Below are 71509 nucleotides of genomic sequence, written 5' to 3' on the forward strand. Positions count from 1 at the left end.
TAATTCACTATTTAGTTTCATGTCTATCAGATGCCTCATATTCCAAGAGATTGCTTCTGGTCTTCTGTAGCAGTTATTTGCAAACGTCCAAATGCAATTTTTGGGGGTTAATATGTTCATCAGAATTATGATTTTCAAGTGATTGCGCTTGTTTCGGCTTTTCAGGTGTGAACAATAAGAACTCTTAAGTTAGACGAAAATTTGCTATTGCCAAGGTGAACTGCAGCTCACCAGTAAGATGAGCAAACTTGGCTTTGGGAGTTGTGTCCGAGAAAGGAACCTGTGAGGCTGTAGGCAACTCCCATCCCACAAAAGATAAGGAAGAGTTAGTTCATCAATAAGTTTTACCCCCCATAAGCTAAATATTCTATACCAAACTACAATAAACAAGAGGCAGTTGTTTTTTTTTTTTTTTTTTTTTTTTTTGACATCGAGAAAATTTGCATTAATTAAAATTGAAAGTACAACCTAATACTAATACAACTAAAAGAAGACAAAGCAAATGAAACTAGAAGAGCTTCATTTGCTCTTACATACTCGATGAAAGAAAACAACCTATTACATATGTAGAACAACGTAGACTAATCTCGAACGATGATAAGAGGATGTGGGTCAACGATCTTGATGAAACAGATCTGGAATGAGAGGAAACCTGTTGAAAGAAGAAACCAAAACGATCTTCAAAGGGAATTGTCGCAGCTCACCTAAGTAGCTCCCAATGTCTACTAGCCACAAAATCCCAAGGTCCTTGAACATAAAAACCTTCCTGGGATTCGACTGATGAAAGTAACCAAGAAATCACCTCCTTAGGTGACTTCGGACCCTTGAACAAGGTAACCCGAGTTTAGTCTCGCAAGACAGAAACTCGAAATGCGTGGAGGACATAACTTGCTCCAAATTAAATTGGAGGGCCTCCCACAAGATGCATTTTTGAGGTGTGATGACGTTAAGGTCATCACTGGAAATTTAGGTGACTTATGTTGAAGAAAATCACCCAATTGATGAATCCGAAGATTCGTCCTTACAATCTCAAACTTAGAAGATCTAACCACAACAGGAATAAAACGATCATCACCTCTCATCTTACCCAAGACTACAACCCCTATAGATACATAACTAGATCTAAAGAACCCTAAATTAAAACGAAAAAAAGGAACATAAACAAGATACCCAAAACAGAGCAACAACCAATACATAATGCCACACCAAAACCAGCACCCTAAAACCTGCAAAAACTGCATGATATCTTCACGGCCAACGATGGAGTCCTGAACGAACTGACAATTAACACTAGAGGGGAACGGGGAAGGGGACACTGACACTAAAGCTCAAAAACAGAGCAGGGGAACGGGGAAGGGAACCTAGCGCTAACCACTTTTGAAAAACGAACGGGGGTCGGGGAAGGGAACCTAGATCTAACCACTTTTGAAAACGAACAGGGGGTCGGGGAAGGGAACCGAGATCTAACCACTCTTGAAAACGAACGGGGAGGGGGAACCTAACTACAGTCACTGAAAACTTAGGGTAGGGGGAGGGGGAACTGACCCTAAGACTATGACAAAGAAGAGAGGACTCACGGCCTATAGGCCACCGGGGTGGGCAATCGACACAGAAAAAGGGAAGACGACAAAGCGGGAGAGGGAGGGGAACGGCGACAGGCGAAAGGGAACAGGGGGTAGGGTTGTCACTTGGGCGACGACCAAAGTTTACTCGAAATTAAGGGGGACGAGGCGGTGGGGAACACGGCGAAGGGGAGACGGGACGCTAACTGACGGCGGGGCGGGGGAAGGAGATCAGCGAAAGAAAAAGGAAACTAAACAACCTGTAAACCGGAAAACGAAAACCTAACCGACGAAAGGGGATGGAAGCAGGCTCGCCGGCGGCTAAGAGAGCGGCGCGCGCTCAGCCAGCCACCAGCGAGCCGGCTCGAGGCGGCGCAGATAGCTAGGGTTTGAGGTGGGTATATGTCGGAGGTATTCCAGAGAGAGAAAAAGGGCTGGGTTTTTACTATATGGGTTACAAGAGGCAGTTGTTGTAGTCATTAGAATAGAGGATCTACCATAATATATTGAAAATTTAGGTAACCCAACATATACACTTCTATACAAGACACATTATCTGTAGTGGGCCAGTGGCACTTCATGGAAACAGGTCATCCTTCTTTGTGACATGAATACACCTTCAAAGTCAGCACTATCTGTAATATCCTAAAAATCTTAAACATATTTAAGCGAATAATTAACATAATAATGTAGTTATAGTATATTTTATTTTATTCATTCCACTAATTAAGCAACGTATAATAAAATGATTATAAAATTTTAACATAAAAATTTACTAACTTAAATTTTGACGATAATTTATAATTTACAATTTTATGGGTTAAACAAGAAGGTTAATGTAGTTGATAATTCACTTAAAGTACAAAATGTCAACATTTCACCCAAGATTTCACTAAGTCACGTTGATAGGTGTAAGTGTGGAGAATTTCTGATTTTTGGTTGAGAAAATAAAAAAAAGAAAAAAAAAAGAAAGCTTTGGTCAATCCCCATTAATGGTGTCTTCCTCCTCACTCCACCATGTACATTTGTCATTCATGCAATCACAACTCCCTTCTTTTTCTTCAGTCAAGATATGTCCCCAACCCATCACCATTGCTTCTTCAAGTTAACAAAATCAGATTATTTACTTCACCATCCTCCTCCCAACCACTGATTTTAACTCCCAATTTCCACTATAAATAGCCATGGAAATTCAACATCAAGAACACACCAACAATCTTCATCCCCTCTTCTCTCTCTAATCAGAAATTATGTCAACAAATTACCGGAAAATTGGAATTGTGACTAAAGGAAACCCACAAGAAAAACCCCATTTTCTCTCTCTCTCTCCTCTGTTTCGACCCCCACAACCGACCACCGTCGGCCACCGCGCGCGCCACCTGCGCCGCGCCCAGTCCCGTCCCCACCCCGCTGTCGTTCGCCGACCACCGCGCAGCTCGCCGGAGACCTGCGCCAGCACCCTCACGTTCTCTCCCTCTCCTCCTCGTGGTCTCTCTCTCTCGGCCCTCTTCTTCTTCGTGCGCTGTAGTAGCGGGCTGGACCACCGACGACCCGCGCGCTGAACCACCGGAGACCATCGCCGGAAGCGTCGCTGCTGCTCGCCGTCGACCACCGAAGCCGGCGTCCACCTCAGTCGCGATTCGTCCTCCCTGCTCCTAGTAGCAGAGGTGATGATATTCTCCTTTTTAAATTCTGATTTCCTTAAGTTTATAATGCAAGCCCAAATTTCTACCTATTGTTAAGTTAGTTTAGATTGGGCCAAGAATAGTTCAATTAGAACCTAAACTGAATCCTTGTTGTTGGACTTAGATGTAGTTGAACTTGTTCATGGACTTACTAAGTTATACTTATGGACTGATTTATATTAGTTAGACCAACTCAATTTAAGTGTTGCATGTTCACTAAATAAGCTCAAATCTGACTTTTATTGTTTTAGCTAAACTACTTATATTAGATGGGCCAAATTGAGTTAAACTAAAACTGATTTAGTATTTCATTAAGCTATGTTAGTTTAATTAATCAAGTTAAGTATAATGTTGGGCTTATAATCTGATTTACTTATTTAAATCATTTAAGTTAATCTTGTTGCTTTAATATATTGAGCCTTAGTGGGCTGATTTAGTTAGTTTTACTAAACCACCTAACTTATTTACTAAAATCTATTATTGGGTTATAATTCATGATTTCTAAACTAGTTGAGTTGTTTAAAACTAATTAAAAACTAATTCATTAAGCATGTTGTTTATAATTAAGCTTAAGTAGGAGTACTTCATTAATCCTTAAAGTTCATTTATAAAAAACTAGTTACTTGACTTGTTGTTTTAAATGACTAAATAATATTAAAATAATGTTAATCGATCTATTATAACTTTAAACTTAATTAATTTATTAATGGGTAACTAATTAGTTATTAACTATGAACTAGAATAATGTTATGCTTTCGAAAGGTTATATATAATATGCAGTAAATAACTTCAATGTTCGATAATTTCTAAAATATAGCTAATGAGTTTTCATTATTTAGTTGTTAAAGAGTCACCTTAGTTAAAAAGTTATTAACGATTAAGAAATAATGGCCTTTAAGGAGACCTTTACGACGTTATAATAACCGTTATGACCTTAATAAGCGCTGACTAATATTTAGGCTTAAAAGCTAAATAACGAAACATTCATTAATAAAACTATTCTTGAATAGATTAAGGAAGATAAAGGATATTACAAGCCTCCCCCGGCTATCAAGGTTATTAAGCAGGAATCCAGGTAACGTCTACTGCTAACACCCGCATTCCCCTTCAAAGTATGTTTTATGATCATGATTAATATTATGTTTTATATGGATTGCGGGAAATGAAATGTTTTATGATGGTTATTATGATATGATGCTATGAGATGATGATGATGACGTTATGATGAAATGAAAGAATATAATTATTCACGATGATGATGTTACTTAAAACCAATGAAACATGATAAATTCAAGTGAAAGACGGTTCTTGGCAGTATGATACGGGCACCGCAAGTGTACCTATGTTGTGACCGCCTGATGGTTTTAAATGTACGGGCACCGCAAGTGTCACCTATGTTGTGACCGCCTGATGGTTTATGATACGGGCACCGCAAGTGTCACCTATGTTGTGACCGCCTGATGGTTTAAATGATACGGGCACCGCAAGTGTCACCTATGATGTGACCGCCTGACGGTTATGTAGTGGGAGACGTCCCCTATGTTATGATGACTAGCCAAGTTACCAAAGTAAAAGATATATGATGATGAACATGATAAAGAAGATAATGTAACATGTTATGATATGTTTGTGAAATGGTTTTACTTATTCTCTCCTCCCTGTTTATAAATAAAATGATGTGAAATGAATTTACGATGTTAGAGTAGTATGTTACTGAGCCTCGGCTCACGACGTTTTGTTTTATGTTTTAGGTACCGATGGTGATAACGGGATGGCGTAGCAGTGAGGATTTAATTAATATCTAGATTATCTAGACTCTCATGGTTTTAATTTAAGTTTATGTCAAAACTCTGATTAGTAACTAAGTTTCTATTAATCAAGACTAATGTTGGATCTATATTATGCTTCATGTTATAAATGTTTAAGTTTATGATTTTATGTTGCCTTGTATTTTCCTTATGGAAAGTACGGCGGTAACGCGCCGACTATTTAGGTTCCGCTGCTAATAATCGATTAATTAACTTAACCACGACGATTAGAGGTCTGGGCGTTACAGGTTGGTATCAGAGCAACGGTCTCGATGCCTCAAGTAAAATCTCAAAGGTTTTACTTAAATTAGTAAATAAATGGTAAAGTAATTAGTAAAACGAGAGTCATCACCATGAGTATAGGGTTTATATACATTAATAATATGAAAACTAAATGGTGTAGTTAATAAGTGTTTTAAAATGAAAATGAGTGTGAGTGTTAGGATCGGGGAAGGGAATATTTTTATTATTTTTACGATGATAGTCATGCCTCGCTTAACATGTTATGCACATGGAATATGTGATGTTTTAGAACATGGCAACAAGTGGAAGTGGACCTACTAATGGAGGAAGTGGAACCCATGGGCCTGAAGTCACACTTGAAGAAATGAGGCAAAGGCTAGATACCTTGCGAAGTGACCCTGTTTTCGAAGAAACGACTGAAAATGCTAACGGAAATCAGGTGGATATAATGAAGCTGATGATGGAATTCTTGCAAGGAAACCGACCAAGGGCCAAGACGGAGCAGGAAGAATGCTCCAATATGTTCAAAAGGTTTTTGCTCACAAGCCGCCTACTTATGATGGAAAACCTGACCCCACCGAGTTCGAGGAATGGTTGAATGGCATGGAGAAACTCTTTGATGCCACCCAGTGTCCAGACAAGTGGAAAGTTAACTTTGCTGTATTCTACTTAAAAGGGCAAGCTGATCTGTGGTGGAAGACTGCTAGAGAGATGCAGAATCAACCTGGATTTGGATGGGAAGGTTTAAAGGAGGCTATGAGAAACCAGTTTTACCCTCAGTCTCTGCAACTCCAGATGGAATCTGAGTTTATCCATCTGAGGCAAAGGGTATGTCAGTTCTGGAATATGCTGTGAAATTCAATGAATTAGCTCGATTTGCTCCTGATCTGGTGTCTACGGATCGTCAAAGGATGAATCGATTTGAAGGAGGTTTGAATCTGGACCTTCAAGAAAGGCTTGCTGCAAACATAAGTAAGTCCTATCAAGAGCTATATGATCGGGCTATCAATGTTGAAAGGAAAATGAAGCTCGAAAGGATGTTTATGAGAATGGAAAAAGAAAGGTAAAGGTCAAGAAGTTTCAATAAGCAATGTTTTTAAGAAGCAGAACACTGGATTCTCAGGAAACAACAATGGTCAGAGGCAAATCCCTCGCTGCAACATATGCTCCAAATTGGGCCATGTAGCCAGGGAATGTCGAGCAGGAACCGATCAGTGCTATCGGTGTGGTAAGACGGGCCATATGGTCAAGAATTGCCCGGCTTTTAAAAGGAAGAACGAGAACACTAACAACCGTGTGCCAGTGCAAAGGAACAACTCTCAGAACTATGGTTATGGTAGGAATGCAAGTAATAATGCCAACAGAAACCCTCCACGTGGACCCCCACAAGCCGGACGAGTGTTCATGATGCAAAAAGAAGAAGCTGAGGCTGATGACACCGTTATTACTGCGTACTTTTCCTGTCAACTCTGTACCTGCTTATGTCCTTTTTGATTCTGGAGCTTCCCATTCGTTTATATCTACTGCATTTTCTAGAAGCTTGAATGCAAAACCATGCTCTGAATTCTCTGCCATGTCTGTCACCATCCCTAATGGTGAATCCATCTTATGTGATGTCATGTATAGAAATTGTCCTATTCTTATAGGAGGATGTGAATTTCAAGTAGACCTCATTCAATTTGAATTAACCGACTTTGATGTGATATTGGGAATGAATTGGTTGTCGAAGTACAAAGCAGACATAAATTGCCTTAACCATGAAATAACCCTCAGAAGCCAGATGGGTGTAAGGTTTCTTACCGAGAAGAAAAGTCCACCCAAACCTGAAATCATCTCATCCTTGAAAGCCTTCAAGTTACTTTCAAAGGGTCATCATGGATACCTATGTAGTGTGGTAGACCTAACCAAACCTGAACCCTCTTATCCGATATTCCCATAGTTTGTGAGTACCCTGATGTATTTCCGGAAGAGATACCTGGCATGCCACCAGAAAGAGAAATAGATTTCAGCATTGACCTCGTTCCTGGATCTGCTCCTATCTCCAAGGCACCTTATCGAATGGCACCTGCTGAATTACAAGAACTGAAAAAGCAACTAGATGAATTCTCGAGAAGGGGTATATTCGACCTAGTGTGTCGCCATGGGGTGCACCAGTTCTATTTGTCAAGAAGAAAGATGGAAGCATGAGGTTATGCATTGATTATCGAGAGTTGAACAAGATCACCATCAAGAATAAATATCCATTGCCTCGTATTGATGATCTTTTGACCAACTTCGAGGTGCAACTATCTTCTCCAAGATTGATTTAAGATCTGGATATCATCAACTCCGCATAAAGCCAGAAGATATTTCAAAAACCGCTTTCAGGACCCGATATGGTCATTATGAATTCACAGTAATGCCATTTGGGTTAACCAATGCCCCTGCTGTCTTCATGGATCTGATGAACCGAGTATTTAAATCATACCTCGATAAGTTTGTGGTTGTATTCATCGATGATATCTTGGTGTTTTCAAGAAACTTGATTGAGCATGAAGAACATTTGAGGAAGGTGTTAGAAGTGTTGAGAGAAAGGAAGTTGTATGCAAGTTGAAGAAATGTGAGTTCTGGTTGAAAGAAGTTGCCTTTCTAGGGCACATCATTTCAGATACTGGAGTCTCGGTTGATCCACAAAAGATAAGAGCTATCATGGAATGGCCTAGACCCACTAATGTTCCTGAAGTTCGGAGTTTTATGGGTTTAGCTGGATATTATAGAAGATTTGTCCAAGATTTCTCCAAGATAGCCATGCCTATAACTCGATTGGTGAAGAAGACGGTTAAGTTTGTATGGAGTGATGAATGTGAAGCAGCTTTTCAAGAGTTGAAGAAGCGTCTCACCACTGCTCCTGTTCTTACTCTCCCTTCTGGAACTGATGGATTTGTTGTGTATAGCGATGCCTCTAAGCATGGATTAGGTTGTGTGTTGATGCAGAATGATAAAGTTATAGCATATGCTTCCCGTCAACTCAAGCCTCATGAACAAAACTACCCAACCATGACCTTGAACTAGCCGCAGTTGTGTTTGCTCTCAAAATATGGAGACACTATCTCTATGGTGTTCCGTGTAAGATCTTCACCGACCACAAAAGCCTTAAATACATTTTTACCCAAAAGGAATTGAACTTGAGGCAACGTAGATGGCTTGAACTCCTAAAGGATTATGATGTCGAGATCCTATATCACCCAGGCAAAGCTAATGTCGTAGCTGATGCTCTAAGCCGCAAATCCTACCTAAACACAACCTTAACCTTGCCGAAAGAAATCAATGATGATTTGATGAAGATGAAAGTGGAGATCATGCAACCGAAAATAGAAGCACAGTTGTACGCATTGGAGTTGAGGCCGACTTTGTTGGAAGAAATAAAAGAGGCGCAAGATGGAGACTTGGAGTTGCAAAAGATAAAGAGTGATGTGAAGAAGGGAAAATCACCGGGATTTGTGATCCAAGATGATGGCACGTTGAGATTTCAGGGTAGAACATGTGTTCCAGATAAGGAGGCATTGAAAAAGAGAATTCTGGAAGAAGCTCACAACAGTCCTTTTTTGTTCACCCTGGAGGAAACAATTGTACAAGGATTTAAAGCAGACCTTCTGGTGGAGCAATATGAAGCAAGAAGTTGCAGAATTTGTGTCAAGATGTCTGACTTGTCAAAGGATAAAGATCGAACATCAGAGACCTGCAGGATTGTTGCAACCATTAGATGTTCCTGCATGGAAATGGGATTCAATTTCTATGGATTTTATCATGGGGTTGCCACCATCATTTCGAGGAATGAACTCTATATGGGTCATTGTGGATAGACTGACAAAATCCGCACATTTCTTAGCCATTAGAAATAATTGGAGTTTGGATAAGCTAGCTGAGTTATATATGAGCACAATTGTCAGATTGCATGGAGTACCAAGTTCTATTGTGTCAGATCGTGATTCGAGATTCCAAGCAAAGTTTTGGAAGGAATTACAAAAGGCACTTGGTACGAGACTGGATTTTAGTACCGCTTTCATCCAGCAACAGATGGTCAAACAGAAAGGACCATTCAGACTCTCGAAGATATGTTGAGAGCATGTATTCTGGATTTTCAAGGAAGTTGGGAGAAATACTTGCCATTGGTTGAGTTTTCTTACAACAACAGCTATCAAGCTAGCATCCAAATGGCACCATATGAAGCACTGTATGGAAGAAGATGTAGAACACCCCTGTGTTGGAGTGACATCGATGAAGCTCGAATGATTGGACCTGACTTGATACAAGAGACAACGGAAAAAGTACGATTAATTCAAGCCAGGATGAAGGCTGCACAAAAGACAAAAGAGTTATGCGGACCGTCGAAGGAGGCCATTGGAGTTCGAAGTAGGTGATCATGTTTTCTTGAAAATTTCGCCTACTAAGGGTATTATGAGATTTGGTCAAACTGGTAAGCTAAGTCCGAGGTACATTGGTCCATATGAGATTTTGGATCGAGTCAACGAAGTAGCTTATCGCTTGGCGTTGCCGACAGACTTGGATAAAGTTCATAATGTTTTCCACGTGTCGATGTTGCGGAAATATATACCAGACCCTAGCCATGTGATCAGACACGAGCCTTTGCAGCTAAGGAAGGATTTGACTTATGAAGAGAAACCGATTGAAATTCTTGATCGTAGGGAAAAGCGACTTAGAAGCAAAGTAATTCCTATGGTTAAGATTTTATGGGCTAATCACACGTCATCCGAAGCCACTTGGGAAGTAGAGATCAGATGAGAACAAAATACCCTCACTTGTTTGAATAGATGACTTTGATGTGTTTAATTATGTGCTTCTGAAACTTATGTATGAATGTTCAAGTTTATGAATGCATGATTTTATCCTTTTGACAATGCTATGTAAGTTTCGAGGACGAAACTTTTTCTAAGGGGGTAAGGATGTAATATCCTAAAAATCTTAAACATATTTAAGCGAATAATTAACATAATAATGTAGTTATAGTATATTTTATTTTATTCATTCCACTAATTAAGCAACGTATAATAAAATGATTATAAAATTTTAACATAAAAATTTACTAACTTAAATTTGACGATAATTTATAATTTACAATTTTATGGGTTAAACAAGAAGGTTAATGTAGTTGATAATTCACTTAAAGTACAAAATGTCAACATTTCACCCAAGATTTCACTAAGTCACGTTGATAGGTGTAAGTGTGGAGAATTTCTGATTTTTGGTTGAGAAAAAAAAAAAAAAGAAAAAAAAGAAAGCTTGGTCAATCCCCATTAATGGTGTCTTCCTCCTCACTCCACCATGTACATTTGTCATTCATGCAATCACAACTCCCTTCTTTTTCTTCAGTCAAGATATGTCCCCAACCCATCACCATTGCTTCTTCAAGTTAACAAAATCAGATTATTTACTTCACCATCCTCCTCCCAACCACTGATTTTAACTCCCAATTTTCCACTATAAATAGCCATGGAAATTCAACATCAAGAACACACCAACAATCTTCATCCCCTCTTCTCTCTCTAATCAGAAATTCTGTCAACAAATTACCAGAAAATTGGAATTGTGACTAAAGGAAACCCACAAGAAAAACCCCATTTTCTCTCTCTCTCTCCTCTGTTTCGACCCCCACAACCGACCACCGTCGGCCACCGCGCGCGCCACCTGCGCCGCGCCCAGTCCCGTCCCCACCCCGCTGTCGTTCGCCGACCACCGCACAGCTCGCCGGAGACCTGCGCCAGCACCCTCACGTTCTCTCCCTCTCCTCCTCGTGGTCTCTCTCTCTCGGCCCTCTTCTTCTTCGTGCGCTGTAGTAGCGGGCTGGACCACCGACGACCCGCGCGCTGAACCACCGGAGACCATCGCCGGAAGCGTCGCTGCTGCTCGCCGTCGACCACCGAAGCCGGCGTCCACCTCAGTCGCGATTCGTCCTCCCTGCTCCTAGTAGCAGAGGTGATGATATTCTCCTTTTTAAATTTCTGATTTCCTTAAGTTTATAATGCAAGCCCAAATTTCTACCTATTGTTAAGTTAGTTTAGATTGGGCCAAGAATAGTTCAATTAGAACCTAAACTGAATCCTTGTTGTTGGACTTAGATGTAGTTGAACTTGTTCATGGACTTACTAAGTTATACTTATGGACTGATTTATATTAGTTAGACCAACTCAATTTAAGTGTTGCATGTTCACTAAATGGGGCTCAAATCTGACTTTTATTGTTTTAGCTAAACTACTTATATTAGATGGGCCAAATTGAGTAAAACTAAAACTGATTTAGTATTTCATTAAGCTATGTTAGTTTAATTAATCAAGTTAAGTATAATGTTGGGCTTATAATCTGATTTACTTAGTTAAATCATTTAAGTTAATCTTGTTGCTTTAATATATTGAGCCTTAGTGGGCTGATTTAGTTAGTTTTACTAAACCTAACTTATTTACTAAAATCTATTATTGGGTTATAATTCATGATTTCTAAACTAGTTGAGTTGTTTAAAACTAATTAAAAACTAATTCATTAAGCATGTTGTTTATAATTAAGCTTAAGTAGGAGTACTTCATTAATCCTTAAAGTTCATTTATAAAAAAACTAGTTACTTGACTTGTTGGTTTTAAATGACTAAATAATATTAAAATAATGTTAATCGATCTATTATAACTTTAAACTTAATTAATTTATTAATGGGTAACTAATTAGTTATTAACTATGAACTAGAATAATGTTATGCTTTCGAAAGGTTATATATAATATGCAGTAAAATAACTTCAATGGTTCGATAATTTCTAAAAATATAGCTAATTGAGTTATTCATTATTTAGTTGTTAAAGAGTCACCTTAGTTAAAAAGTTATTAACGATTAAGAAATAATGGCCTTTAAGGAGACCTTTACGACGTTATAATAACCGTTATGACCTTAATAAGCGCTGACTAATATTTAGGCTTAAAAGCTAAATAACGAAACATTCATTAATAAAACTATTCTTGAATAGATTAAGGAAGATAAAGGATATTACAAGCCTCCCCGGCTATCAAGGTTATTAAGCAGGAATCCAGGTAACGTCTACTGCTAACACCCGCATTCCCCTTCAAAGTATGTTTTATGATCATGATTAATATTATGTTTTATATGGATTGCGGGAAATGAAATGTTTTATGATGGTTATTATGATATGATGCTATGAGATGATGATGATGACGTTATGATGAAATGAAAGAATTTAATTATTCACGATGATGATGTTACTTAAAACCAATGAAACATGATAAATTCAAGTGAAAGACGGTTCTTGGCAGTATGATACGGGCACCGCAAGTGTCACCTATGTTGTGACCGCCTGATGGTTTAAATGATACGGGCACCGCAAGTGTCACCTATGTTGTGACCGCCTGATGGGTTAAATGATACGGGCACCGCAAGTGTCACCTATGTTGTGACCGCCTGATGGTTTAAATGATACGGGCACCGCAAGTGTCACCTATGATGTGACCGCCTGACGGTTATGTAGTGGGAGACGTCCCCTATGTTATGATGTGCTAGCCAAGTTACCAAAGTAAAAGATATATGATGATGAACATGATAAAGAAGATAATGTAACATGTTATGATATGTTTGTGAAATGGTTTTACTTATTCTCTCCTCCCTGTTTATAAATAAAATGATGTGAAATGAATTTACGATGTTAGAGTAGTATGTTACTGAGCCTCGGCTCACGACGTTTTGTTTTATGTTTTAGGTACCGATGGTGATAACGGGATGGCGTAGCAGTGAGGATTTAATTAATATCTAGATTATCTAGACTCTCATGGTTTTAATTTAAGTTTATGTCAAAACTCTGATTAGTAACTAAGTTTCTATTAATCAAGACTAATGTTGGATCTATATTATGCTTCATGTTATAAATGTTTAAGTTTATGATTTTATGTTGCCTTGTATTTTCCTTATGGAAAGTACGGCGGTAACGCGCCGACTATCTAGGTTCCGCTGCTAATAATCGATTAATTAACTTAACCACGACGATTAGAGGTCGGGGCGTTACACTATCTATATCTGGAGAATTGTATACATAACTGGAGAATTAGACATAATTTCGTAGAATATCAATTTGTTCATGTATATTTCTTTTGTGTTTTATTACTTGGGCCCTTTCTTCCGACATAAAATAACTAAATTGAATTAATTGCTTGATACTTTTTTTGTTTGTTTGAATGTTGATTATGAGCCATCTCATTATAAAGGTCGATACACAAGCAACAAAATCATTTGCTGCTCCAATCCCACAAACGCCATCATCACAAGCATCAAACAATCGAAAATATGTGATCACTGATAAGGATCTTGCCAAGTTGACAACTACTTCATTGGCGAACTTTCAAGAATCAAGCCATGAGAATGAAATCAAGTGGTGCATGCATATCAATTAGAATACCGACAACTGTGTATGGTCATGATGAGACACTTACCCTTGATTATGAAGCGATGCTTGATTGGTGCTTCCAAAGAGAGATCAAAGTGACTCACTTGTCCATTTTCATAAAGTAAGTTAAGTTCAGTTGTGTTTTTAGTTGTTCTTTCCTAATTTCATTACACTATAGAACTTATATATATATATATATATATATATATATATATATATATATATATATATATATATACATATATATACATATATATATATATACATATACATATATATACATATATATATATATACATATACATATATATACATATATATATATATACATATACATATATATACATATATATATATATACATATATATATATATACATATATATATATATACATATATATATATACATATATATATATATACATATATATATACATATATATATATATATATATATATATATCCTAATTAATGTGCAAGATACTTGAGCGAAAAGTGTCAACAAGGTGGTGTATGTATGTGGGATGTATGGATTCTGTGACTCAAATTATTTATCTCCTATGACACAAACCAATAAAGAAGAGCAAGTCGACTATCTAGCTCGTATCTTTGGCCAAAATGAAGGAAATAATGTTAATCAACTATTCTTTGCACCTTATCATGAGAAGTAAGTATGAATTATTAAATTAATTATTAAAAGGATGGGAAGATGTTAACTGGCTATGCACACACTAACATTTGCGGATGTGCAGTCGACATTGGATGCTAGCGGTCATTAGTCCTTGGAATGGAGTGGTGTTTTGGTTTGATCCTGCTGGAGCGGAAAATGATATTCCTGAATTTGCTCAAAGGACCATAAATGAGTATGTATACAAAGTACATTATATATTCAACTCATAATATTGAAGTAATCATCTAATTTTTACTTGACAATTTTTTAGGGGAATCATAAAATTTAGTCTCGTATATCGAAAGGACATTAAGAAAATGAAAAAGAATCCGACAATTAAGTGGAAAAACCTGAGGTATGTTATTCTAATTTTTTATTATTTTGATGCATTTATATTGATGCATTTATATTGATGCTTATTAAAATTAATATGAAATATGACTAATTGTATAATTATCTTTATGAACAAGTGTCCTCGTCAATCCCAAGAATCTCTAAACTGTGGATATTATATATGTCGATATATGCTCGAGACTATAGAGAAAAGGCGACAAGTGATTCCTGATAAGGTATCAATTCTTTCAAAACACCAGTCACTTGCTTTTTTCTCATATCAATTAACAACATATTTCATATCAAAATTATTTTTAAATAATTTTATTAATGCTTTGTAGTACTTTGGCGGAGTTACAACTGAATTTCCTCAAAATAAGCTTGACGAGTTGAGAGACTTATGGATCAAATACGTGGAGGAATATAAACAAGCGGAAGAAGAGGAATCTGAAGAAAGTGTCGATTTTGATTAGGTGTTAAGCGGGATTAGATAGGTAATTAGTTAGAACAATGAGTTGATTAATTTACTCTACATATGAGTTGAAAGAAATAATGGCTGCTTTAGGTATCTTTTAATAAGTTGATTTTTTGAATCTTCATATATCGATATTATTTTGTAATGAATTATGGTATTGCATCAATGAAATTTTTGTCAAGTTATATTTTTGTCAAGTTATATAATAATTCGAATTTTGTCAAGTGGCCCGCGATTTTGTAGGAAATATATATCAAATAAAAATTATAGGTAAATTAAATAAAGCCGCAAGCTAGAATTTTGTCGTTAAAAAAATGAGGCAAAGACACCATCTGTTCTAATGTATGGCCTCTCATATCAAATTAAATATAGTACTTAGGTAGACGAAAGAGACCACCTTTCTATCTAAGTGATTTTTTTGAGAAAGATAAAGAGACCACCTATAAATGATAAGTGGTTTTTTAGTACGATGAAAGAGACCACCTTTGTTTTTTATGTGGTTCCTTATCCTTATTATTTTTCCCTACTACGATACATAAAAAAACCACTTATTTTAAAAAAGTGGTCTCTTCTTTTAATATAACAAACCACTTATAATAAGTGGTCTTTTATCCTGAGAGCCCACTGAGCTAGAGACCACCTCTAAAGTGGTCTCTAACGTATTTTTTAGGGGGTCTCTTTATGCATTTATGTAGTAGTGTTCAATCCAAATGGTATGGCTTTATATGCATAAATGTCAACATCCGTGATAAATTCGGCTTTACTTCTGTCGGCCTCCATGAGACTAATATGATGATACCCGAAAAAAGCGTTCATGAAACGTAGCAACGCATGGCCCGTAGTTATGTCAACTAACTAGTCAATTCTCGACAACAGGTAATAATCCTCGGGAAGGCCTTGTTCAAATCTGTAAAATCTACACACATTCGCCATGAATTATTGGCCTTTTTTACCAGCACCACATTCGCTAGCCATTCTGGGCAGTCACAGGGTTCGATGAAGTCTGTCGCTAGCAGCTTATTGATCGCCTCTTTCATTGTAAAATTCTTTTTCAGAAGAGAAGTTTCTCTTCTTTTGTGTTACCAGACTCACATCTCCATTGACATTTTGCCGGTGAACAAGTATTGTCGGGTCCATGCCCGGTATCTTGTTCGCTGATAATACGAACACATCAGCATTGTCTCTTAGTAAACTTATCAGGTTTACTTTGATTTTTTCTCCCAGATCAGCTCCGATTTTGACCGTACTTTTCGGCCTCACATTCTCAAGACTTATCTCTTTAGTTTCTCCATCGGGGTTAGGTTGTAGCATATCTGCCGGCCTTGTCTCATAATTCTCCATTAATAAGTCCTTGCTAGTCTTATTAGCTGCTTTTCGCCCCTGTCGTTCTGATGGTGGAGACTTTGTCGGCTTTTTTTGTGTTCTTTTCGCCTCTCTTCAGTTCTCAAAGCTATTAGGTAACATGCCCTAGCCGATTCTTGATTTTCTTTAACTTTTTCGGTTTACCACTGTTTGATGTGTATATCATCGTCATGTGCTTTGTGGAAACTATAGCTTGAGTGTCATGGATCAATGGGGGTCCAATAATGACGTTATAATCTGTCGGTACGTCGACTAACAAGAATTCCACCAAGAGATCCCGTGACTGAGGTCCTTCTGCCATCTTGACCGGATACCCCTGTGAATCCAGTAATTGAATACGAAACCAGCTTCAAATATGATCTTCCCCAACCCAATTTTTCGAACTTTGGGAGAGTAAGGATATTGGTTAAGCTATAGCCATCAACAAGGATGCGATGGACCATCACGTTAGAAATTTGCAGAGATAATACCAAAGCTAAGGGTCATTATAGGGAAAGATAATCTCTTTGGCGTCCTCTGCTGTTGCCTGTTAATGCTACAAGTGACATTTGAGAAGGTGCTGATCACTTTCCGATTTTGTGGTAGTTAACTTGGTGCCTGACTTCCTTCGTACTAGCATTTGCTCCATGTATACTACCACCATGAATTGGGCCTCTCGAGATGACATGAATATCGGTCAGCCTTTCGACCATCACTTGTTGTCTTTCTCTCGAGATGACCTATCTTAATCAGTATAAGCTTGATACTGCTTAAAGTATCCTCTACAGATCAGGTCCGTAATCCCATCTTTTAGGTCTTTGCAGTCAGCTGTGACATGGTTGTAATCTCTATGAAACTAACACCACTTTGACTTATCTCGACCCTTATAGAACATCTTCATGGGACTCTGCCATTTGTCATCTTTCTTATGCATCTCATAGATCTCGGATCTTGAGACCGTTAGGGGTGTGTAGTTGTGATACCGTTCTAGGTTTCGCCACCAACCTTTCTTCACAGAGTTGCTTTCTTCGTTTCTATTAGTACTATCGTACCTTTTATCATTTTGGTTTTTATCTTTGTCCTTATCCTTCTCTTTCTCTTTACAATCTCACTCAGACCATTAAAATGTTGTTGTTTTGTCGAATTCTTCTCCTAGGATAAATTCATTGGCCTTACTGAGGACTTTTGTTAAGCTAGTCAACTGCTTACGGCCCAGGTAGCTTCTGAAGGCTTCCTTCAATCCCGTCGTCAGTGCTAAGACGGAGACTTCTTACTATAAGCTTGGGATACTAACGGCCTCAATCTCTTAGGTTTTCATTCTCACCCTTGTTTAATGGATATCAGCTCTCCAGTTGTCTTATCCTTTCGCTTGTTACTCACGAAATGTGTCACGAACATAGCAGATAATTGCCGAAAATCATAAATTGTTGCCAGCTAAATGCTTTTGAACCAGGTTTGTGCCAAACCAGATTAAGTCGAAGGGAACACCTTACACCAAACATAGTCAGTATCAGTATATAGCAGCATGTATCATTCATAAGCCGATATATGCTCCTCAAAGTCAGTTTTGCAGTCATATTGACATGTCGCCATCATAATCTTCTCCATGGGCTCTTAGAGTATGGTAGTGAAAAGAGAGAGGAACAAAGTTATACCAGTGCTCGACGAAGGACGACTTCGCTTTCTCTTTTAGATTGGGATGAATCTTGGATCTCGGTATCGTTATGATCCTCTTCTCCATCTCACATTTGCTCAGTGGCGGTTCTTGAGTGCTCTTCATGACCCGAGTCATGCTGGCTTTGTTCACCCTGACGGTCACTAAGTAAAGATTGAATCTTTCTAACAGACTGTGTAGCCTATTCAGGGGACGTTTGCTAGCACGACCGGCCTGGGGAGTTTGACTCGCCATGGCTTGAAATATATTAGCAGCACTGTGGAGCTGTTCAGAATTGAACATGTGTTGTAGGACTTCAAATATGTTAGGTTGAGGGACCCGACGGCTTCCTTGCCCTCTTCAATCGCCGGTTTAGAGGACCCAATCACTGGTTGTGGGGTGTTGAAGCTTGGAAGGCCTCCTTCAGGAACTTAATTGTTGTCATCCATTGTTGGCATACTAAATGACTATTTGTTGGCTATTGTTAATTGCTTAGGATTCATGGGATTGGTTTCCGACCATGATGGTGGCTTAAGACTCTTATGTAAGGTATGATTATCCCCTCCTTCTAGCACTAATTGTTCCTATATGGAGTAGATGCTGTTGGGATGAACCGGTACCTCTTTATCACGTGAGCTGGTTTGATGACCTACAACATGGAACACGTAAATTAACCTGAGGGGTGATCCGAGGAACGTCCCCCTGATGCCTAAGTTAGTGAAGATAAAGCTGGTAGCTCTAAACTACTGTGTAATTATGATTGTGAACATACCTTTGTGATTCGGATCGTAGGGTATTTATAGGAGTCGAAACTGTTCTAACCTAGGTGAGACACTGCTCTCATTGGCTAAATATAATTCTATTATATCTGATACTTATCTTTAGGCCCATAGGCCTTGCTAAGATAGTTCTGTATCAAGCCCAGGCTCATCAAGAATGGCGTAGACGGGTAACACCGGTAAGGTGCCCGATAAGGATCGGTAAATTAGGAATATTAGTAAGGTCTTTGACGGTTCAGTTGAACCTCTATGAGACTTGGACAACCGCATACAACATCCTTTTGAATAGCCATCAACGAGCGCCAAACCCAGTCAAGTTAACATCGTTTGTAATTTCATTATGTTTAATAACAAATTCAAATTAGGGTTATGCGCGATAGAGGATGACAATGTGAGGGTTATTTGAGGAAAAAGATTATATATTAAGGTTATTTAAAATAATACCCCTAAAATTTTGGGTGGATACTACACAGAAATGTGTGACTCACATTATTTTGACCAATTTTGACTTTCATAGTCAATTTCCAAAAAGCACCATAATAAAATTCGGTTTTGTGGACTGTGGTATTAATGACAATTACAACACTTAGTCTTGATTTCTTTCCTCTTCAATTGTTTCAACGAATCTGCATATATGTATCAGCACTCGGCAGTCCACTAATTACCGAGGAACAACTCACGAGCCAAGAGTTACTTTAGTTTTTGGCATTTTACTTATTTATCACCTACTACAAATAAAAAAGTACTAGTTTTTTTATTTATTGCTGTTCAACTGTTTTATTATGTAAGTATATTTTTAATTTTTAATTATATGTAATAAAAGATATATAGAAGTATTATTGATCGATTATCTGTCTCATATAATAGTAGTATATATATATATTGATTACATTAGATCGATATGCTCAAATCATCACGAACTCCAGATTTAAGCAGAAAATGGAGAATGGAAAGGGTAACTGCACAAGAGAAACTGCAGGCAAACCCATCATATGCAAAGGTTAGTAGTGAGTATCCTACAATCAATACTTCTTCCATTACGAAATAAAAGAAACACGTTTATCTGTGATAGTTTTTCGAGAGAAACGTTTCATTTATTTCAGAACGGAGGAAGTATCATGCCAATTTATTTTGAAAGAAAATTTAGATGTAAAGTTGAGGTTATGTAAGTGTCAGCTGATTTTAGAAGCTGATCAGAACTTGATGGTTTTGTTGTTAAATTGGATAATATTTATGCAGCTGCAGTATGTAGGAAAGCAGGGGAAGCATTAATAATAGAGGATATTGAAGTAGCACCACCTCAAGCTTGGGAAGTTCGGATCAAAATTCTATGTACTTCTCTTTGTCATACTGATGTTTCCTTCTGGAAAATAGATTCAGTAAGTAATGCATTCATGATTTTTGGTTTTTTAAGAATTGTAAGAGTAACTAATTAACTCTTAATACTAAGATGTATTTGCTATAATTGATCATTAGGGACCAATTGCCAATTTTCCAAAGATCTTTGGGCATGAGGCTGTTGGGTAAGTACTAATTCCGTTACAGATTACAGTTCCTTTGTTGGATCATTGTGTTTGTGATCTTGTTTGTTCGAATTTGATGTGCCTTTGGATAACCTGATCATTATCTACATGCATATTCTATCTAAGTTTGATTTAGTGATAAATGATCATGTAAACTTTTGGTTTGACTTTTTTTTTTTTTTGTCTTCAATACATATTTTTACCAACTATGTAATACTATAATTTCCTTCCATTAAAATATACGGATATTCTCAATAATAAGCTTAAATTTTGGCTTTTTCACTTAGGTAGACAAATTTAATATTAATTCTCAATGATAAACCCTTAATTTATGATTATACCTAATAAAGTGGTATTATTAGCCATTTTAGTTGTATCCTATTGCTAGAAGGAGTGTTTTCAAAAATAGGTAAGGTTTTTGTGTCTAACTGACATAACTTTTCTTTTAAAAACATATTATCATTTATCTGTTACTAAAAATTGGACACAGTAGTTAGTGTTTTCTTTCAAAAGTATGTTCGAGTTCATGTAGTTCTTGTTAGTATTAGTTGTTTACGTTTCGTTGTATTAACAGTAGTTTGTACTTCAGTTTTCAATTAATGCAAATTTTCTCGATGTCAAAAAAAAAAAAAAAAGAATGCAATAAATTTTCAATGATGGACAAAGGAAAATAGTTTTAAGAAAACTTGTACCGTTTTAGTTTAAAAAACTTTAATTAATTTATAAACAATTTTTGTATCATTTATTTATTTATAATGTAAAATGTTTATTAATGTAGATTCTCCACTACAACAAAACGACATGATATTACTGATAATTAAATTTAAGTTTTGGTTACTAAAGTGAAAAATCAAAACTAAAGATTTAACCCAACTTTTTAAGAAAGAAGAAATATAAAAATATACATTTCATATCAAACAAATAAAAAAACCGATACATATAAAATTATAAATGAAACTCAATAATCAATATATTTTTCCTCCTCAGACCTCAACAAAGGTCCATAACATTTAACTGTCTTCGGACATTTGTGTTTTGGACATTTGTGTTATAAATATACGATAATACACTAGCAGACTAAAAACCTCAATGTTTATATATGGGATGGACGGCATGGACCACAAACTCAGTCACCACTGACCAGGAATTCCTGAATTTTCTGGGGGTTAATTAGCTTTTGCTCTCGAGAGATGGTGCTGACTGTAGAGCGTTCCTTATGGGGACAAAATGGTAAAATGTAATACCTCTAGTAATATAGCGGAATTTCAAGAAGATTTTTCTTAACGTGGAGTATCATAGAATCGCAAACATAATCGAACATATGAACTATTTAATAGGGATTAGATATACAACCTTTATGGCGTGATTACCCTGTTGTACACAAGTTTCGAAGATCTAAAATCCCCAACGCCTGCTAGAACAGAAGAGAAGAAATTATCTTGTTTTTGATGGTATAGGCGCCAATCACTAGGGGAAATTTTTAGGGTTTCTCAAGCTCACTCTTTTGTGAAAAGAAACTGTTTAATGAATTAATTGCCTAAACTCTAATATTATATCATATATAATAAAAGAATCGTAACCCAATTACGAGAACTAATTCTCCTACTACTCCTTTATGGCCCGCCAACTCAAGGCCTCTATGGGGCTAGTGTTGTTTTGTTCAACTTGTGCTACAATGTGTGATATCTAGGATTGATATATCTAGTTATAGGTCCAATCAATATTGTCCAGTTGTTCTATCAATCATACTTATTCTCTAACAAGAATAATATGATTACTAAAATAATTAACTATATTATTGTCATAATCTAATTTCTATTTATATTTAGTAAATGTCGGGATGTCTAAGGACATATTCCTTCATTACCTACTAGAGGTTGTTTTACTCAACTCATGGACTAAACTGAACTTGTTAGATCTTATTAATTTTTATTAGACTTTATCTGAACTTAATCTGACCTATTTTGTGAAAGTGTTGGACCTTATTTTTGCTTATTTTTCCTGAACTTAATAGACCTTATCTACACTTATCGGAAGTTACAGTTATCTGAACTTATTTTTTCTGACAATAACTGAAAATAAGATGAACAAAACAGATGCCGAAAAATGGGATAACAAAATCCCTAAAAATTGGAAAAGGTTTTTGAATTAAACCCCAAAAATAGATTATTGTATTTTCAATAAGAACTAGTTGTTGGCTCGGGCAATATCCAAGATCATTTAGTTACTAATGTGTGAGAATAGATTTTACACCATTATAAAATAATCTTGCAACATCACATTTGGTGATAGTTGCAGTAGTGTGATTAGGGGTGTGCACTTTTGGACTGGAATCGGACCAGACGAAATTTTTTTCGGACCGGTCTGCAGTCAATGGAAACTTGATTTAGGTTTCGGTCCGGACCTGAATGGACTGATTTTTTTTTTTTTTGTAAAAATAGCTTTGAAGGTTATAAAAAGGTTTAAAACTTAAAAAAGTTGGAAAGCTAAAACCTCATGAATTCATGATTATTACTTTTAAGATTATTGCTTTTAGAATTATTAGTTTTTAATCTATCGGATTTATAAACATGTTTAAACCTAAGAAAAAAAAAATGTTTTGAATAAAAAATACGAATTCTGGTCCAATCGGTCCAAAACCGGACCGTAAAAATTCCGGTCCGGTCCCGGTCAAAAAAAAAAATTCCAATCCACTGGTCCAACACACCCTTAAGTGTAATAGATTAACTTGAACCAACTAGCCATTTTCATTACTAAGAAAAATTGGATCTAATTTTTGGGACAATCACCAAACTAAAACCTTTATTTGTTTATTCTTTTTGTTAAAGTCACACAACTTTAAGCTTTCAACAACAAAGAAATGATAATAATTCAATTTGATAAACAACTCATAGAATTGTAGTTGGACAAGCACCTGTAGCTTAAACTATATTCATTATTTTTTGTTACTGATCTAGCAAATACAATCAAAATTTTAATTAAACATGATCATAAAAGCTAGAGCCAGTAAAATAGACTCGTTTCTGGTGACCTAACATGAGACCCGCTATCCACACGTTATAAAAACGGAATCTGAAATAACTCCAACAGACCTGAATCCGAATCTACCCGAAAGTGACCAACCTCAAAATTGACCCATTAATATTTCATTCCATTATTCCAGATTTGCAGCGGCCATGACGCCATGTCATGTAATCATATTAATTACTTTTCAAGCAAATCTAAAGAAAAAATTATCATGAAATAGTAGATATGAGTTAGTACTAACTCACGGTCTATTAATTACTTCACTTATTCTTAATTGTATTTAATTTATGTATTTAATTTATTTGCTAGATTAGAAAGTCGATTTCACCCGAACCAATCTAACTTGAAATTTCATGAACCCAAGATTGACCCATACTTGAGTAGACCCGACCCGAACATAAAGCTGACCAGATTATGGTTCGACCCATAATACCCCGACTCGCGTCCAATCCGTATGATCAGTTTGCCTGAAAGCTAAATATAGGATTAGTAGTCATTTGAAAAGAACAATACTCATGCAAAAGATTAAATGAGTCATCATACTTTCAAAAAAGAAAACAATTCATCAGAAATTTATTTTCTTTTAAGATATGAAATTGTTATTTTGTAATAATGGGATGTGATTTTGAGTTTTCTATTTGTTTGCTAGTTACGGACATCAATATTTGTGCATGTATGTTATCTTGTTTGTAAAAACTCTTTTTTTTCCCAACAAAGACCAATGTTGAAGTGTAAATTAGTTGGTTAGTGCTTTTGTATTTTAAATGAAAGGTTATCACACACATTTTTATTATATACTTTATGTCATTTCTTTGGGTGGAGGGAGTCATGTCAACAACTTGTCAATTCTTTACCTTGGGTTTTTCATATATACTTACATATTAAAAAGCGTTACTAAACAAAAACCGATGTCACGTGACATTCTCATTTAGGAAGTTTACTCCATATAATCCAAATGTAATAAAAACAATGATGCATTGTATAAGATTTGATCCCATGATCTCAAACTTATATATTAATGCTTAACCACTAAACCAATTCATATTTGTGTTAATATTTTAAAGTAAAATATTAATTATGAAAAATTTAAATACCCGATGAGTAGCCCAGGCTAAAAACTAGTTTTATATTATACTTCCTCCAGTCTTTATTAGTTTACTCGTTTCTTTTATATAAAGTTTTAGGAGAAACAATGTTGTGGAATAGTGAAAGAAAGAGAAATTATTATTTTATGTTAAAGTTGAATGTATGTGTGATGAAAAGTTAGTGGTCTCATTCCAAAAATAGAAACAAAAGAAATTGGTAAACTAATAAGGGACATCCCAAAAAGAAATACGGGTAAACTAATAAAAATCGGAGGTAGTATATATAAAGATGACCTTCAGTTGGATTGAATTGAAATTTGTCATAGTTTTGACACAAAAGGCATAACAAGACACAATTAGGGCGAGGCAATGATGGCCAATGGTGCGGTCAGGGCGGGTGGGGTTGCCGGGCCTAGTGAGCCGGGCCGAGATTTACAGCCCAAGTCAGGATCGTGAAATACACGAGTTGGACAGGATGTTATGTGAGCTGAGAAATCTTGACCCACATCGATCTGTTATCAATTTTCACGATTCGGAAAGCGATTTTGTTGGTCTAGGGTCTAGCGGGCAGGACCAGGTTGGCGGGCAGACATAAGAATTTTTATTTTCTTATTCAAAATAATTTAATCATTGAAATTAATCATTATTGTTATGTAAAACCTTCCAAAATAATCAAAATATATACAATTCAAATATATACATTTTGGTTGAATAATTACTCATTTAATTGGGTCGAGATGATCCGATTCATGGGTGGACGGTTTTAGTAACGGGCTTTCATGGGCTGGGTTCATAATATTCGGTCCACGACTCATCCACCAATTTCACGGTTCGAGCCGGGATGGACCGAGCTTTTCACGGGCTCAGCCCATACAACCCATGAGATGGGTTGAATTGGCCCGCATTGTTGGCGATCTTTAGGGAGAGAAATCCACAGGCACAACATAAATTTGTGCATCTTGAATCTTTGCGTGGTCCATGTTGCCTTTAAGAATAAGAATGCATGATACGAGACACAATTTATGACACGTAAGAAAGCACAAAAAACAAAATTTAAGCCTATGTAACATCACGACCTAACACGGGGTTCATGAGTTTGGTTAGCCCGGCACGAGCGCTAGCATGTATGATGTGTCTTGGCCGAGCCCCCAACATGATCGTGTAGTACAGACTTAGGGTATTAACGAGTCGAACCGAAATCGAATATCTATAGGCTCAACTTGAGAATGGCTGAGGTACAGTTCGGCTCGTGAGCTCGAAGCTCGTCGAGCTCAAAAGTTTAGGGTCAGCTCGAGCTCGAAAGAAACAAATCCAAGTTCAACTTGAAAATTAAAATTTTCAAATATAAACAAAAAAATTCAACACAACATATTGGTATAAAGTACCGCCTAACATAAGTTGCCAAACTTTAAATTACTATGGAAGGAAATAGTCATGCCCACTAAATTAGTTAGGCCCAACTACCACTTGTTCTATGACCTTCTCCTCCCGTATGCCTTTTAAAACATCATGCTCACTCCTTGCCTTGATACCTCATGCGATGTGGAACTCGCAAATCTCCAACAATAGAGCACAACAATGCTAACGTAAGAGTTGGAGTTTTTTTCTTTTTTAAAAAAAAGGAAATAAAGAAACTAGGGAGGGTCCCAAGATTTGGGCCACCCTAAAGCATCCTTGCGGATGATTACAGCAAAAGATAAATCAGAAATCTCAAACCAGTAAGTCATGGTAGAAGTCAAATGACCACGATGAGCCATCCAGTCCGCTGCCGCATTTGCTTCCCTAAAAACATGACAAACTTGCACATCCTCAAACTGACCCATATCTTGGACCACATCCAAAATAATGGAATGGATCGTCCACGGAATCTTCCAGATGCGCTTTATAGCGTTGATAACAGCCAAGTTATCACCTTCCACAATAAGCTTGCCAATACCAAGAGACCTAGCCCCTCTAATACCTTCCCGGAGGCCCCTTGCCTCTACCTCTAAAATAGATTCCGCTTCGTCTAGAGACCCCGCACCACACATGCGAACAGAACCTGCCGAATCGCGAATAACAAACCCAAAAGTCGCTTGACCACTAGCCAGCTTTGAACCATCAAAATTTAATTTAAAATAATCACCCGGGGGAGGGGACCAAACCACCTGCTCCCTAATAATCACCTTGGCCTTCTTTCGAGCAGAAATAGAGACACTTGAGTCCAAACCCGCCACCACAACACCTGAAACAGAAAGATTGTGCGCAAAGGCTTTTACCATATGACTAACCTTTTGGGGGGACGACGAATCCTGCCGAAAAATTATCCCATTCCGCGCATACCACACAAACCACCACACAATAGCCATGCACTCCACTTGGGGTAAAGAGAAGAAGGATTTTAAGAATACTAAAAAACTATGAAATGGAATACCATCCTCAATCTCGGGCGGGACATGCCAATTTAACAAAACTTGAAGTTCCGCAAACACATCAATCGTAAATGGACACTTAGAAAACAGATGAGCAGAGTCTTCCGAGTGATGATTACAAAAAACACACTCCATCGGCAGGAAGACATGACTAAGCTCTAACCTTTTCTTTGTAGGAAGCCCATTATGACATAATTTCCATAAGAAAAACTTTATCTTTGGGGGGGGGGGGTATTCAACTTCCAGATCAAACCAAATGGCACAGGGACAACTTGCTGACTACTAAAACCTTGCAGAAGCTCTACACCAGATTTAACTGAGTAAATACCATCAGGAGCAAGACCCCACACCCTTGTGTCAGTACAATTATTACTTGGAAGGAAATAATTCGCTATAGAATTAGCAATTTCAATTGGAACAAACTGCCTAAGCAACAAGACATCCCACTGGCCATCCTGGTCAATAAAGCGACGGACTTTTAAATCCTCCGAACCAATAGGAATACTACATCTTTCCACCAGAGCATTATTAAAGATCCAATTATCAAACCAAAATGAAATACTCTCCCCATTCCCCACTATCCACCGTAAACCCTTCCTAAAGGCACTGCGTAAACTCATTAATCTTCTCCATTGCCATGAGACATTAGCTTTGACTTTATAAGTGAATAAATCATCATTCTTTAAGTATTTTCTTTTGACTAATTGAACCCATAGATTATCCGGAGACTCCAGAATCTTCCATAAGAGTTTAAATTGCAGAGCATTGTTAGTAGTCTTGGCTTTCCGAAGACCTAGACCACCAAATTTTTTAGGACTACAAACCTTATCCCACCCTATCAAGTTTGGGGACTTAGCTTCAGAAGCTTTATTCCAAAAAAATATTGCGGTAGCACTTATCAAGAGAGGAAAGAATAGCAGGGGGTAGAGCGAAACTTTGCATTTGATAGTTAGCTTTCGTAGCTAAATTAGATTGAACTAGAATAGTTCGTCCTGCTTGAGACAATGAATTAGCTTTCCATTTAGTCAGCTGTGACGTCACTTTTTCCTGCAAATCAGCAAAGGTAGCATTGGTAACTTTTGAATCTATTATGGGACACCCCAGATACTTACCCAACGAAAAAGATTTGTCCATTTGAAGAATGGCGGCAAAATTAGCGGAAATACTATCAGACACATTGGCCGTACATTGAAATGCCGATTTATGAAAATTCACTAATTGACCTAACATTGTGCAATACTTATCTAGAATTGATTTGATAGTATTGCAACTTTCCTCCGAAACTTTAGCAAAAATCATCGTATCATCAGCAAATGTTAAAAAAGGAATTCTTACTCCCGAATGTCCTAAGGTGACTCCTACAGATTTAGATCCAGACAGGCTAGCATGCTGTAACTGTCTAGCCAAGATTTCTGCACATAGAATGAAAATGTACGGAGATAAAGGAGCTCCTTGACGAATTCCTCTTTGCGGAATTAAAGTTTCACCTGGGATACCATTAACTAGCACCGAGAAGGAGACCGTAGTGATGCACTGTCTCAACCACTCCACCCAACAAACACAAAATCCCAACTTATCTAGAGTAGCAAATATATAGTCCCATTCTAACCTATCGTACGTTTTTTCCATATCCAGTTTAATAGCCAACCACCCTGATGCCCCTTTCTTGTTCTTAAAGGAATGAAAGACTTCATGTGCTAAAAGTACATTATCTTGAATCAATCTCTCAGGGACGAATGCACCTTGAAGGGGGTGAATAATCTTTCCCAAAACCACTTTTAATCTATTGGCTAGAATTTTTGCAAGGATCTTATAAATAGTCGAGCACAAACTAATTGGTCTAAAATGATTAGGATTAGATGGATTATCTACTTTTGGAATCAAAGTGATGAAGGTGTGGTTAATTTCTTTAAGGATCATTTTAGAATGAAAAAAAGCTTTTATCGCTCTGAAAACCGTATTACCAACTAGGGACCAATACTTTTGAAAAAAAAGGTGGATAGTCATCCGGCCCAGGAGCTTTATCAGGTGCTAAATCAAAGGTAGCTTCTTTAACCTCCTCATAGGTAACCTCTCTACACAAATAGGCATTATCTTCGTCGGAGATGATTTCATTTAGAAGGTCAAAATCCTGACTAGTATCAAATGCACATCGAGAATTTGAGGTGAAACGCTGTTTAAAGGCTTCAGTAAAACATTCTTCAATCTTTGCTGGATGCGTAACTACTGACCCTTGGGGGTCTTGAATAGAACTAAGAAGATTCCTATTTCGCCTAATAGTAGCACACGAATGATAATACTTAGTATTGGCATCACTCAATTTAATATGATTTGACTTGGCCTTGACCTTCCAATGAATATCTTGAAAATGGAGTAACTTAGCCTGTTTCATTAGGAATTTATTCTGAAGCGAGATAAGATGGGGACACTCCTCCCTTAGAACTAATTCACTTTGAATGATCTTCAACCTATCTTCCACATTCCTAAGTTGTCTAAATATATTACCAAATCTCGTAGTAGACCAGCGTTTTGCCCGTTCTTTAAGAAGCTTACATTTCTTGGTAAGGCAATACATGAAGGAACCTTGAAAGTGCGTACACCAAGTTTTCTTTACTAAACAATCAAAATCTTTACGAGTAGTCCAGAGTTTATTAAATTTAAAAGGGGGCGCTTTTCTATACTGTTTGACTTTAAGAAAGAGAGAAACTTGGCAATGATCGGACGAAGAGAAATTATGATGAAACAATTTTGTATCTGGGAATAAACTTAACCAATCAATGCTAACTACCCCTTTATCTAACCGTTCTAAAATGTTATTAGGCCCATGAATTTTTTTCCTCCACGTAAACTTACTACCTTCAAATGGTAATTCAGTACATTCTATAGAATCAAATAAGAGATTCATAAATGTTAAACGAGAGAATTGAAAAGTCGACCCCCTTGCTTATCAACCTGCGAACTAAGTTCATTAAAATCTCCCAATATAAGGAAGGGACTATCTAGCGTCTTGATATAATCAATTAACTCATCCCAAAAGACTTGTTTAAGCGCATAGTTTGGGGGGCATAGATAAAAAAAGCCACAAAGGTACACTCCATAGCTAAAAGACTAATATTACAAGCTAAAAACCTTTCACTCTTATGGATTACTTAATGGGTGAAAGGATTGGTCGCATTATCTTTCCATAAAAGCCAAATGCCCCCTGACAACCCCAGAGAAGGAAGATAATCAAAATGTTGAAAGCCACAATGTCTAACACAACCCTCCCTCGGAGGTAATTGAACCTTTGTTTCACACAACATCATTACTTGCACTTTATTAGACAAACTAAAATCCTTTACTTCTTCCATGGCAAGATGCCTTCTACACCCCCTTATATTCCAAAAACTTATATTCATTTATGGATATCATAAAGTCTACCCGAATCATGACCTAAAATCACAATCAGATAACTACTTAGAATTAGGCTAAAGTATCTCATGCTTTTGAACCTATATGACCAAAGCAACTTCAAACAAGACATACAAAGAAAATAGCTATACAAGAGATAAGAGATAACTCTTATTACATTGACATAGATTACCAAACAAAATTCAATAAAATGGAGCTTAAGCGAAAACCAATACGCACGAATTATAAAATTAACACCACCATTAACATCATAGCACTCCAAGTTAAAAATTACTACTTGGATTACAATAATAGAACTAAATAGAATTACAACCACTAATTGCCCACTAAATTTGATCAGAAAAATAACAATAACAACGGGCCAAAACCAGCTACTTGACTGTAGTCTAACATTAACCTGGATGCCATCAAACACTCTGGCAGTGGGGAGAGTTACAAAATATGCGAAACCTAACCTCCATCTCCTCAAACGCCTAGCAAGATTAAGAGAAAAGGTTTCCCATAGCATTATAAGTACAAAATTATTGACAATCCACAAAAGTTTGAACAAGATTAATGCCTTCATAACACCAGCCTCCATACTGGACCAACATGCCAGAATATCAAACTGAAACACACTGACATCCCAAAAAACATACTACCAGCTTTCATAAAACATTTTAGGCTTTAGATCTCTTCAGACCTGAAGAGGCTGAGTCATCCTCACTATTACCTTTCCTTCTCTTAGCAGCGCTAGAAAGAGAGGTGGGTTCCATAGGAGGATCCTGCTCAACACCCAAAGTACTGATATGCCTAACAATAGAGCTAGCTGAATCAATAGATCGAGTGAAAGGAAGATTCATGGTTAACAGGTACATCATCACATGCCCTTTCTTCATCGTGAAGAATCATAGTATCATTCTCCACATCAGTTTCAAACATAGAATATCCACCATACTGATGCTCAGCTAAATGCACCAAGGGACCAAACTGATTACCTTGAAAAAACTCACCTAGATAAACAACTTGCAGTGGAATAGGGGAAAGCTCAATATCAGTACCATTGGATGGAGCAAGCTCACAGCCTACACCCTCACCAGCCTCCTGGGAGGAGAAATCTATCAAGGCTGCTTGAAAATCACCAGAAGAAGGTAATATAGGAGGGAGAGCCACATTTTCAGCATCATCATCAGAGTCACTCAAGCAACCATACTGGGGAGCAGTAGCAAAAACAAGGGCCTTACCTTTCCCTTTACCATGAATAGGAGCATTAACAGGATTAGCCTTTGATGAAACAGAATCTTTAAACACAATACCCACCTCCTTTTTCTTAGCAAACTTAGGAACAGAATTATTAAAACCACCAGCCTTCAAAGGGACAGAATGTTTAGCATACCTATACACTGACTTAGGCTTAGCTTGCACCACATTGGCTTCCACAGCCCTGGTAGCAAGGTGAACTTGCCTGTTAGCCAGAGAAAGGATCTCAACCAAATGCTTTTGTTTAGGACTTTTCAGTAGGGACACAGTGACTTCTTTTTTTGGGGCATGTAACAGAGAACAAACATCTATAGTATGATCTTCAATACCACAAAAGGAACATCCAGCACTAAAGTCTTCGTACCAGATCACATAACCACATTTATGCCCCCCAGCACGAGTTAATTCAGCAAACTCTAGCAGAGGTTCAGTAATATCAACCCTAATACATGCTCTTGCAAATCTAATCTTATTCCTTAACAATGAATTCGAATCCAACTTAATTAACACCCCAACATTGTTAGCAGCAAATAAATTAGCCAAAGATTCATAATTAAGTAACTTAGTTAGAAATCTAGGAATACGAAGCCAAAGGTCCACCCATTTGATCTCTTCAAGGAAAGGATCAAAATTAGGCCTCCAAGCCTGAAGCACAAACAGATCACCTTGGACATACCAAGGTCTCTCAGCCCACACAAGGGCTACATCATTAGGGTTAGCAAACTTTAAAAGAATCCAATGATTACCCATTTCTAAAAAATCGATATCACCCTTAACAAAGTTCCATTCAGATTTAGTGCGAGAAATGATAGTACGAACATCTAAGGGCTCACCCAACATCTTACCTATCAGACAGGACTAAGAAAGCTCCTTGATATCTTCCTGAACCTGGGCTAGTTCATCCACAACAACTGACTCAGGGTAAGCAGCATCAAATGGAGGGTCACCAGCCTCATTGTCAACCATAACAACGTTAGTAGCATTTTTAAAAGATGAGCTATCATCAGGGGCTTGAGAAGACTCCTGAGACTGAGTCTCATTTGTCTTAGAGTTCCGTGGCTCAAGTACAGCAGCCATAAAATTCATAACCATAATAATAAAGAAAGCTTTGAAAGAAATTAGTGAAAGCCAAAGAGAAGATAAACTACAGAACCAGAATGAAAGAAATAGATGAAAGAGAGATGTGGTTAAACAACTCACCTTCTTAGGGTTTATATAGTGATTAATACCGGAACCATCATAAGGAAAATTCTGCTTAAAAACCTGATTAATGTTACTTACCATCGCCATAAATGCTAGGTTGCCACCCTGGAGAGAGTTTCTGAATGCTTGATGAGCAGCACGCCAAAAATCAAAAAGATTTAGGAGGAACCCAACAATTGCAATGAATGACAACACCACAAAAGACACCCTAAACTCACTCATCACTCCACTTCTCTGCCACTTAATAAATGCACTGAAAACACTCACCCAATAAAAAGCCCCAATTCTCAAATGAAACCCTAGAATGAGCCAAATCAGAAGAAGAAAAGAAATTCCAGCCTGGATATCATCATTAGAGGCTATAAACCATAGCTCTAATTGCGAACTAACCCTATGAACATAGGGTAGAGATGAATTAACACTACTGACAATCGTAGCTTTAGTAGGCCTAATCAACGCCACTAGGCTATTTCCACAACACGCTTCACACTTAGTACAATTGAATCGACTAGAAGAGTATTTAATGTGAGAAATTACACTGGAATTGCAGCAATTGTCATTAAAGGACGATTGTTGCAGATACTTTAGAGAAAAAACTAGGGTTTCATGAAGAACAAAAAGGGACTTTTTACTCTCTTTTTTTCGCTTTCTCTTTCTCTCTCTAACTTTCTCTCTCTTCATCTTGTTATGGATATATATTAACGTAAGAGTTGGATAATTTGCTGCAAGGTTTTTTTTACATTTGTAAACTGTAATGTTGCGTTCACTTGCTCTAATGTCTTCAAATATTTATATATGCATAATTTTGAAAATGATTAAATTAATTTTTTTAAAGGAGATTAAATTAATAAATTGAGGGCTACTGAACTTTAAGGATATATATATTTAGTTTTGTATTTGTAAAAATTATAAAAAAGTATATATATTAATAAAATACATGTTATGATGAATCTAACAAGAACCCACCTGACTATATTTACATCCGCGTATTAATCACAAATGATGGTCAAAGTGAAATTTGTGAATAGTGTAAAATGTCAAAGCGTTTAGATTAAAATGAAACGGAGGGAGTACACAATAATAAAAGAATTCATAAATTGTCCAACAATATAAATATAGTGAATGGGTAATAAGATTTTATAGAGAACATAAGGTTGTTGTTTACTTTTTATGTCGATGTGGGACACTAATATCTTATATATATTATCGAAAATGGCTTCAAGCTTGTTCACGAGCTTTCGAGCCGAACTTAATTAAGGAGGCGGAGGCTCAAGCTCGGCTCATTTAGGTCTCGAGCCGATTCTGAACTCAACTCGAGTCAAGTCATCTCGAGCCGAGCTTTGACCGAACTTGACTGAGTCGAACTCGAATAGTTTGTAATCCACCTGACTCATTAACACCTCTCAGTATGGTCACTGGTCTGAGTGCAATTATCTTTATGTATCTCCCCTCTTTAATATCTTAGAAATTGTCCGTCCTGCACTTTCGTGTCAAATTCCGTGTTGCAACATACAGGATAGTTGAAAGCATAGGAGAGCATATTGAAGAAGTGAAAGAAGGGGATACAGTGCTGCCAGTATTCTTAGCAGATTGTGGAGAGTGCAGAGATTGCAAGTCCCCTAAAAGCAATGTTTGCACCAAGTTTGAGAACAAGAAACACTCTGGCATGCCAAGGAATAAAGGTTATAGGTTTAAGGACATGAAAGGAGAACCAATTCACCATTTTTTCTACGTTTCAAGTTTCGCCGAATACACCGTTGTGGATATCACACATATTGTTAAGATCGACCCTCGAATGCCTGTTGACAAAGCTTGTTTGCTTAGCTGCGGTGTTACTACAGGTGATCATCAGCTTATGTTTTATTAAAATGTCTTAATTGACTTCAGAAAAGTGAAGGAATTTATCATCCATTTTATTATAAAAATTAATTGATGCTGTCATGTTGATGTGAGGGAGCAGGAATAGGAGCTGTGTGGAAGGTGGCTCAGGTGGAGGAAGGCTCTACAGTGGCTATCTTTGGACTTGGTGCAGTTGGACTTGGGGTAAATTCTTCTATACCTTCATTTCTTGAACGGACACATTATGCACACATTAGTGTTCATGTGCATGTATAGTTCACAAAGTTTGAACTTTAAGAGAAAAGAAAAACAATACTCAAATGTGTAGGGAAGTATTACCTTTGTTTTTTTAAGTTGACCAGTTTTCCTTAGACACACATATCAAAGTATTATTATAAATTTTTATCTCTAATTATCAATAAGCAAAGATTACAAAAAAGGTTGATATTATGAAAATATACATTATTGAGACTAATTAACAAATTCCACATGACTATATTTTTTCTTAAGTACAATTCACGAAAGATAGTCAAAGTTATACATATGAATAAGGTCAAAAGTCAAAATGAATCATCTAAAAAAACGAAGCAGGTATAACTTTGGCTTTTGAACCAGGCCGTTCAAGCAGCAAAACTGCAAGGAGCTGCGAAGATCATAGGAGTGGACTTAAACCCTGAAAAAGAGGGCATTGGTAGGTCTACTAATTTTCTTACTTAATTATATACATATACTAGTTTAATAATTATAATTTATTTTTTAAGTTATAATATTTAAAGCTTATTTACTTACTCTTATCATATAGTGGGCTGAATGATTCGTTTACTATTCTGATTTGGTAGGGAGGAAATTTGGTGTTACTGATTTTATAGATCCGAAATCTTGTGGAGAGAAAAAGATAAGTGAGGCTATTAAGGAACTCACTGATGGAGGTGCAGATTATTGTTTTGAGTGTATTGGCTCGGCGACGGTTATGCAAGATGCTTCCGAGAGCACTCGTCAGGTTTGTACATATAATTTTTTAAGGACATTATAATGTTTCGACTTTCAAGTTTCATATGCACAGTTGTACTACTTTTTACAAAGTGTTATAAGGTAAGAAACCTTTAAAGTTATGAAACAAATGCAAAAAGTTAATAGCCTACTAGATCAGACAGATTGATAGGAAAACTGGAGTACCATATATCATATATAAGACAAGTAACCCCTTCATAAGTTTACAACACAAGTAATTACTATGAATATCAAGTAGTATCTGGTCATTTGGTAAGACTTCTTACCTCGAATGTTGTAGATCTTGGATTTGAATCTTGCTAAGTATGGTGTTTGGAGGTAAGGAATTAGGGATTCCCTTATTTCTCCCATTTTCAAGTACATGACTCACAAATATAAATTAGTGAGAATTAAGGTTTGGACAAAGTCGTTTTTCGTTTCCATTTAAGAAAAATGAGTTAGAACTATGAATCTTAATGTTATAGTATATAATGTATTTAATATTACTAACCACATATAATATATCCAAATTAATCACACGCAAAATTGCACCTATTCTGAAGTTTCCACAATGATGTTTTTTTGACATTGAAGAAATTTGCATTGATTGAAAACGGAATTACGAATTAAGGATCACCTAAACAATAAACGGAAACTAAACTAACACTAAAATGAGTCGACTAGCTTTGTGACCCATTGAAAGTAAAACTAACGAAATTAGAACTATCTTGTTACCTTGTCAATTTGAAGTTCTGCGTAGAGGAAATTATCGAATCACGTAAGATACGTCTTGCAAATAAAGAACTATTAACATGTGATAGAAACTGTCGAGAGATTAAACCAAAACGATCTTCAATGCTGGATTGTCAACTTTGTTCTTGTAGAAGTAGAGGTTCCCAAGACAATAAATCTCAAGGCCTTTGAAATGAAAAGTCTTCTTGGAATTCTAAAGATGCAACTACCAAGGAATTCAATTTCTTTTATGATTTCTTACCCTGCAAAGAAGGTACCATGAGCTTCTCCTCAAGAGGCAAAAACACAACAGTGTGGAGGTCGAAATGTGGCCCATTTCATATTGGAGGGCCTCCCACAAGATGTATTTTTAAACCATGATGAGTCCCAAAGCCATCACATGAATGTAGGGTGATGTGGGTTTCTTTAGCGCATCACCCAACAACTTGATCCGGAGATTGAAACCTGTGATCCCTAAAGGAGAAGATCGAACCCATTCAACGATAAAGTCAAGTTTTGACAGGATCTCTAATCAAGGATTCTGATATAGATAAATACCTCTATTCTTCGCTAACACACAACTACTGTACTTAAAGTTACACCTACCAAAGTTTGGTAAACACCAGGTTGTACTTTACTTTTGATATAATTTTCTAGATCATTCCTTGCCTTAGAGAAACCAGATCCACCTAGCAAGCCAAATACAAAGAAAACAACACACCATCACAACAAAGAAAACCTAAACAGTGCCAAAACTTACAATTCGAGCCACCACTTGTAAAGCTTCCCGCTTCACATGAGACCCATGACTCCACTTCTGCCAGACATCCCTCCATTTCCCAAATACAGAAGGCGCAAAAGATCGTGAAATCCTAATTCTTCCACTCCCATGCTCCTTCGCTGAAGCATGAGAGTGAAAAAATACCTAAGTCCCTAATACTTGCATCATCCATACATTAGGAAACAAACCTAACCACCCCGCCCTAGAACATTCGAACCACAACAAAGCACAACCAAGTAAAACCCAAAGAAAACCAACATAAACCACCCTACTATATCTCCAACAACTTCAAACATATCTTGAAGTTGATAGTCGTTGGGTTCGAGCTAAGCTAAAGAGAAACTCTCTGGAATTGGAATCTCCAAACTCGCATCTGATAGAAAATTTCCTATATTAAAATAATACCATTGTCACGAAAATGTTGAAAAAGTGGAGAATTATCAAATTCCCTACCTCCATCACTTTGGAAAATTTTAATTTTGCAATTAAAAAGATTTTCTACTATTTTTTGAGACACAAGAAATTGAGAATGAGCATCCGATTTGAGACACAAAGGATAAATTCATGAATAGCGCGAGAAATCATCAACAAAAACAACATAATAGTGATATAATTGATTGGACAAAGCATGAGATTGCCAAAGATCACTATGAATTTTGATATAAAGGATATGGAGAAACATGTTCAACTGATTCAAAAGGTAATCAATGACTTTTTCCTAACTTACAACCAACGCAACCATCATGAAATTTAGAAGTACATGAGATAAGCTTATTTGAACATAAAGATCCTAAAACTCTAAATGTAGTATGACCAAGACGAGCATGCCAAACATCTTCAGACTCCTTATTAGTGGCTAGCAAAGCGTGAACAAAAGACTCGGTAGCGACAAGTTTGGGTTGCATTGGATAGACACCTTGCTTACTGGATCCTTGAAGCAGAACCTCCCCTGTTGTCTTGTCCTTAATAGAAACGAAATTTTTATCAAAACTCATAACACAGTCATTGTATTAACACAACTTAATTAATAATAAATTATGTTTCAATGTAGGCACATGACAAACAGAAGACAAAGTAATAGGACGATTTGCAGTTTTTGATGTCAAAGTTCCAACACTTTTAATTGGGAGAGAGGTACCATTTCCAACTACAACAACATAGCTTGACCTAGTGTAAGGAAGAATACCAAAAAGCTTACCCTACTAAGGAGTCACGTGGCAGCTCCTGAATTTGGGTACCAAACAGAGTCATTTGTTTCACCACCAAAAGACAGTGCAGCTAAGGCTCGAGTGACGCTATTCAGGGCAGAAAGAACAAATCTAGAATTGAATCGTTGCGGACAATAAGCCGCTTGATGACCTGGAAACCAACAAAGACCACAAGTATCGGAAGTATGGGTAGAGTTTAAATTGCCACTTGGCGAATTTTTTCCTGCTGAGGACAGATTATTAGTAATAGTATCAACGCAAGGCATACTAGAATATCACGAGTTAGAATATTTACTTAAACCATTCTAACGTCCCCGATTATTAGCATTTTGATTGTTGTTACCAGATCCACGAGCATTATTGTTGTTATTGCCACCATTTCCACGATTGTTGTCATTACGACCATAATTACCCCCTTAATTCTTATTATTCTTCCCTTTTAATTCTACCACCTGAATTATTTTTATTGGAAGAAGAACCGAAAATAGAGGACTGACTAGCAACCAAGGCATGATTAGAGGATTAATCAAACCGTGGAGACGCATGTTGAAGGGTGTTGACTTGCAGCGTGACCTAGGCTGAGACACGCCAAAGAGTGAGGCGGGTACGGTGGACTGGGTGGTGGTGAACCCATCAGCATAAGCCGTGGAGGCCAGCATACCTACCAAAGCAAGGGAGACACTCGTAGGCTTCCACGTGGACGACAAGGTAGCAACAGCGGAAGACTGTGTGGCGAGGGGAAGCGTCCATGGTGGTGGATGGAAGGTCGAAGGAAGAAAACATGGAGGAGAGAAAAAAAAATTGTTTAGTTTAACCTAAGATGTGATACCATGTACAAGTATGGAGAATAATTGTGTTAACATAATTAGTTAACCCTGTGATTCAATATATATAGGAGTTTAACAATACAAACCCAAGACTATTAAAAGTCCTTTATATCTTTTTACATACAATATTACTCTAATAAGGGGAAACCTAGAGAGAGGGGGTAAAAGTTTAGAAAAGTATACAAGTAGTTGGTTGACTTTGCAAATTAAACAAGTCAGTGCACATCCAATAGTTTGATATTGAATGCCACAGGAATCTTAGTCTCTGGGAGTTACCGGTTTTAATTTGATAAAACCTTGTTAATGTATTTTGTTCTAATCTAATTGGTTAAACTACAACGCCTAATAAATTCAGGCGAAAATAATAAATAGAACAAGATGCAATACTTAATCTATTAAGTTAATTTCTTTCAGTGACTAATTTAGGCAATGGTGTGACTAGGTTAATTTCTTTCAGTGACTAATTTAATCCATTAAGTGGCTAAGTCTACTTTTATATTAAAATTAGACCGTCTCTTTTAATAATTTTTGAATAGGGATTTACCAATGAGAATTCTCTAAATAATTTCAACATTTTGATAGGGTTGGGGAAAGACGATAATACTAGGAGCGGAGGTACGAGGCATTCCCTTGAGTCTGAATTGCTTGGATATTATACAAGGCAAAAGTGTTATAGGATCTATATTTGGCGGGATCAAACCAAAATCTGATATACCTGTACTCACTCAAAAGTACATGAATGAGGTAGGTCAATATTTGATTTATTATTTCTAAAACATTATTTATGGAAAATCATTATCGAGTAATAAATATATATACCTCTCTTATTCCTTTTTAATTGTAACATTTAGAATTTCACTCTTCTCAAGACACAATTTTATTCTTTAATATCCTCAATGATTTTTAAATAAAGATCATAAAAATTAGATATATTGAAAGTATATATATATATATATATATATAATATATATATATTATATATATTATAATATATAATATATATATAATTAATATATATATATATATATATATCAACAAGCTAAGAATATAATATGATTCCCAATCACTACCTTTATTCTTACGTATATGTTATAATAGATTGTAAAATGATAGTTTTTGAATATTGTAGAAGTCTAAGGTTGCAATTAAAATAAGGAAAAATTGCCAGAAATAAGCCAACCTTTAACCTGTATTCCACATTTAAGCCAACCTTTTGAAAATCCAAATATAAGCCAACCTTTGTATTAGTTTTACGAATTTTAGGTCAGATTACCTCCAACCTGTTTTACAGGTTAAAAAATATATTAATTTTTTTTTTGAATTTCTTTTGTTATTTTTTACCTCATTTTTTCCATTCAATCCTCTCCCATCTATTCTCTCCCTCATCACTCACCGCCATCGCCGCCATCGTAGCCACCGGATCTCCTCTCTCCTCTTTGTTTCATTTTTATTTTTTAATTTTCCACTTTTATGGTGGGGATGCGGGTTTTGGTCTTGGGTTGCGTTTGGTGGGGCTAGATTGTCGGGGTGTTGGGTTCTGTTGGGGGGTCTTGGGCTTGTTGGGGTTCGGTTCTGGGGGTCTTAGTTTGGTGGGGGTGGTTCAGTTTTGGGGTTTGGGCTAGTCATGGTTGGGTTGTGGGTGTTTTGGGTTGTGGCTAGGTGGGGTTAATTCGGTGGTGGGTGAGTTTCGGGTGCTGGGGTGTTGGGTTTGGTGGGGTGGTTTGGTTTGGTTATGGGGTTGGGTTCGGCTTGAATGGTTGAGTTGGGGTGGTGGGGGTTCGATTTTGGTGGCGGTGGAGGTTCGTTTGTGGGTTAATGATGGGGGTTCAGTTGTGGGTTAATTTTGGGGTCCGATTTGGCTTTGTAGTGGGGATTCAGGTGGTGGAGGATCGTTATGGTGGTCGTGGGTTTGATTTTGGTGGGGGGTTGGTTCGAATGGGAGTTCGATTGGAGGGGTCTAGTTGTGGTGGGGGTCGCTTCAAGTTGGGGTTCGATTGGTGGGGTTTGGTTGTGGTGGTTTTGGGTTTGGTTCGAGTGGGGGTTTGATTGGCGGGGTGGGCATTGGGTGTTTTCCGCCTCGAGGTGGGCATCGCTTGTTTTCAGGTGAGGTGTAGGGGTTGTTGGGGTGGGCAGCGGGTGGCTGGTGTTTGGCGGTGGTGATAGTGGTGGGTGGTTGATGTTTGGTGGTGATAATAATAATAACAATGATTAATGATTAATAACAATAACAATTAATATTTAATAACAATAATAAATTAATAACAAGTGATAATAGCATTATTAACTTGAAGCAACAAGTTAACCTAGCACTTAACCTAATTTTGGCAAAACTGATACAAAGGTTGGCTTATATCTGGATTTTCAAAAGGTTGGCTTATTTCTGGAATACGAGGCAAATGTTGGCTTATTTTTGGCAATTTTTCCTCAAAATAAAATGGAAAAGACTTATTTTTTCATTATCATAATTAATGATTCTAACTTATTTTGAAGGAACTTTGCCTTGATGAATATATTACTCACGAAGTTAAACTTCATGATATCAACAAAGCATTTGAGTATCTTGTCCAAGGCCAGAGTCTTCGCTGCATTATATGGATGGACGACTCGATTAATCATCACTAAACTATGTACATTTATATTGAGAAATATTTTTCAAAATACAAACTAATGGTATGATCAAAATGGCAAGGTACCCATTACGGGTTCGATTATACAATATTAAAATAAACTATCATAATTGTTATTATTGGAAGATCAATTGTAGTGTTGTAATATAGAGAATTTAAGCAAAGATTGGATGAGTATGTTATTGTATTTTTGTTGTTTATTTTCTCTCGGAAATTGCGGTATTATAAAGTGTTGGGTGAATAATGCACCCGGTGATATATCATGTTACTAATGTCATCTTGGGCGGCAAATACATTGCCGTTTTATCCGTTCACTATTAAAATAGTATATCATAACTCTCCCCCTTGAACGAATACTAAAGCTAAACTACGGTGTGATAATTATCTTATTAAAAACATAACATTTGAAAACCCTTATGGGATAGAAACAAACATAAAGGTAAAAGAGTATAGTTGGGCTTTGATATTGCCTATATGCTTTTTTGCCTCATTAAAACCTTGCAAAGAAAAACCTTATGGGATAAATACTTGGACTAAGGAAAAAGAATACAGAACATATAGAACTCCCCATCAATTTAACGTATATCTCGAAGGTGATGCACCAGTCAGGTGTACAAGCTCTTGGTAACGCCTTTGTGAGTAGGTCGGCTAAATTGTCACATGATTTAACTTGTTTGACATTGATTGTTCCTTACTTCTCCAAATCGTGAGTGGAAAACAATTTATGATCGATATGCTTTGTTGTGTGCCCTTTGATATAACCTTCTTCAATTTTTTCAATGCAAGCATAATTATCTACATGGATGATTATTGGACCTTATTGTGTCTCTTTTCTACCACTTTTCCTGAGTATCTAATGGGTCAAATATCTCAAACATACACATTCTCTACTAACTTCATAAAGTTCGATTAATTCAGCTTGATTTGATGAAGCAGTTGTTAGAGTCTGTTTTGTTGACTTCCAAGATATTGTTGTATCTCCACAGCTAAAAAAAATAACCCGCTTGTGATTTTGCCTTGACTGGATCTCACAAGTAGCATCCATCAACATATCCTACAAGGTTAGGATTTTCGTCTCGTGGATAGAATAACCCCATATCTGTTAACCTGAATATATAGCGGATTCGCTCCATCCAGTGCATGTTCATAGGTTTAGAGTTGTATATAGCTAATAAATTAATCGAGAATGCAATGTATGCTCTAGTATTGGTGGCTAAATACACAAGGCTCCAATGGCAATTAGGTTTGGTACTTGGAAACTGTAATACTCCGTAATTTTTAGAGTTATTCTTTTATAAATAAGAAAATATAAAGAATAAAGTTGAAAATATTTTTAATGTTATTTAGGAAAAAAAATATATAATTTGGGTAAGCCTATAATTATAATTTAACTATACAACCTACTTTTTGTACCTAATTATATTGTAGTTTGGTTTTGTTTTACTTTCTAAATAAATAAAATAAGAAATTGAAATTTGATTTGGAAACAAATCCTATTAAACCTAGGTTTCTCATGCTATAAATAAGAAAAGGAAAAAGAAGATAAAACCCTATTCCTTCTATACAATCAGCCGCTTTCTTTCTTTTACCCAAAATTTTTCTCTCCTCCCTCTCCTCTCTTCTCCTCTTCCACGTGAAACCTCTTTGCTCTGTTAGTTGGAAAAACCTCGCGCCACCTTCGTCGCTCCCAGCAACTCGCCGGAGGTCCACGCACACTGTCAGATACTATCGCTGCTCGTCGAAGGTCAGTTCGTGGGTCGAGCTTTGAGGGGTTGTGTGAGTTGTGGTTGCACGGTTCACGGGTCTGTGTCATGTTGCTCACTCGTCAGCCACGGTCCTGCTTGCGAGAGGTCGTCGCCCAGCCGGGGTGGTTCGTGGCTCGCCGGTGTTAGTCATCGATCGTCAGTGGTCTCCGGTGGTTATCCTCTCTCTTTTCTTCTTTAAATTAATTTATATAATCTGATGTTGTTGTTGACCCTTGAGTTTTGAAGATAACTTAACCACAAAAGACATCTTGTATTTTATTTATGATGTTGCTATGTAATTCATTCTCGAACAAAGAGAATACTTGATCGAAGATTAAGATGGAGAATTAATCAAAGATCGAAGTGAAGATTTTCGAATGATGAAGTATCAAGCTTGGAGTGAAGATTAGAATACATTAGGGTGTATTTAATATCTTCTTGTTAAGGTTGAGTGAATGCTCAATTTAGTTTGTGTTGAATTCTCAAACGGAACTTGGTTCTGTTCCCATGAAAGGAATAGACACTGGCACAGTTAGGAACAAGGTTAAGGAACACACTTAGAAACAACTTAAGGAACCCCTAATGTTTTCTAAGTGGTGCGCCTAACATTATTTGTGCGCCCAACTGGTTAGTAGGAATCCTAAGTTAGTTTTGACTAGATCCACTATTTTAGCGAGTTTGTTATTAGTTTGTTAGGAAAAGATTTAAAATGATTATCAGTTTTAATTAGGATAATATCAAACCTTTTAAATCTTATCTTTTATATTTTAATTTAAACCAAAAGATTTTGTTTTCAAAATCAAATATAATTTACGGTTATAAAAGGATTTTCTTTTTAAATACAAAAAAATGATTATTTGGTTTTAATTAACTTATTGATAAAGATATTTTCCTAAAAACTACTCCCTCCGTCTGTTATTAGTTTACCCCTTTCTTTGGGGCACATTTGCCGAGATACTAATTTGAACCTTAATATCTCTTATTTTCGATAAGCAAAATTACAAAAAGTTGATATTTGGATAATACACATTGAGACGAATCCAACAAGATCTCACATGACTATATTTTTCCTTAAATACAAATTACAAAAGATAGTCAAAGTCATGTATGTGAATAGTGTCAAAAGTCAAAAGGGGTAAACTAATAAAAGACGGAGGGAGTATTTAAAATAAACATTTTAATTACTCCCCAAGTAATCAGAAATCACGCCTAAACACACTACTGCTACACGTTTGTAGTTAGTGGTTAGTGGGCTTAATTAATTACTTCCCAAGTCTAAATTAATTTAATTAGATTAATTACTCCCCAAGCATTTACAAATTACGAAATGTTTTACTGCTTCTTATGTTTAAGTTAATTAGTGGGGTGAGTAGGTTATTTATTTCTCAACAAATATTTAATATACACTAATTAATTAATTAAGTTATAGACATCATGGGATAATGGATCTAAGTAGTGGATAGTTTATGTCTTGCCTAAATACTCTATAAATAGGCGCCTAAACCTTAGATCAATGCGTGTTTGACTTAGCTAAATATCCTTAGTTGTCTTAAAAGTCAGTGACGTTCCTAAGAGAATTCATACTTACTTTATTCGAGTTGTTACTCTTCCATTGTTTTACAAATTGTATTTTTAGGTAAAGGGTTTGAGTGAAATCTTGTAAGTGTGAAAAGCTTTGAGTGAAGCGAGAGAAAGAGAAAGAGAAAGTAACACTAGTAGAATAAATGCTACTTGCTGTGGTTAAAAAGTGCCCTATTACTGCGGTTTGGGACGCGCAGCAATTAAGGGCGCAGCAATAGGTATTAATAATATTGCTGCGGTTTTAAACCGCAGCAATATATACCAATATTGTTGCGGTTTTTTAGGCCAAACCGCAGTAATTTTATTATGTATTATCTAATTAACACGGAATATTGTTGCGGTTTTGGGCCAGAAACCGCAGCAATATGCTATAATTAACAATAAAAAATAGGGATATTGCTGCGGTTCCTATTGAAAACCGCAGCAATATGTACTGCTACAGACAAAAAAAAAAAATTTTTTTTTTCATATTGACATCAAATTTGATAAATAAAAATGCTGAAAAAAATAAAACACAACAAATTCAATGTAATGATAAACAAAACTTTCTCATATAATTGAGATATCAATTTCAACTAAAGCAACACAACATATGCATAAACAAAAACTGACTTCAAACATTTACATTGTTCTTTACAAATCTGATAAATAACCCTTTTCATTTCTTCATTTGTTTTTGGTCGTCTCTGTCTCTGTCATATTGCTCAAATAAGTTGTATTTTTCGCAGTCTTTTCTTTCCCCTGAAATTCTCTTGAACCTTCCAACAAACACAGAAGACATACAGAGAGAATTACGGGTGAAAAAAAAATTACACAAAAAAAAACAGAACTGGATCTATATATCCAAGTATTGTCTATCTGAATCTGAGGACTATGGTATCTCAGAATATGTACGCACAAGCAACAGAAGTCAGCACGGAGGTAATAAGTATTAAGATGAGATTGACACCGTTGTTGTCAAGGATATCAACTCCTGGGATACATCTAACAGTGGGTTCAGGTTTCCCAACAACCTCCAATTGGGAATTGTCGACGGCGAACACGGACGACGGAGAACAACCGGCGACGGCGAACACGGGCGACGGAGAACAACCGGTGACGGCGAGTAGAACTGGAACTGAAGCTTGTGACGGCGACGGCAAAAGGGTGAGACCACGAGCGGAAATCTGAAAAAATCGATATGAAAAAATCAAAAAAATGAAAAAAACGATCTGAAATAATAAAAAAGGGAAAAAAACAGATCTGAAATATTTTTAAAAAACAAAAAAATACACAAATCTTAAAAAATCGAAATGAAAAAAAAACGAGAAAAGATAAAAAAAAAAATGCAAGGAGTCTTCGATCTGAAAACGAGGAAATCTTCGAGTCTTCATGAAATCTTCGAGCCTTCATGAAATCTTCGAGCCTGATAATGATAGAACGATCGACGAAGAGGAGAGAGGGGAGAGATCGTGTGAGGGAGCAACGATTGAGACGAAGAGGAGAGATATCGCGTCAAGGAGCAACGACTGAGGACTGAGGAGAGGGGAGAGAGATGAGAGAGAGGAGAGAGGAGAGAGGAGAGAGAGGCGCATGAGTTAGCGGAAAGGGTTTGGTTTAGGGTTTGGATTTTATTAGTGGGGGAGGCGCGAGAATGAGGAGCGTGTTTAAGTGTTTGGTTTATATTGCTGCGGTCCTACGTGGAAACCGCAGCAATATTAGCTTGCCTGGCCCCGCATTTTGTTAAAAATTAATCCGTTGGACAATATTGTTGCGGTTTTGGGCGGGAACCGCAGCAATATTGCAATTTCTACTTTCTTTTTTTGCGTGTTATATTGCTGCGTATAGGTAAAACCGCAGCAATATCACCGCAGCAAATAGCATTTATTCTACCAGTGTAACTTCGAGTGAAGTTTGAGAGGAACGACAGTTGTGGGAACTATTGTTGGGAACTTGAGTTTAGGAACTTTAGTTGTGGCTGTAGAAAAAAGTAATAGGTTTGTAAATAGAGTCGTTTGGCCTATTATAGTGGAAAGTTTGAGTTAAAATTCCTTGTGGTCGAGGTTGTTTCTTCCTATTGGACCTAGGAAGTTTTTCCTCGCTAAAATCTCTCGTGTTCTCTTTGTGTGTTCCCAAGTTAACTTTTAATTACGCAAAAAGTATAACATGTTCTCTCACTATAATTCACCCTCACCCCTCTTATAGTGCTCATATTACACAACAATTGGTATAAGAGCCGGAACTCTAAAAATACAGGAAACCCTATTGAGTTCAAAATCTTGGAAAATATGAATACTAGAGAGAAAATGGAAGAAGGATACTCTACATAGAGGCCACCAATGTTCAATGGCAAGTTCTATACCTATTGGAAGAACGGAATGGAAATCTTCATCAAAGCCGAAAATTACCATGTATGGAGAGTCATAGAGGTAGGCGATTTTGAAGTCACTACCACTAATGACAAGAACGAGGTAATTCCTAAATCCATGTCTGATTTCGATAAAGAAGATTTCGTAAAAAATGGAAATTAATGCTCTTGCTATAAAACTGCTTTATTGTGGTCTTGGACCTCATGACACAATCGTGTCATAGGATGCAAAACCGTAAAACAGATGTGGGATCTCTTTGAAGTCACTCATGAAGGTACGAGTGAGGTTAAGAGATCGAAAATAAATCTTTTGATGAATCAATATGAACTCTTTCAAATGAAACCAAAAGAATCTCATGAGTAAAGAATTTGAAATGAGTATGATATGGGTGAGCTCAATTTCTTCTTGGGGTTGCAAATCAAACAAATAGAAGAAGGAATCTACATCCATCAACAAAAGTATATCAAGGAACTACTGAGAAAGTATGGTTTGGAGGCTTCTAAAGTAAATCATACACCTATGGGAACTTCAACTAGGTTGGATGAGGATGCTATAGGAACAAGTGTGGATCAAACCAAGTATCGAGGTATGATTGGCTCATTATTATATCTAACTATAAGTCGTCCCAATATTGCTTTCAGTGTGGGTCTATGTGCGAGGTTTCAAGCCAATCCAAAGGAATATCATCTCACAACAGTGAAGAGAATCCTAAGATACCTCGAAGGAACAGATGATTTGACTTGTTCTATTCGAGAAGTGATACCTTTGAATTGAAAGGATTTGCAGATGCTGACTATGCTGGAGATCTAGTCAATAGAAAGAGTACATCATGTATGGTTCAGTTCCTTAGTCATAGTTTAGTTTCTTGGAGTACCAAGAAGCAAAACACAGTTGTTTTATCTATAGCTGAGGCTGAATATGTTGCAGCAGCAGCATGTTGTTCCCAAATGCTATGGATAAAACAACAACTTCGTGACTATGGAATTGACTTTGATTGTGTTCCTATCTATTGTGATAATACTAGTGCTATTAGTATTTTTAAAGATCATGTGCATCATTCTACAGTTAAGCATATCCATATTAGACATCATTTTCTTAAGGACAATGTTGAAAAGGGCCTTATTAAAATAGAATTTTGTGAAACTGAACATCAGATTGCTGATATTCTAACTAAGCCCTTAAATAGAGATATATTTGAAAAACTGACACTTGAAACTTGGCTTGATTAAATTGAAATAATTACTATAATCTTTCTCCTTATTGGTTTGACTCTTTGGCATTATGTATGTGTGAATAAATTTGATGTTTTTATTTGATTAAATGCATCATAACTTTTATATGATTATTTCATATGTATAAGTGAAAATGTCTGAGAACTGCTCACCAAGGTCCAATAATATTACCCTTAGTGTTCATAAGACAATTCTATGCCTTAATAGTTAAACAAGGGATTAAAGGATTAATTGCGTTCCAAAGTAGCAAATTCGATGTTCTCATTCGCCGTTCTTAAACGCTGCTCCCAGCGTATTAAATCTAGGATTTCCTTCATTTTTCGAAATTCAAATTAAAATCCAAAAATATTTTGTTCAGATTTTTTTCCTAAAAATCTGACCTTACTCCCTTTATTCTTTCCTAATATCTCTCAAATTAGTTGGGAAATATTATCTTGTAATTATCTTTAATTTCTTTATTTAATTTTCTTTATCTTTTATTTCCTCTCTCCTCAAACCGTGTACTATACACGGTTAAGTAAAAAAAAATTACTTTCCATCTTCCTCCATTAATTACTTCCAAGCTTTCCCACTAAACCAAAATTGCACCTCTTCATCACAATAAAATTGTCCCCCCCTTCACAAACATGAACATCTCAAAAACTCCTCACTCTCTCACTAACCAAAAACTCGAAAAACCCTCTCCCTCTTCCACACACACCGAATCTCCAACTCCCATGGATATCTCACCAAATCCACCAAAATGGATCTTGAGAAAAAGGAAACAAAGTAAAGAAACTTGGGAAATGGATGTTGAAGAATCGCATCCAAAGATTGAGGGGGAACCTGTTGTTCCTGTGAGAGGAACAACCAAGATCGCGAAAAGGAAATCAGTCGCATCTCGGTATGTTCATGGTTTATGTGTTGATTTTACTTGGTGTAGAAGGGTAAATTTTAAACAATTGCTTGATTTGATAAAATTTCAATGTTGGGAACATCTCTTTGAAAATTGCTATGGCCAATGTCTAGTTCCCAAACTTATGGACGAATTTTTTGATCTCTTTTCAATTGATAAGGAAGGGAATTGTTCTGCTCTTGTTAGAGGAACCCAAATTGATTTTAATGCTGAATTTTTGGGAAATATGTTTGGTGTTCCTGTGACGGGAACCGATGTTTACTTCAAGAAACAACGAGGTTCTTACCCATTTTCCAATATATCCTTTGATGAATTAATTGTGAAATATGGTGCTAAACGAGGTACTACTTTTCTTGATCACAATCTCTTATCCCCCTACCACAAAATCCTTTTCCATATTCTCAAGAAAGCTATTTTGCCTCGCCTTTCTAAACGTTCTCAAGTTGGCATACATGTTAGACTTGATTTACATTCATTGCCTAGCTTCCCGTAAACCAATAAATTTTCCTTCCTTAATGATTCAACACATAAGTCATTGTACTGAAAACGGGTTTGTCGTTGGTTATGGAGCTCTTGTTACGGGAATTCTAATTAAGTTTAATGTGAAGCTTAATGGAGTTCCTAATATTGGTGTGACAACGGGAAATTTGCTGAATGCTAGGGCCTTGAATAATTTGAATGTGTGTATTATTGATGGAGATGTGATTAAAGTAAGAGCCAATGTGTATGATGATGAGGAAGAAGATGAATGTGTTGGAGAAGAGGATGATGAAATCGAAATAGAGGTAGAAAAAGAAATAGAAAAAGAAAAGAAAACTGAATAAATCGAAAAAGAAAAAGACAAGAAAAATGAAAAACTAGAAAAAGAAAAACATAGAGAAGAAAGAGCAAGGAAAAATGGAAGAAGGTGGTTGAAATGGAAGAATTGGAGAAACCGGTTTTGAGAGCTTCTCGAACTAGTCAGAGAGTTCGAAACATGAAGGTGTTGAACTCTCCTTCTTTTGTGCTTGATGCGGATGATAGCATTGATGATGATGAAGTTCGGGTGATCGCCAAAGAAGCTTATGAGGCTTGCATTCCTCCATCTAGGGAACAATTCCCTATTCCCATGGACACCACTTTACCTAAAACGGCATCTCCACCTCCTTCTAAACCATAAAACACTCCAATCCCTCCTCCTTCCAAATCACCTACATCTCTTGTTACCAAGGAAAAGAAACCTGCAGTTGTTCCCATCTCAAAGGAACAAACTGTTGTTCCTGATACTAAAGAACACCCTGTCAAAACCAACCCACATAACTCCTCACCTTCTTCATCCCAAAACCCTACCATTGGTGCTACTTGGGGGGCGTTTGGATCATATAATGGTATGGGTTTGGAATCAGGAATGAAACCAAGGTGGTATGGGTTTGGAACTTGATACTTAATACCTTGCTTTTGGTTTCATTTAGGAATGAAAAATCTTCTTTTATTTGATACCTAGATGTAAGGTATGAGCCATAACCCCCCCCCCCCATGGGTTTCTAAACCCCATACCTTATGGGTTTGAGGTATGGGTTTAAAATTTAGAAATAAGTTAAACAAACATTAGGTATAGGTTTTGTTCATTCCAAACCCATACCTCATACCTAAAACTAGTGAACCAAACATCCCCTTATACCTTTGTCATGCACGAAGGTTAGATTACTTGTTTACATTGGTTATGGGTCACTCGGAAGCTATGATGGAATTCGCTAATGAAGCAAAGGGAGTGAATGTGTTAGTGCAAGGATTGATGGTCAAAAATTGATTATGGAGCAACTTGGAGATATGACCACGTCCCTCCAAAAGATGACTAAGAAGTTGACGCATTTGGAGGATACCGTGTTCAAGCTTGATCAAACTGTCGCAAGCAATCATAAGGAAGTGATGACTAAGTTGGATGATGTGGTGAAAGAAGTGGTCGAACAACCCTCCTCTCCTAAGCCTTAAACATTTTTCTTAGTTTACTTTTCTTATTATGGGAACAAATTTTTTTTGTGTGTGTGTATTTTATTTCTTTCTCTCCTTCACATGCTACAAAGGAACAATATTAATTTGCTAATTCTCAGTTGAATATTTTTACATGTGTGCGTCTCTTGAATGAATAATATTTTTGGATTGGCGGTTTTTGAGAGTTGAATGATTTCTTCGTGTATACTAACCAAATTGTTTCTAACAAAGTTTGATGGTGTGATTTGTTTTGATAGATAAATTTCATCTTTTTGAAATCGCGGAATAATGTTTTTGAAGATGCCAAAGGGGGAAAGAGAAAGGAAATAAGAGTAATACTTAAAATCGTGTTTTTCTCTTAGTTAAAAAATAAAAAGTCTATTAGAATTTAACTTAGTTGAATTACTTTGTTAAAAGAGTTTTATATGACTTATGTAAATTCAATATTATATTGTATATGTTTTGACCGCATCCCTTCCGTTTTTTTCCAAAAGTGGAATAAAGGAGATCTCAACTTGCCAAGGGTGATATTCGATCCCAAGACCTCCTGGAACTGGGAGGGAAGCTCTAACCATTAGTCTATCCCTCACTCTGATTAAAATAAATTCACATGATGATCCCCTTTTTAGAGTTTTAGAGGAATATCCTGATTTTATACCCTAAGGGCGAGATTCAATCCCAAGACCTCCTGGAACTGGGAGGAAAACTCTAACCATTAGGCTATCCCTCACTCTCATTAAAATAAATTCACATGATGATCCCCTTTTTAGAGTTTTAGAGGAATATCCTGATTTTATACCCTGATTGGAGTCTCGATGTTCATGTTACTTCAGATGGTGGAATTAGAGCGCGAAGTTCTACAAAAATGCATATTATTTGTGATCGTATAGCTAAATATTTATGGCGAGTTAAACGTCCTCAAGTAAATTAATGTAAAGGATATTAGTTTTTGCATAATGTATTCATAAAGACTTTTTTTTTGCTTTTTAGTTAATGCATATGAATGTCATCTTATTTTTTTAGTGTTTCACAATCCTAATTTCAAATTATGCTAAATTTGTCTGGAGAGTTAGACAACATTATTGAATTATTGAAAAAGATTTTAATTTTCCATATTTATTCATTATAGGATGGTTTTTGCTTTTATAAAGTGTATATATTTGAATATCATATTAAGTCATAAAAATCCAACTAATATTTATCTATTATAAAAAGAAAATAATGCATTGTCTTAATAATATAAACAATGAATTTAACCATATAATAATTAATCCTATTATTACAATTAATATCATAACTAAACAATATGTCATTTTATCTTATATAATCAAAACAACTATTTTTACCAAACATTTATATTTTAAACAACTACTTTCTCATCTAAAAGCTAACAATTTCTAGCCAACAACTAACAGTTATCCCAACCGCTGACAGTTAATCAAACCGCCAACAACTACTCCAACATCTACTTTTACCGAACAGTCCCTAACCAAATGAGCAGTTTGAGTCAAAGTATTTAGGAAAAATTGATTCTAATAATCCAACCTTTGGGCCGTTAAAATAATCCAACCTTTTGATTATTATTTAATAATGCAACCTTTTAGGACAATTCGCAAACAATGCACCGTGACCTGTTGAAACAGGTAGGTGACTATTAGAATAGGTTAATTGCACACGTGTCTTGCCCTGATTTGTTGTGATCTAATTAATCAATGTTAATCTTAATTAAAATAACCAAACAACACCCCCACCCCCACCACCACCACTGCCACTCCCAACAATCTCCATTTCACCCCACCACCACCACTGCCAACAACCCCCGCCACCACCATACAACCGCAGTACCAACCACCATTGCCCACCGCAGTACCAACCACCATTGCCAACCGTATTTCACCCACACCACCACCACTGCCAACAACCCCATTTCACCCACCCACCACCACTGCCAACAACCCCATATCACCCCACCCCAAACACCACCACCACCATCAGCAAGAAGAAGAGAGAGATTCGAAGGGAGGGGGGGAGGCGCTGCTGCGGGATTCGAAGGGGGGTGCGAGGGAGGGGAGGGGGAGTGGGAGGGGGATTCGAAGGGGATGCAGGGAAGAGGGAGGGGGAGGGGGATTCGAAGTGGGATGCGGGGGAGCGAGATAGGGAGGAGGATTCGAAGGGGGATGCGGCGGAGGGGAGAGGGAGGGCTGCTACGGGGGAGGGGGCTGGTGCTGGTGGGTGCTCAAAGTGGGGGTAGGGGGGGCAGGGGAGGGCGGGGTGCTCACAGTGGGGTGGGAAGGGCGGTGGAGGGGAGGGGGTGCTAACAGTGGGGGTCGGGGAGGGGAGGGGGGTGAGGGAGGGCAGGGGAGGGGGGTTCCTGGTGAAGTGATGAGTAAAGGACTAAAGGGTGGTAAGGGGGAGGAAGAGAGATAGGGAGGGAGGGGTTAGAGAAGAAAAAAAAGAAATATGGAAAAAAAAATTTACAACTTCAACAGGTTACCGGTTTCATGGATCATTATGAGCAGATACAACTAAAAGGTTGGATTATTAAATAATAATCAAAAGGTTGGATTATTTTGAGCGGACGGCCCAAAGGTTGGATTATTAAAATCAATTTTTTCAAGTATTTATCCAAATTTTTTTAAAAAAATTAAAATTCCTATTGGCTCCATGTGGGCCCAGTTATCTCCACACGTGGCAAACACCAAATGGACAGTATTTTCAGGGTAGTCTTCATTGATCCAGTAACACTTTCCCCTTTCTCTCTCCACTAGCAGAGAGCAACACCAACTCAACACCTACCCTAAAACCTTCCTCTCTCTCTCTCCCACTCCGACCTCGTACGCCGTCTATCAACCGCCGTCCATCAACCGCCGTCCATCAACCGCCGTCCATGGCTGCTCCACCTTCTCTCTCCGAGGTTTCCTCTCTCTCTCTTCAGGTTTAGCTATCTTTATTATTGAGTTCATTTTTAATCTTTTGTGGTATTTTTTCTGATACATCTAGATATGATTTTGATTTTTCGTAGTTATTTCGATCTGAATTTCTTACATTACTGAGATGCAATATCAATTTGTTAGCTACTGTTATAAGGCTAGGTCAACTTTCAAATGTTCTCTTTTTCTGAATTAGTTTGAACGGATCGATTATGTTTAAATAGCTGCAGATTCTTACATACTATGATGTTTTTGTTTGGAATTTGAGGAGATCTAAATTTGTGTATTGCCTTATTGTTGTTTATATCTTGTTTCTGATTTTGTGTGCTCGCTCTCAATGTTAAAACATGGATGTAGCTTTTAATTTGAAGTTGTTGGTGGAAGTGTAAAGTATGCTCTTATAATTTGTTCAAAGAAGTAAATAGATTGCTGAATTTACAGCTCTTGGAATGAGAGAGTGATTTGATTGAAAGACAACTTCATGATATGGTAAACTTTTTCATATAGTTGTGCGATTGTTTCGCTTGTAGGATGGAAAGGTGTGAAATAATTTTGGCCTATGATTTTGAGTTCATTTGTTAGTTTGCCTATGTTTTACGTACAAATGGGAACAAAGAACAATGTTTATATGTCGTTCGACACAATTGAGATTTTTGATTTTGCCTGCCACCGGTAGCCTACTAAATAGATCTTTTGAATTCGTGAGTTTTACAAGTTGAACTCTTATATGTTTTGTGATTGTATCGAAAATGTGATTTCCAATTTATTTTCGGAGCACTCACTTGTATTGTGTTTGCTGTTTGTAGAGTGTATTTGGCATGTTTTTACATGCTTGGAAATAAAATTTTGTTAGAAACATTGTGATCGATGTAACTTTTGATCTGAAATATTCTAATTGCTTCTGGTTAACTCAGCAATATTCTTTGCCAAATGATGAGAAGCCTGTTGAATCAAAGGCTGTTGAATCAAAACCTGCTGAAGTTGAAAAGGTTGAGACTGCAGCAGAAGTTGCTCCTGAGAAAACAGAAGACGCACCTGCTCCTGTTGAAGGGAGCAGCGAAGCATCCTCTGCTCCAGTTGTTGAGAGCAGTGAGGCTCCAGCTGATGCTGAGCCAAAAAGCAATGAGGATCCTGCTCCAGCAGCTGAAGAAAGCAGTGAAGCTCCAGAGAAAGAAGAATCTGGAAGTGAAGAGACCGCTGATGAAATAAAGGTTTGATTACTGGGAGTTGGATGAGATACACTGTCTTTTAAGTGTTAGCTCTCAATGTGTATCTTTTGAAGAATCTGCTTGTACCCCTCTTTCATCTTGTGTATCTATTTTGTATATGCTGCAGCTTGAGACTGCACCAGCAGATTTTCGCTTCCCAACTACAAACCAAACAAGGCATTGCTTTACAAGATATATTGAGTATCACCGGTAAGACATATCACATGATTTATTGATCACGCTATGTATGTCTCAACCCTTGCTCTTGTAACTCGCAAGTATTCTTCTTATTAGGTGCACGGCTGCCAAGGGTGAAGATGCCCCCGAGTGTGATAAATTTGCTAAGTTCTACAGGTCTCTCTGCCCTGGTGAATGGGTATGTACATTAAGTTCCTTGGTAGCCTCTTTGAATTTTCTTATTATGTGTTATTTGTTCATGTGATGAGTTAAAAGTTCATATGGCACTTATAGAGTAAGAAACTTCCTTCCATATGGCTGCTGTTGGTGGCTTGATTGTCTTCTTATGATAATTGGAAGGGAAGAGAAAGGAAGACCAAGGAATTAGCAATTCCATTATTGTGGTTTATTTGTAGGAATTAAGGGCCTTTGTGAGTGAGTGAACTTGAAAACATTTTCCGAAATGCAAAGGAGCTTGTGGTATTAGCTTTTTTGTGTTAGTTAATTGGTGGAAATGTAAAATGGTGCTGTGGTGAAGTAACCTTTTTTGTTCGTTTTTTATATTTAATTCTTTTGAAAACATTGAAAATACTTTTTCTATCCAACTTACAATTAGTTTGGATAGAAATGTAGAAAGGAAAAGAAAACAAAGGGAAGGGAGAGAGTTTGAGGGAAAAGGAGGGGAAGGAAAGAGAAAAATAGCTATGTTAAATTAGTGCTAACATAGAAGGATTTGGAGGGGAGTGGAGGGAGAAAAAGGGGTAATACTCCTTGTGCTTGGATGATAATTGGGTTAGGGTCCATGTTTCAAGGGACTCATGTATCCATGTCAGATAGGGGTACATGTCTAAGTGTCCAACTCGTCTACTTTAGGAAAATTTTCCATCATCTTGGCCCAAAATAATATGTCGGAGTATCAATACCCATGTCTGAGTATCGAAGTATTCGACACGGATACTTCACGATGAATGAGGAGTTCAAGTAAGATAGGTTGGGCTAGGGAAAAAAATGGGAAATATTAAGAGGGATGCATTTTCCTTCTCTTCTAGCAAATGGAGTACGCTTTCCGATGCACTGTAATTGGTACACTTTATACTTTGGGAGTGTTCACATATTTCAATTCGACCTTCAATGTTTATTATACGTAAGGAGAAATATAGTCAATGTGAGATCTGGTTAGATTTGTTTCATTAGATATTTTCAAAATATCAACTTTTACTAAATTTTAACAAATCCAAAAAAAAGTATAATCATTGAAAAAGTTCTAAGTTATTAAGCATGAAAATCAAATTGTAACAATTAAGAGGAATCGAAAGGAGTATACATCTTTTCATGTTTGGGAATATTTGAAGGAAAATAAAATGTCCCATAATTAGGACCAATAAAGCTTTGCAAATGATGGTCTAATTATTTTTGTTCTATGTGAAGCTGCTTGTTTCCTTTTATCGTCTATTTGCTTGATCTTTTGTTCTTTACAATACTATAGGTGGTAATCACTTTGTGTTTGTTGCACACCACTGATCTTTGCAAATGACAAAAATTATTTTATAATGAATTCTCCTTGGTTTAATGTCATCTATTATTCTAAAAATTGCCCAGTACCCAACAATACAAAAGCACTAGACATTTGAAGAAGAAATCAAATAGTAACTTTTTTCTTCCTATCCTTAACAGTGAACACAACCCCAATTCTATCCATCAAAAAGAGGAAAATGGACTATTTCCTCTTTTCCTTTCCTCGAAATCATTCCATCCAAAGTAAACAAACCCTTATCCTTATGAAAGCATCTTGAGGCTTAGGTAGGGTAGTTAAAACTTCAGACAATGTGCAAGAAGACTAGGGGGTTTTCCACTTTTTGCAATTTAATCTGAACAGTCACTTTTTGTTTAAAATCATGGCATTAAAACAATTAAAATTGTGATCAACTTTTTACTTACTTGACAAATCTCCTCATACTAGTGCTGATTCCATCTGAAGTTTCCTTCTTATGCAGCGTGCCCCAACCATTGGAGTTTTCTTATGATTTTTGTGAGATCTCCATCTGGTTAATGTGGTTATGATGTTTATGAATGCAGGTTGATAGGTGGAACGAGCAGAGGGAGAATGGCACCTTTCCTGGACCTCTGTAGATGAGTCTTCCTTGAAAAGTTTTTGTTTCATTTAACTGTTGACGAGATGGACTGCTGGCAAAAGGAAGTTTCATATAGAAGGCCTAGTTAAATAAATTTAGGCTTTGTCATTGGAACCAATATTAGTCCCAAAATACAGAAAATGTGTACTTTTTTTTGCTCGCAGTAAGTTTGTGGTTATTCATCCTGTTAACTGAGTAATGGAACTCAGTTGTTGTAGCCTCTTGTGGGTTCAGTGATCCCCATTTTTACATATTGATACTGAGAGAAATTGTGCGGCACATTCATCATTCTGCCTATCTACTTTGCCTCTATGTTAATCTTTGCTTAATTTGATGTTGGCTTGGAGTAGAGCTGGGCACGGGCTGGGCCATGCTAGCAAGCCTCGTTCCTTAGTATGCTGGCCTTGTGCCGACTTTCAAAAAGGGGATGGTGAACCCCTTGTAGGAATTTCATGTTCTTTATTCTTGGTAAAAAAATGAACGGGTTGGCATGCGGCTGGTTTTGTTGTACTTGTGCTGATTGTCAATATTGATGTCTGGGCACGATCATCACCATTCCTCTCTTGCCGTGCTGGTCATAGGCTTGTGCGGGGATACCCGGATACCCCATTATGTGCAAGTGCAACCCATGTTGAGGCCTAGCTTTAATTATTGGTGTATGTAATTCATGTGTCAGCACGGTGCAACTCTACATCCTCTAGTCCCGAGTGCATGATGTGCACATCACTCTCAATTGATTCATGTGTGATGTGTATATATGGTTTACCAATTGAGTAATTGGATTAACCTTCTAACATATTTAAATTGCCATTATGAAATTTTTGTCATGAAGATAATCATATCAACGCTCGGAATAAATTATAAAGTATTTTGTCTGTTCTTTTTCTATTGCAATAATTGAGTTTTCTAGCATGTTAATGCACAACTTTAACTCTTGATATTTTTAATTACTGTTTAGTAAAAAATATAAAAAAATTGTTATTTTGAGAGTATACATCGAGGTGCATCTAACAAGACTTCAAATGATTATAATTTTCCTTAGTAATACAAAAGATAATGAAAGAGTGGTAGATGAATAATGCAAAAATTCAATTTATTGCAATAAATTACCAATGGAGGAAATATGTATTATCTAGTTATATTATGAAACCAATAGCTAAAGTCAAACAGAAGCTTTTCTTTTTGGACTAAGGATATCAATATCAATATTTCCTTAATCATGCAACAAATTTCATTCTCAATCAAGTGACAAATTTAAGTTAAATTTCATATTACATTATTTTCGAGAGACAAATCAAGTAACACACTATTTCCATTTATGACTATGATCAACCTACACTCTATCGATTTTATACTTTTAACCATTCCAACTAGAATTGCTTAAGATAATTTTTCTTAGGGATTGACCTAAATTTCTTTATTCGTTATTACAAAACCGCCACATATTGCTTTACGTTTTGTTCACTTCACATGATACTTATTAAACCACATTTCCTAAATTGAACTTAATTTAATAATTCTACGTTATTTCATAGGTTTAATAATTTGTTTTTAGCTTATTCAACAACATTAATACATATGGAATAGTCGATTAAAGATATTATTGTTATAATAAGAATTAGATATCAATTACGAGAGTTGTATCATAATTAACTATGCCATATATATATTAATGCTGTTGAATAAAACTAAAAGCAAATCACTAAGGGCTCGTCCAGTATCACTGTGTTTTTTCAGTTTTTTGGATTTTTTTAGTATTTAAAAGTCATATGATATAAGTTCTATAATGGATGAAAATTGGTCAAACTTATTAGCAACATGATGATTATGAAAACTGACAACTAAAAAGTGAAAACCACTTTTTTTTGGCTTCCTTTTTGTTTTTAGTTTTTATAAAAACTTAAAAATTGAAAACAAAAAAAGATAACGAACGGGGCCTGAACCTATGTACTTAGGTATATAAGTTAGAAAAACCAATAATTTATTAGTTATTAGGGAATTACAACTTATTTTTGCTAAGTTAAACTTATTTTCACATGATCCTAAGTTGAAATAAACAAGACATTAACCAACCAAAGATATCTTGACCTAGTGGTTAACATTAAAGTGTTGCGAACAATAGGTCACATGAAAAAATACATGAACATCTTAATCAATAAACAACATCTACCAATTGAGGCATTGACTAGAGCTTTCACTTAAACCTTACTCATCAAGCTCGATAGGTTTTGCTATTCGTCGCCGCCCTGTAAGTACCTACTAACTCCCTAAATACAATATTTTTATACTGTATTTGTATACTTACCTTTCTTCTTCCTTTCTCCCCTTCCTTCACTTCTTCCACACCACCATCACCAATTGTGTCGTTGCTGCCGCACCACCATCACACCCTTCATCACCAGCGTCGCCACCGACATACCACCACCATCCAAACCCTGGAACTGAATTATTTTTTTAAAAAAAAATAGAGAGGCGCCCATGGCAGGCGCCTCACAATGTGGTGGAGCGCATGCGATGGACGCCTCCACCAGTGATGGGCCATCCATGGTGGACGCCTCCACCAGTGGTGGGCCGTCCATGGTGGACGCCTCCACCAGTGGTGGGCCGTCCATGGTGGACGCCTCCTTTTTTTGACAAAAAAGTTGGAGAGGCGTTCACCATTGACGCCCCATTATTGGCGGAGGCGTCCATGGTAGGCGCCTCACCAACGCCTCACTTTTTTTTTGTTTTTTTTTTGTAAATTTAAATGGGGAAACAGAGGAGAGAAGAAGGCTGGTGTGCCGGTGGCTGGCGATTGTGGTGGTGGTGTGCCGGCGCCGGTGGGGGGTATGCTGGAGGCAGTGGTGATGTGGAAGATGATAGGGAGGGGAAGCAAAGAAGGACGGGAAAAAAATGAGAAAATAAATCAAATATACCAATATCGTATTTTTATACACGTATTTAGAGCATAATTAGAAAATTTCAAGGTGTCATTTAGCAAATGAGAACTCTTATCAGTTCACTTACACATTGTTTGGTATTTTTTTAATAAAGGAAGGAAAAAGAAAGGAAGAGAAAGGAATATAAAGGAAAAGAGAGAAAAGAAGGTAGTTGTAGTTTTTAATGTTTGGCATAATTGGTGTATACGAGAGGAATCACATATTTGATTGTCATGAGTAAAGGAAAGGAGATGAAGAAATAAATTATAAGTAAAAACTTCTTAACTTTCTTTCCAGTCAAATTCCTCCAATTTTGAGAGGGAAGGAAAATAAAGAATTTACGAATATTATTTTCCTTCCACTTCTTCTCTTTTCCAATCAAGGCTCCGTTTGGTAGGGCGTAAAACATTTTCAGTGTAAAATGATTTTCATGGAAAACAATTTACAATGGAAAACACAATTCCAAAATTAGTTTTCCGTTGTTTGGTTCGATGTAAAAAAAATGATGAAATGAAAGGAAAATAAAAGGGAAAGTAAGGAGGTAGTGAGAAGAGTGTACAGGAGAGATAAGGAAAATAGTTTTCCCTTCATTTTGAAAGGAAAATGGTTTTCCATCATTGGGAGAGTAATTTTACCCCAAGGGAAAATGGTTTTACACTCTTCTACCAACCAAACAATGTAAAACTGAAAACAGAGGAAAACAGTTTTCCGGAAAAATGTTTTACGCCCTACCAAACGGAGCCCAAATCCCTCTTATTTTATTTTACCAAACCTTAATAAATTTGTTTTTACTTTTCCTTTTTTTTTTCCATCCAAATCATTCCTACCAAACAAAGCCTTAAACCCGCATCAATTACATGAACATCTCGTCTGGTCGTCTCCATATCTCTCTTCCCTTCTTATCTTCCATCAACACTAAAACAGTCCAACAATGGTGTTACCGCAATATCTAGGCGGAGCAACCTTACAAACCCTAAAAATGGCGGGCACTCCTTCCTTCTCCATTTTCAGACCTCTCTTAAACTCCCCAACTCTTAACTTTCTTCTTCCTCGCTCCACTAAACTGTCCTCTCTCCCACTCCCTTCATTACGCCGCCCATTTTCTCTCTCCTTCTCCTCCTCTTCTGCTGCCGCCATTTCCGCCTCTTCTGATACTGGTACTTGTCTCTGTAATTTGTAGGGTTTCTGTTTCTTTTTTGAAGTTCGTAAGTTTGATTTTTGTGATTTCTTTGTAATTTAGGGTTGAAAACTCAGTGGAAAGCAGCGATTGATTTTAAGTGGATTCGAGATAATAAAGATGCAGTTGCGGATAATATAAAGATTAGGAATTCTACCGCTAATTTGGAATTGGTCCTTGAGCTTTATGACAAAATGCTGTCTGTTCAGAAGGTTAATTCTCCTCCCTTTTTTTTGTTTAAGTATACTCCCTCGGTTATTTAGTTGTTTCAAACTTCTGGCACAACTTTGAGCACTGATATCTTGAATTTTCTATTAGTAATAATTATAAGAAGTTGTTATTTTCAAAATATACATTGAGGAAACCCAATAACTTGTTACATGATAACTCTTGTTTCATTGTTACATGTTAGTAAAAATTTATGGTCGAAATGGGGTGTGTGAATAGTGTAAAAGTCAAATTGGAACAACCAGAAAAAATAGAGGGAGCATTTTAGTTTTTTAGTTGATTATTGCTTGGTTGCTTTATGATTTGATGGTCTGGAGAATGTTTAAATTGTTATAAAGTTTAATGCAATGGTGTCCATTTGAAGGTGTGGCTTTTTTAAGTGCTTTTTTTTTGTCTATGGACTTTTGAAAGGTTGAAACTTGGGGTTATTAGTGGATGTTATTGTCTTGGCACTTTGCTTAGGAAGAAGGTGAGATGGTGGAGTCAGGAGTGTATAGGAGTTAGCTGGGAGGTTATGCGTCAGTGTTTAGTAAGGTTTGGTTGATTTGTTGTCTACCCAAGCAATGACCCTCATAAGTTATTTGTTCAAGATCTTCTCTAGTTACCTAGCACTGCAACAATGTCATTGAGCATTGACATGATCTTTGCTTTTGGTAAGATGGAAATAAAAGATTTATGTGAATAATATCCTGTTGTTTGGTAAAATATTGCTAGAGTTGAGTAGGTCGTTAGCATAAAACTCTAGGAAACTTATCATGATATGGCTTCATTGGGACGCTTGGCGAATTTCATTCTAATGCAATAGAAACTTCGAGGACTTACTTTCTAGACTAGTTCTGTAACTTCTGTTAGATTCTAATAGATTCTGTTGAAGAGTGTTATTAGAGAAAGTACTTTATTGCTCCCCTTAAATAGATATGGTATAGGTTGTGTTTGGTTGGAGGAAAAGTGTAACCTTTTCAAGGAAATTAGCTTTCTAAATTTTTGTTTTATGGTTTACGTAAGAGAGTAAATAAATTTGCTAAACTTACTATGCCGAAAATAGTTTCTATAAGAGTGAAATAGATTTTTTTCAATATTAGAAGGAATTTATACTTTCCATCATATGCCATATTCTTTCCACTCCTCGTTCCCTCTAATTTGTGTCCTTACGAAGAGGGCTAAATGCTAGGACTTAGATTTTACTTAATTTTATCAGAGTGGCTCTGCTGTATGTGTACTTGGTAATAATTTCATATTAGTGCACTAGGGTAGGTTTCTTCTGAATTTAGCTAATTGTCACTCACAGAGAGCAGGAGGTTGAGCAACTTCGCGGGGAAAGAAATACAGTAGCAAACAAAATGAAAGGAAAACTGGAACCATCTGAGCGTCAAAAGCTAATTGAAGAAGGTATTAATAGTTCTAAGCTTTTGCTCACTTAAAAAAGTTACTTATTTAGAGAATAGTTCTGTAATGATTTGCATTTAGGTAAGAATTTGAAGGAAAAACTTGCCAGCCTGGAGGAAGACCTCCTCAGACTAACAGATGAGCTTCAGCAGGAAGCACAATGTATCCCAAATATGACTCATCCAAATGTGCCGATAGGAGATGAAGATTGTTCAGCATTGAGAAAAATGGTAGCTTGAATCGTACTATTTTTGAGTTTCTCTATTGTTTCCTTTCCCAATAGTTTGAGGGTGGATAATCAATATATGTTGGTTGGTTTCCAGCAATTTATTTGTATGTCTAAATTTTGTTTCTTTAGGTTGGCAGCCCACCTGATTTTGGCTTTCCAGCTAAGGATCACCTGGAGCTCGGCAAGGAGCTTGATCTTTTTGATTTTGATGCTGCAGCTGAGGTGAGTTTCTGTTTTGGGTGACTCTATGCATCTCTCTTCATTTTTTTTTGTCGACCAACCCATTTAGATTTGTCTTGCGAGTACCTTGTAGCTTTTTAGAGCAGCAGTTGTACCCGTCCACTGCTTTATATCCCTTCTTAGCACAGATTTATCTATTTGTACATATTTCTTGCGGCATATAGAAACAAGTTCTTCATCTTTATTAGTGTAATATATTTTTTCTGGTTGATGATTGTTGGGAAATTATGCAAGGCAAATCTAAATATTGTTTCCTCATTCCATTTCATATTGTATCTGTCTATTGATTTTGTTTTCTTCCTTGAGAGAAACATTTTGCTTGTTACTGATGTGGTGCTTAAGTTGATCTGTTGCTCTGAATTCCTAGTTGCAATTATCTCAGAATTTGTTAATGGAGAATTTTTTGGGTTGCCTGGACCCTGTTTACATCGTAATCTTTGTTTATGAATAATGTCTTCTGTTTGGCTCTTTAGGTAAGCGGCTCCAAATTTTACTACCTGAAAAATGAAGCAGTCATGTTAGAAATGGCCCTTATTAATTGGACTCTTTCTGAAGTCGCAAAAAGAGGTTTTACCCCTTTGATGACTCCAGAAATTGTGAGGGCTTCTGTCGTTGAAAAATGTGGATTTCAACCTCGGGCAGAGAACACGCAGGTTTGTAAGATTATTCTCAGATTATGTCTTATTATTATTCATTGTCAAGTTTTCGTCATTTTGGTGCTATGATTCATGATCTGGTTATATCTGGGTTGTCATACTGTCGTCATAATGTGATTTGTTGTTCCAAAACAATTCTCAACAGCATATCAAGTGCTTTTCTCAGATTTATGAAATTGATCATTCTAGGGTCAAATATCTTGACAGATGAAGCTTACATTATGATTCTTGGATACTCCACAGGTTTATACTATTGCAGGTTCTGATCAGTGCCTCATTGGCACTGCTGAAATACCATTAGGAGGACTTCATATGGATTCCATTCTTTCTGAAGCATCATTACCTTTAAAGTATGTTGCTTATTCACATTGCTTCCGGACTGAGGCAGGAGCTGCTGGTGCAGCAACGAGGTAAATCACCTCAAGTATCTGCTTCTTTTTCTTGATGTTTCTTGTCTCATTTGGCTTCGGAAACTATATTCTTGCTATAAAATTTCCAGACTCAATATTTTCCCTATTATATTATCAGTCATGAAGTACAAAGGTTGGTTGCAGAATTTTCTTGGATGGGTTTCTTCCTTTGCTATGCTCAGAAATGTTGAATGATGACAGGCATCTTAAACTCCTCTCCCGTCTGACTAGTTTGCTGTAATTCCATACAGAGGCCTTTACAGAGTGCATCAATTTAGCAAGGTTGAGATGTTCATTTTGTGTAGACCGGAGGAGAGTGATACATATCTTGAAGAGTTGATAGGAATTGAAGAAGACCTCTTTGCAGCCTTGGGTTTTCACTTCAAGTACGATAAACAATGTTCTTCTCTAAATTTTGCATGGTTTTTACCCATCTTTCCATGTGTAAAATGTTTGTTATATACTTTTGGCTGTGGCAGAACCCTGGACATGTCATCTGCAGATCTTGGTGCTCCTGCTTTCCGTAAGTTTGACGTGGAAGCATGGATGCCTGGGTTGGGACGTTTTGGTGAGGTAGGTTGACTCTCTTCCTCATTTTGGTTACCTAAGGTGTTATATATGAAGCAATATTAAGTTCTCGATAACTGAAACTAGTATTATCCACCATAAAAATTGACAATTCAAATGGACTGTCAACCCAAGTCTTAAGTACAGATAAGACTCAGATCCTGAAACAAATCGGGGAACGATGTGCATTCTAGTTAAGGGAGTTTCGTGTTCAGCATGGAAAATAAGTTTTAGGGCAAATCATGTTCTATTTGTGTGTAGAAGGTGAAATTACGTCCAGTAAGGTCAGTCAAGATAATCCAGGTAAAGAGAATGCACCCAAGGCAAAACATATGCATTTTTCTATCAAAAAAGGATGGACTAGTCATTGTAAGCAGTCGATTTTCTGCTACATGACGTGGTTGGTCTCACATGGTAAGGCTATGGCCTTCCACATAAACGGTCTCAGGTTGTGGTGCTTCTCTGCTCTACCGGTCTCAGATCTTTTCCGGGCAGTAGTTTGTTAAAAAGAAAATATAATTAATGGCTGCGTAATTCACCATCATTGCTGTATGTAAAGGCTTGTAATTTTTAATTCATGTGTAGATATCGAGTGCTTCAAATTGTACGGACTATCAAAGCCGGCGATTAGGGATCCGGTACCGTCCAGAATCAACATCTATGAGCAATCAGAAGAAAGCTAAGAATGCACCAACACAGTTTGTGCACACACTAAATGCTACAGCATGTGCAATACCACGCATGATCATTTGTTTGCTGGAGAATCACCAACAAGAAGACGGCTCTGTTATCATTCCCGAACCACTGAGGCCCTTCATGGGTGGGGTTGAAAGTATAGGCTATAAATATCGACTGTAGTATACATGACAGTCCTTTTGGAGTACCATTATTGTTTGGGATTTGAGTTGTATGTTTAATGATATTAGCATTTTTGAGAAGGTGTACAATGCAAATCTTCTGATTCTTACCATTTGCCTGATTTTTTCTAACCCGATTATTCAAATCTATCCAGCCAAAGCTAAGACTAGAATTTGCAAGACTTGATTGTTTATTTGATATGCAAATCTATCTAGGGAGTAGTCTAGTATAATAACAAGTATAGAAGCTCAGTAGAAGGTTGAAGAACTAATGTATGATAACCAAGTTTTCTTATTGTGATTCTCGGTAAATATACTCATTACAATTATACTGATCCAAGTCAGCAAAAACGAGCCTAAGAAAATTACTACACCACACATCCCAAGATATAAGTGGGGCAGGGGACAAAATCATACAACTTAATTAGTTGATGTTATTTACAAAATTTGAGTAAGTAAAGCAGTTATTTCATGTCAACAAATTTTTTTTGTTAATTTATTTAGGGGCCAGCTGGGGCAGGTGCACCACAAGCAACTGGGTTTTGTTTGCCAGAGGTGATGGGCTTTACGTTCTTACACATTGAGACAACAGGGCCACCGGAGAAGGTCAAGTCGATGTCGGCGAGTTCGACCTTGTCACAAGGAGCTCCACTGCTGCACAAAATCTTGACTGCCTCTTTGGAACCTGCAGTTCCCCTGATGTTTTTGAAACTGATGTTGCTGAGCTTAACCTTAGATGGTGTCTGAACCAAAATAGAAATGTAAATTAGTTTAAAGTAAAATAAAGCTGGATGTTGTGATTAATAAATCAATAAAGAAAAAGTTAAATAACCTTGGCCTTGCAGTGGTTGTAAGGGCAATACTCTTGATCAATAAGAATAGGGGTTAACACATTCTTGACGGTAATGTCCTCGAAATGAAGGTCTGAAGCAGTAGCCACGAATGAGTTGAGCCAAGACTTGATCCTAATACCATTCTCAGTGTCGCTAATGGTGCACTTTTTAACAGTGACACCAGTGACGGGAGCCTCCTTATCATACCTACCAAGACTTCCAATGCTGATACCATGACCAGGTCCACAGGTAACGTCCTCGATGTGAACATCAACGGCTCCATCACCCATGGAGATACAATCATCTCCTGTACCGATCTTTGCTTTGGTGACAAAAATCCCTGCGGAACGTCCGATATGGATACCATCTGTGTTAAGACTGTCTTTTGGTGCTTCGATGGTGGTATCGAATAGTGTAAAGTTTTTGCAACTCAAAACTCCCATGTGGTATAGCTTGCTATTTAATGATTTGATCCCGCTTATCTTACTGTTGGTCAGGCTGTTGAACCTAAAGTTCTGCACGTATATAGTTGTAATGACATTACACATTACATTAGTATATCAAATTAAAGGAGTTCAGGCTAGTATAACGAAAGATGGCATGCATACGTAAGGAAGGTTGTCGCAAGTGCCGGTCTTAGCACAATTGTTCTGCTTCCAAGCCATTTGTCCTTGGCCATCGAAAGTACCTCCAGTGGGGAGACAATTGACGGTAAGACCTTGGATGTTTTCGATTTTAACCCATGTGTCTTCTCCTTTCATTTGGGCTGGGTCTGCTGGGGCTTTGAAGTTTCCAGCAATTTCAATAGTAACAGGGGACTTGCATGGACCTGTAAATTTGATAGCGTTTAGCATGTAATCTCCTGCAGGCACTAATATCTTTGTTGGTGCTGCTGCTGCACATGCTTGTTTCCAGGCAGCCACCAAACCCTGTTATGCATTGCATTCATAATGTGTATGTTTTTAGTGAACATTATTCATTTCATTTTCCTCATTAACAACCATAAATAATTAAGAAAGATAATACAGTACAATCTTTTTTTCCTTAGCTTGCATATATAGTTTATGATTTTACTATTGAAATAAATATTTACCTGTGTTGCATCTCCATTAGGCTTTGCACCCAATGTTGTTATGTCAAGGACATTCTGGGATCTGACCACACAAACGAACAAATAAAATAGGGATAGGAAACATGGGAGATTGAGTGTTTTCATTTTTTAATTTTTAATTTTTTCGGGTTTTTGGTTTTCTGTGTTTTTTTTTTTGTATCTTTATTTGATAAACGATGAAGGATATGCTGCTCCCTCTTGTCAATATATAATGCATCTGCTGAAATCTTACACCACTCATGTGTCGTTCTAATTTCAATAAAGATGCTGATCTTTAGCTAACTTTGTGGTTATTGCAAATGAATTCGTAAACTTCTCCTCCATATGACCTTGTCTACTATTATTATCTATCATTGATAAAGATAGATTTATAAAGATAGATTTTACTCTACATGGCAATTACCATTTACCAATAAGGCTATGTTTGGCAAAATTGACTATGAAGATGAAATTGATAAGGTGGCTGAAACTGATTAGGTAGCAGCTGAAACTGTTAAGGTGCTGAAACTGATAAGCTAGCTGATTACATAACCTGTTTGGTAATATTATTTATGACTGTAGCTGAAATATCTTTTTAGACTTAAAAATATAAAAAGAAAAATATTTTTTTAGGCTTAAAAAAGATAAAAAGAAAATAATAATAATAAAAAATTTCAGCACCTGATCTCAGAAGCTATATTTTACTCCAACTCAATTTCAATCAAATTTTGGACTTAAATTTTATTTAAGTTCCTCCACCAAACACCACTAATCATATAAGGTGACTTAAAATTGTAGCACCTTATCATTTAAGTCACCTGAAATGCTTCCCCAAACAGAGCCTAAGTCTTATTACTAGGATGTACTTCAAAAATTTATCATATCTTGTGTTCCATATAATTACTATTATTAGATAAATATAAAACCAGATTTCAAAGTCAAACTATGTATCGCATGATAAAGTAAAGAATAATAGGTACTTGTATATAACATTATTTGTGAGTGTTCTTACTTATTTTGAAAGAGATTTGCAAGTATGTAAAAGAGTGTTAACTGCATTAGTTAAGAATAATGCAAGGAAGGTTAAAATATCATTTCAGCAAAGATAAATGAAGTTCAACAAAAAAAAAGTTCAGGAGAACATAGCCTTAGTTGCATATCCCTTACTACTCATTTTTGTTCCCCATGAGAATTGATTTATGTAATGCACATAACAAGAAGGTTTAAGTTATGGTCAATGGTTTGACTATATTGTAATTAGCACAAGGAAATGAATTCATTATTTAATTTTGTTGTCTTTTTTTTTTTTTTTGTATTATGATCTTTATGTTATTTCTTTGTGTGAAATTGTTTTTTCTTACATCGGTTGAAAGACAAAACTATGAATTATAGTGAGAGGCTGAAGTGAGGGTGGGCATGGAGAAGGTGGTGTGAGTGTTAACACGGTCTTTCACCAGCTTGTGGGCAATAGCTACGCTGGCTCTTAGAACTTTTATGCACCATACATCATGAAAGGTTTTGCAACTTACTTGATATCCCCGATATTCAAGTAGTTAAGAGTGGATGAATGACACCTTGCAAAAGAGAAACAAGGTTATCAGGCAAGTAGCCCCCAACTATTATTAAGAATTTCATCTTTGGACCAAAAACAAGTAAGAGGCGCAATACCACAAAGAGAAAGTGTACCTATTAAAAAACCAGTTTTTGTAATTGGCACATATTTTTGTTAAACCACCCATAAGAACCATATTTTGACTTTTATCCAGAGTATATCCAACAATAGTTTCCATTGAATGAATAAAGGATCCGGATTCTAAAAATGATACTTTTGAATAAGCATGGGTAATCAAATGAAATAAACAGCTCGATAAGAATCCATACGTAGAGCTAAGTTCATATAACCCAACTGAGACATTCTAGAATAAGCTAAACTTTTCTTAATGTCTTTTTGAGCAAGAGCTAAGGTCGCTCCTAACAGTATTGTTATCATACCTATAAAAGATATTACATACATTAGCATCGGGTAACCATACATGAAGCAAAATTACCGATTATACCTTTACATATGCTCCCATTTTTAATAAGATTCTAGCTAGAAGCATACACGTATTGTAATGTGCTTCTCCATGGGTATCTGGTAACCATGTATGTAAAGGTATAATCAGTAATTTGACAACAAAAGCAATAAAAAAATCCAATATAGAATATTATTTCTAATGCCACTAGATACGATTGATTAACTAATATTTCCAAATTTAATGTTGGTTCGTTGGAACCATATAAACCAACACCCAGAACTCCCTTTAATAGAAAAATGGAACCCCCTACAGTATACAAAATAAATTTAGTAGCAGAGTAGAGACGCTCCCCCCCCCCCCCCACATGGATAAAAGTAGGTAAAATAGGAACTAATTCTAATTCCCACATTATAGAAAAAAGTAATAGGTCTCGGGACGAAAATGATCCTATTTGGCCACTGTACATCGCTAACATCATCAGGAAATGTATAATCGAGAATCATTTGGGGGTAAAATTTATTTTCCAAAAGAGAGAAATTTAGGGGTGTTACAGGTAATATTAACAAAATAGCATGAAAGTGCTAGCGACAATACAACCTAACAACAACAACTAAGAACAAACCAACATAAAACAAGAAACAACCAGAATACACACCAGCAACCAGACACCAAACACCACCAATACCTAATACACCAGCATACAACAAATAGACTCAAAAAACCTGAGCCATAAGAGCATCAAACCAAACTTTCTCTCTTTCACTCCATCTATTACAAATTTTAGCTTTAACCCTTA

The 71509-nt window shown here is 36.6% G+C and overlaps 5 protein-coding genes and 1 long non-coding RNA gene across 11 annotated transcripts; 5 read left to right on the forward strand and 1 right to left on the reverse strand.

Annotated features, from left to right (window-relative positions):
- Positions 1-14250: 14250 nt before the first annotated feature.
- On the forward strand, positions 14251-14813 carry LOC104891918 (uncharacterized). The gene is made up of 3 exons (XM_048634652.2): positions 14251-14397; positions 14483-14593; positions 14672-14813. Exons 1-3 carry the CDS (start codon positions 14255-14257, stop codon positions 14811-14813), a joined length of 396 nt encoding a protein of 131 aa, XP_048490609.1. The 5' UTR covers positions 14251-14254.
- A 38-nt stretch (positions 14814-14851) lies between these two features.
- LOC125499616 (uncharacterized) lies at positions 14852-15353 on the forward strand. Its single transcript, XR_007276575.2, has 2 exons — positions 14852-14969; positions 15075-15353. It is a non-coding gene; the product is annotated as an uncharacterized LOC125499616 (long non-coding RNA).
- Positions 15354-19594: 4241 nt separating this feature from the next.
- LOC104891903 (alcohol dehydrogenase-like 2) lies at positions 19595-42085 on the forward strand. 4 transcript variants are annotated; one of them, XM_057393895.1, is made up of 10 exons: positions 19595-19766; positions 19909-19982; positions 20222-20361; positions 20459-20505; positions 34397-34722; positions 34842-34924; positions 35336-35411; positions 35560-35720; positions 39841-40002; positions 41749-42085. In XM_057393895.1, the coding sequence occupies exons 2-10, from the start codon at positions 19922-19924 to the stop codon at positions 41878-41880; spliced, it is 1188 nt and encodes a 395-aa protein (XP_057249878.1). In that variant the 5' UTR covers positions 19595-19766; positions 19909-19921; the 3' UTR covers positions 41881-42085. The 4 variants fall into 4 exon arrangements, with proteins under 4 accessions (XP_057249878.1, XP_057249883.1, XP_048497986.1 ...); XM_048642025.2 differs by lacking the exon at positions 19595-19766 and having other exon boundaries at positions 19782-19982; positions 35590-35720; XM_057393900.1 differs by lacking the exons at positions 19595-19766; positions 39841-40002 and having other exon boundaries at positions 19775-19982.
- A 12307-nt stretch (positions 42086-54392) lies between these two features.
- LOC104891896 (cytochrome c oxidase subunit 6b-1) lies at positions 54393-58392 on the forward strand. 2 transcript variants are annotated; one of them, XM_048642011.2, is made up of 5 exons: positions 54393-54592; positions 55502-55798; positions 55923-56005; positions 56090-56171; positions 58049-58392. In XM_048642011.2, exons 1-5 carry the CDS (start codon positions 54545-54547, stop codon positions 58100-58102), a joined length of 564 nt encoding a protein of 187 aa, XP_048497968.1. In that variant the 5' UTR covers positions 54393-54544; the 3' UTR covers positions 58103-58392. The 2 variants fall into 2 exon arrangements, with proteins under 2 accessions (XP_048497968.1, XP_010675986.2); XM_010677684.4 differs by having other exon boundaries at positions 54396-54571.
- A 3453-nt stretch (positions 58393-61845) lies between these two features.
- On the forward strand, positions 61846-66885 carry LOC104891882 (serine--tRNA ligase, chloroplastic/mitochondrial). 2 transcript variants are annotated; one of them, XM_010677668.4, is made up of 10 exons: positions 61846-62179; positions 62263-62411; positions 63723-63816; positions 63895-64043; positions 64172-64264; positions 64756-64935; positions 65182-65348; positions 65600-65734; positions 65828-65921; positions 66501-66885. In XM_010677668.4, exons 1-10 carry the CDS (start codon positions 61954-61956, stop codon positions 66771-66773), a joined length of 1560 nt encoding a protein of 519 aa, XP_010675970.2. In that variant the 5' UTR covers positions 61846-61953; the 3' UTR covers positions 66774-66885. The 2 variants fall into 2 exon arrangements, with proteins under 2 accessions (XP_010675970.2, XP_019104353.1); XM_019248808.3 differs by having other exon boundaries at positions 62039-62179; positions 63716-63816.
- A 161-nt stretch (positions 66886-67046) lies between these two features.
- Positions 67047-68843, reverse strand: LOC104891868 (probable galacturan 1,4-alpha-galacturonidase SALK6). The gene is made up of 4 exons (XM_010677649.4): positions 68699-68843; positions 68214-68534; positions 67605-68120; positions 67047-67515 (listed from the first exon to the last, which is right to left on the reverse strand). The coding sequence occupies exons 1-4, from the start codon at positions 68819-68821 to the stop codon at positions 67273-67275; spliced, it is 1203 nt and encodes a 400-aa protein (XP_010675951.3). The 5' UTR covers positions 68822-68843; the 3' UTR covers positions 67047-67272.
- Between the last annotated feature and the right edge of the window lie 2666 nt (positions 68844-71509).

This window comes from Beta vulgaris, chromosome 1 (assembly GCF_026745355.1).
Source record: "Beta vulgaris subsp. vulgaris cultivar EL10 chromosome 1, EL10.2, whole genome shotgun sequence".
NCBI classification, from domain to species: Eukaryota; Viridiplantae; Streptophyta; class Magnoliopsida; order Caryophyllales; family Amaranthaceae; genus Beta; species Beta vulgaris.

Bases quoted from the DNA above. Each gene is read 5' to 3' on its own strand.
- LOC104891918 (XM_048634652.2), top strand. From the start codon at position 14,255: ATGTATGGATTCTGTGACTCAAATTATTTATCTCCTATGACACAAACC. The intron at 14,398-14,482 runs GTAAGTATGAAT...GCGGATGTGCAG, and splicing joins TTTGCACCTTATCATGAGAA to TCGACATTGGATGCTAGCGG. The intron at 14,594-14,671 runs GTATGTATACAA...ACAATTTTTTAG, and splicing joins GCTCAAAGGACCATAAATGA to GGGAATCATAAAATTTAGTC.
- LOC104891903 (XM_057393895.1), top strand. From the start codon at position 19,922: ATGGAGAATGGAAAGGGTAACTGCACAAGAGAAACTGCAGGCAAACCC. The intron at 19,983-20,221 runs GTTAGTAGTGAG...ATATTTATGCAG, and splicing joins CAAACCCATCATATGCAAAG to CTGCAGTATGTAGGAAAGCA. The intron at 35,412-35,559 runs GTAGGTCTACTA...CTGATTTGGTAG, and splicing joins CCCTGAAAAAGAGGGCATTG to GGAGGAAATTTGGTGTTACT.
- LOC104891896 (XM_048642011.2), top strand. From the start codon at position 54,545: ATGGCTGCTCCACCTTCTCTCTCCGAGGTTTCCTCTCTCTCTCTTCAG. The intron at 55,799-55,922 runs GTTTGATTACTG...TATATGCTGCAG, and splicing joins AGACCGCTGATGAAATAAAG to CTTGAGACTGCACCAGCAGA. The intron at 56,172-58,048 runs GTATGTACATTA...TTATGAATGCAG, and splicing joins CTCTCTGCCCTGGTGAATGG to GTTGATAGGTGGAACGAGCA.
- LOC104891882 (XM_010677668.4), top strand. From the start codon at position 61,954: ATGGTGTTACCGCAATATCTAGGCGGAGCAACCTTACAAACCCTAAAA. The intron at 65,735-65,827 runs GTACGATAAACA...TGGCTGTGGCAG, and splicing joins GCCTTGGGTTTTCACTTCAA to AACCCTGGACATGTCATCTG. The intron at 65,922-66,500 runs GTAGGTTGACTC...ATTCATGTGTAG, and splicing joins GGTTGGGACGTTTTGGTGAG to ATATCGAGTGCTTCAAATTG.
- LOC104891868 (XM_010677649.4), bottom strand. From the start codon at position 68,821: ATGAAAACACTCAATCTCCCATGTTTCCTATCCCTATTTTATTTGTTC. The intron at 68,535-68,698 runs GTAAATATTTAT...AATGCATAACAG, and splicing joins CTAATGGAGATGCAACACAG to GGTTTGGTGGCTGCCTGGAA. The intron at 68,121-68,213 runs GTATGCATGCCA...ATATACGTGCAG, and splicing joins CTTGCGACAACCTTCCTTAC to AACTTTAGGTTCAACAGCCT.